The sequence below is a fragment of the Strongylocentrotus purpuratus genome, unplaced genomic scaffold, assembly GCF_000002235.5.
Source record: "Strongylocentrotus purpuratus isolate Spur 01 unplaced genomic scaffold, Spur_5.0 spur5_scaffold_13, whole genome shotgun sequence".
In the NCBI taxonomy this organism is placed as follows: Eukaryota; Metazoa; Echinodermata; class Echinoidea; order Camarodonta; family Strongylocentrotidae; genus Strongylocentrotus; species Strongylocentrotus purpuratus.
Genome location: NW_022145598.1, coordinates 30,347,692 through 30,408,639, shown reverse-complemented (window position 1 = coordinate 30,408,639; position 60,948 = coordinate 30,347,692). Strand labels below are relative to the sequence as shown.

General features: G+C 36.0%; 2 long non-coding RNA genes across 3 annotated transcripts; both read left to right on the top strand.

Moving 5' to 3' along the window:
- Positions 1 to 16,906: 16,906 nt before the first annotated feature.
- Positions 16,907 to 41,878, top strand: LOC105446870. 2 transcript variants are annotated; one of them, XR_004063788.1, is made up of 4 exons: positions 16,907 to 17,078; positions 25,600 to 25,656; positions 32,319 to 32,431; positions 36,458 to 41,878. It is a non-coding gene; the product is annotated as an uncharacterized LOC105446870 (long non-coding RNA). The 2 variants fall into 2 exon arrangements; XR_004063787.1 differs by having other exon boundaries at positions 16,908 to 17,078; positions 37,701 to 41,878.
- Positions 41,879 to 43,508: 1,630 nt separating this feature from the next.
- Positions 43,509 to 46,234, top strand: LOC105446871. The gene is made up of 3 exons (XR_004063861.1): positions 43,509 to 43,779; positions 44,968 to 45,112; positions 46,088 to 46,234. It is a non-coding gene; the product is annotated as an uncharacterized LOC105446871 (long non-coding RNA).
- Positions 46,235 to 60,948: the final 14,714 nt, after the last annotated feature.

Sequence of the window (60,948 nt, the reverse complement as noted above, 5' to 3'; positions counted from 1 at the left end):
ACAGAAAGAAAGGGGTGATTATAAGGCCAACTAAAATTAATTCCTAGTTTCTCGTTGTTATTTTTTTTTAAAGTTACAGTGTAGGAGTGGCCAGTGCCATTAGATTTTGTATTTTTTCTGTGCATAAATGCACAAAGGTCACTAGGTCAATTGTGAACAAAATTATTTTCATTCACTTTCATTTTTATAATCGGGGCGCAGGGGCTCACATCAAAGAAAAATAGCAAAATACATTGTTTAGATGTCCTCATATTCTTATTTATTTCATTTAAAAACAAACATGTCAACTAAAAGAAACATTGAGATGGGCAGAAAAACTGAAAGGAAGGAGAAGGGGGTGAGAAACTTGGAATCAATTTTATTTGGCCTGATATAAATTATGGTAGGGAGGGGGGGGGGGGGATGGGGGTGGGTGGAATTAGAGAAAAATGAGTCTATGAGGGGGGGGGGCTGGGGGGTGGGGGGGGGGGGCTGGGGGTCGATTTGAACTCTCTGACCACTCACCTGGGATAACAATGAGGGAGGCATTTGTTCGAGGCTTTGCGTTAATTTTAGCAGTCAATAGAAATGATTTTAGCCTGGGGTCATGTGCATTCACCCAATGCAGGTGTGTTCAATCTCATGGAAAACATTTCATCTGTTTAGCGGCAGAAGGGCCTCAACTTTATCTAAAATGACTTCAGTTAATGCCCTTCTAGCTCCAAACAGACAGTTTAAGTTTAACACATGTTTAAGAAAATATAAATCTTTCCTGTGATCAAGCTAGACTGAAGTGTCCTTTGAAATATCGGGAAGAAAAAGAGATTGCAAGATGAATTATGATATATTTTGATAATAAACAATATTTGTAAAGTGTGGTTTCAGAACTAAATTTTTTCTGCAGTTGACAAATTACATGTGTCACATTTGCCCTTCAAATTTTCTTTTCAATACACTTCGTGGGTATTATTAGCAGTTTAATGACACATGAGTTTGGTGTAGCTATGGGAGATTTGCCCCTTCCCCACTATTGAATATTACCTTACATTGAATACAGACACCACCACCCCCCCCCCCCCCTCCCTCCAAAAAAGAAGACAAATGTAAAAGGAAAAAATAGAGAGTCAGAGTGAATGGGGGAGGGGGAATTCTGAATGAATCAGGGGAAAATTGATGGCAGAGACACTTTCCACAACCCCACCACTCAACTTTGTCACCCCCTTTCCCATTATTGACCCATGCTATGCCCAAAAGTGAGAATAAATTGCAGTCAAATAGCTGAAATGGAACTTCCTTTAAAATAGTAAGTTTGTGCAAAAGGGCATTTTGGTGTTTCAGTACGTAGCATACAGCGGTTGGCCACTTGGGAATTGCTCCAGTCCAATTGCGTAGAAACGGAAGAAAGGGCTAAAATTATGGAAAAACAAATTTGTTTTCATAAGAGCGCCTGACAAATAGAAGCATTGTGGAGTTCTAGCTGTCAGTTTTGTTCAGATGTGTTACTTGTGACAAAAGTAGAATAGCCGGACTGTATGCTTCTAGCACACACACACATTTTATTTGATCGCAGGTGGTGTATACAATAAAGAAACTATAGTACAGTTTCACCATTCTTTTTGTCAACAGGGGTACATAGTATAATTCAAAGGAATTCAGTTGACCAGTGATTGAAGAGAAAACAAAGAAACACAGTATTTTGTTCATAATGTATTGTATACTTCTAATAATTGGATTTAAAAAGTAGACTTCTATTTGTGAAATTATTGGGATATTATAGGAAACAATTTACAGACACTAGTTCACCATGAAAAATATGAATGCATACCTATCCAATTGGCAGTGTTTTCATTTGTTTTGTCCAAAATGAGGGCTTTGATTTTCAATCACTATAACTGCATTTAAACTGCAAGCAAAAATTGTCAACTTTTCTCACATCCCCCTCCCCCCCCCCCCCAAAAAAAAGAAGATTTATATTATCATCCTGTAACGGGACAAAATTGATTTTATTGTGAAGATCAATTCAAAATCTTTCTTTTATAAGCCCCTTGAACAGTTGCATTATATGTACGAATACATAGTACCATATCAAACTGCAGATATAGAAATAAGCTCTTTATATTCCCACCCAGTTGTGTAAATTTATGTTGACGAATGTAAACGCTCTGGGGGAAGTTCTGAGGCTAAAGTCCAATGATTTAGTAGTAAACTATGGTGTTCGTATGTTTGTTCCATATTTTGAAATGTATGTTTGCATACTTGTAAGGATTTATTGCAATGCACTTTGCATTGGCAGGTCATGATCTTCATGAATGATCCCACACAATTTTGCAAGGAGAGCCGATTTTTGAATCCCTTAACTCTTTAGAATTTGTGAGAAGACAAAAATGTTGATACCTGTAGTAATAATTAAAGTCTGTCGTAAAAATGATTTAAAAGAGATATCAGATTTCAGAATAGACCACCTGTGTGCCCGAACAGGACCTAAATGTACATGAATGTGGTGATGCTTCATCAGCCGGCTTGTATTTGTGGACGTCTGTACATTGTGCCATATCCTCCTAAACACACAGACATGCTGCATTGAAATAGGCAGAATATCATAATTAACTTTATGTCTGTAACTTTAACAAAAATTGCTGATATAATAGGAAACTACTTGTTACTTGCAAGTAGTTGTCCTCCATTTTCCATTTTTTATTAGTCGATAAAGAGAAAAAAATACCTGTCATATATTAAACAAAAATTAACATGTACAGTACATGTTGTACAGAACAATCATAACATATAGAAGCTAATTAACAAAAATTTGCCTGTGTAAATGCTAATGCCCTTCTGCGAGCAATGTGGCAACTTGCCAAAGTATTTCATAGTGAGAGGGAAGGGGGAGGAGGGGGGGGGGGGGGTGCAGTGCCCTTAACCCCTGTCTGATATGCATACAATGTATGTAGCTGGTGATATTCAGCTGTTCTTTAAAATTGTGTTATCTAATAGGGGATGTGGGTCTGCGTCAGGTGCCGAAGTAAACCTTCAAAATTTGACAGACGGCTTGCCTCATATTATGACATCACTGTCTCAGACTGTCATATGGTAGATCTTTATTGTTTCAACAGTCCTATGATGAGGAATTGATAGTCTTAATTATAAAAGAAAAAATAGGTACTGAACTGTCATAATTCTAAAATTCCATTTAGGACAGATTTCTGAATGTTTAACTAGCTTGTCCCATAACTGCTTGTGAGAGATACATGTATCCATGGGTGTCGATCCTTACGTAATACCTATTCATCAGGGGGGGATGAATGAATAGATCATCCCCCCCTGATGAATAGGTATCAGTTACAGATCAAAACCCATGCATGTATCTCTCAAAGGTAGTCATGCTGGGAAAAGGTAGTTAAACATTAATGTGTAATGTGTATTGATTTAAGGTATTTTTAAAAACACATTGATTTATTTAGTAACATCATACATGCAGTGTACATAGAAGAAGGGAAAATATTGGTTGGTAAAAGTGGGCCAGATATATAGCACATCTGCTAAACAGGGAAAGTACATACATGTACATGTACAAAACTGAAATGTCAAGAGGACAGAAGTTGTTCCTTCCTGTTCTTGAGGGAGTGACCATCAACTCCTCTCCATTATTCATCTTTTATAAATAGAATTACAAATCAGTCATCTTTTATGACAGCCTCGTGAACAGGAACTACCGTAGATCAATTATGTCAAACACAACAATTAGAATGATGAAATAGCCGGCAATAGTCAAGTTGACAAAGTTAAGTTTAAGCTGTCCAAATTTTGATATTACATTTTAGAAAAAGGAAAGATGTGTTTATTCAAAATTGAAAAATATAGATGTAATGGAATAATGATGATTTTAATTCTGAAAACAAAAGTTGTGTCATCCAATTATTCCTTTTTTTATAATTAATTATAAAACAGAGGTAGAACCCAATGATAAGAAATGTAGCTCTACTATGAGACTTGATGTTGGCTAAACCTACATTCAGATATTTTTTCAATGCTTTTAATTAACAAAAATCACAAAATATTAAGCATTTTTAGTGTTTCCCTATTATGAGATAGGTTTCCATTTCATTTCGTTGCTTGGGCAGGACTGAAACTACTGAAATGAGGAAGAAAAAAATCATAACCTTTAAAACAAAACACTCTTTGTCTGATATTAGATTTTTTTGTTTTTGTAGGAATAGATCGTTTGTAATATGTACCGGTATTTCTCTTGGCATGAAATGGAAAGTGTCATATCCGGTACTTATCTATGTTTGAAATTGTTATGAGCTGAACAAATATTTGTTTTTCATTATTTGTTTCAATCACATATGTGATTATTGAATGACAGGAAACCGCCCCTAGAATTATTTTCCCTTCAGAGGAAATAGTGTAGATATATATTGCCAACTTTTTGTTGCTTAGGACTAGGAGTAGATATAATTTCTGCAAGACGATTGTTATAATTCTCTCATTCCCATGCAGAGGCCATCAGGACCCCCTTGGCAATTATTTAATCATAGTGATGCAGAGGAATCTTTAAGCAAATATGATCAAAATTTAGATGGATAATATAATGGTAACAAGACAAGACAGATAATTAAAAGAAAATTCTTCTAAAATCGTAACTTTCAAAATTTGAGCATGTCATTTAGTACTGCTTTTAGAGGGGGGGGGGGGGGCTTAGGGGCTTCAAGCTTCAAGCTTGTCCCCCATTATTTCTTGAATATAAATAAATTCAATGAAAAAGAAGACATTAAATTTACTATCTTTCAATTAGTATCACTTAGTGTTTTCACCATTTACCTCTTACTCAATAGTCTCTTTAAGATATTTTTTTTTTCAGATATACTTTTAATTGTAAATTCTTTTTCTTCAGAGGGTTAAATAACTTTATTATACTCTTCATTAATCATATTTCATTACTCATTTGAATAGTAAACTCTTTCCAGGGGTGTACCTGTAGTACTAAACATACCCTTAAGCTTGGTGCTATTGACCACTGAGTTTCATTACTTATTTGAATAGTAAATTCTTTCCAGGGCCCCGTTGCACAAAACTTACCAGTAGGCCCGTCTTCACTATCTCGAGATTGCCAAATATCCAGCTATTTGAACTATCCCGATCGCAAACTATCCAGCTAATTGCGTCTTCATTAGACCGAAGTAGCAAATTAGCTGGATAGTTGGTCGGGATAATATCCCAAGATATCTTGGGATAGTTTGCAAAATATCCTACTATTTGGCAAAATATCCAGCTATTTGTCCCGTGCGTCTTCACTAGACCGAAGATTCGCAATACACGCTAACGCTGAGCAAAATATCTCGAGCTAATTTCTCAAGGTCGAGTTTCAAGTTCCGAGGTCGAATCTCGAGATAGTGAAGACGCGATTTGTTACTTCGGGGTTATTTCCCAAATAGCGGGCTATTTGGCAATCTCGAGATATTTGGCAATCTCGAGATGATGAAGACGCGCCTATTGATGGCAACTTTGCCATCAATGGTAACTACCATGGATTCCTAGATTTTGATTGGCTGTTAGTTAGTTGCCATTAATAGCAAAGTTACCATCAATGGTAAAATTTGTGCAACGGGGCCCAGGTGTATACCTGTAGTACTTAATCTACCGCTAGGTTTGGTGCTATTGACCACCGAGTAGCAAAAGTCTTTGATAGTAGGGTGATCTTTAAGCTGTCTTTCCTGTTTGAGGTGAATACTCCCAGGTGAGTCTACCCCAGCAGGAAAGACATACGGATGTGAATCTTAGTCACCATATCATTCAAGGTACTTTAAGCACTTTCAAGCAAGGTACAACTTATATACATGTAAGCCGTAGAGGTGATGCCGTCCAGTGGATACATGTAAGTCTCCGGACTGTGAACCTCAAGGTACAGGGTTCAAATCCCTGTTGCAGCAAGGCATTACTCTACATTTGCCACACTCCACCCAGGTGAAGTAAATGGGCACCTGGAAGGAATAAATTCCCTAAATGTTTTATAGTGCCTTATCATGGCAGCTCAGCTACAGCCGGGGTAATAATGTGATACTTTAAGTATTCAACTAAAACAAATATAGATGGAAATATTTCATCCAGAGAAAAAGAAATGGGTAGATGAGCCCGGGAAGATTTTTTTCATGTCTTCACCAAATGGATAGAGGAGAAAAAAGAGAACCTCATTTCTTAAAGCACATTGGCTTGAAACTTTTGATATAAGCAAGCCAAAATTTTGTAGAACACTGAGTGATAACCGTTGGCTTAAAATTGTTCATATTATTTTTTTCACTTGGAAGCAGTTTCTAAAGGAAAATATAACGTACAGGTACATGTACTACAGTAGATTTGGGGCTAGTCTGCTGACCCTGCTGGCACAGACCCTCATTTGATACCTTGTCATCCTAGTCTGTTTAGTGACTGCAAGCTAATTTGGGGCTATCACAGGTATCAAATTTGACTTTCCCTCCTTGCACTCCCAGGCCTTCTTCTGCCCTTTCAAGTTCCAGAGGAAAACAAATCACATCCCCCAAAATGTCTTTCTTCCCTAAACCTGTTTTGTAGTAATGGAAATGTAGCTCTACCAGATGGATGTGCAAACTGCTTCACTGATCACAGATGTCCTGTGCATTCTGTTTCCTCTCCTTGCGCCGTTGCGCTCCATTAGTTTGTTCGATTGGAACCCGAGGGGTGTTACCACTGTGCAGATGATATATTTAATGCCACTCGGTCTCCAAGATTTTATGCCGAACAAAAATTAAGATGAGAAGTGAAACCTGTGAAGAAAGGCCACTCAAGGGAGACAAGGAAAGTGTTTTTTTTATGAACTGTTGGTCTTTATGTACAGGTTCCTATGAATGAGAAACACTTTTCAAGGGAAATAAAACGATGTGGTCTTTAATATAGACAGGTGGTCTTTCTATACAGGTGGTTGCTAAAGCAGGTTTGCTAAATCGGAGAGATGGGAAGTGGGAATTTCCTGCTATGACTTAAGGGACCATTTAAGGCCCTTGCATATTTCTAATTTTAACTCCTAAGTATAGATATATAGCAAACCCATTCAGGAAGTTGATGATACCAGATGTCTTTTGTGATTTGTTTCCCCATTTGGTGTGGGAAATGTATTTTTAAAGCACTTTGAAATCCAGAAATGTTATCATTGCTACAATCTGCTTCTGTTGTTTATGCTTCAAAATTTGTGTGTAACGCTCCTTGCCATTCTGAACAGCCTTCCACTAGAAAGATATTTAATCGTGTCTACGTATACAATTTGCTATTAAGTTGCTACCAGCAGAAATAAAATAAAAGACATCCCATACAATACAAAACAGACAATGGAGATTTATACATGTACATATTCGTATCATATGAGATCACAATAATATCACTATATACGGGATTCCAATGAATTAGTATTGATTTCAGGATGTTATAGATCATATATTTTTATGCTTTTTCTGCTTAAATGTATTGTATTGTCCTTGTCCATGGACGGTGGTGAAACTGATAGCATTACAAGAAGGAGATTTCTAGTTTGAAATTTGGAAAAATGTTACTCGAGGGAAAGGAGGAATCGCAATAGTGGTCTTAAGTGCCTATTTTTGAAGCAAGATCCTTATAGGGCTATATACATGAAGCTTGAACATCAGTAATATTTTTAAGGAAAGAAAATTGAAGAAAACTTACCAATATTAGACGAGTTATGAGCAGATAATAAACAAAGCATAATACAACAATATTGTGGGTTTGTTTGTTGTACCTTCACCTCCCAACAAAAAATAACCACCCCACCACCACCCCACCACCACCACCCCTACCACCACCACCACCACCACCACCATCATCATAATCATCATCATCACCACACCACCACTACCACAACAACATAAGAACAAAAGCTACTATTAGAGATGCAAAACCTCATGATATCTGTAGGGATAAGATTCCGTGATATATACACTATAATATTTGTGAATCATATTTCTGGTTTCATTCTGTTTCCCCGAGAGACTTTAATCCAATCAAAAGCCAAATTGGAATAATTGGCTTGCACTTAGAGAGGATACATGTAGAGGTACATGCATTTAGTTCAGAAGGTGATCTAGGACACCCCCCCCCCCCCCACCCCCACCCCACCCCACCATAAAACTTTGAATAAATAGCAAGTCAAAATGATTGATGATGAAATGATAAAGATATGAAAATCATTGCATTTTCTCGGCGGCAAGTAAATTTGCATTTAATAAAATGCTGACACTTGGTATAATATGGTTTAGGTAGCTTAGTGAATGTGTCCTTAATAGTTAATAGTAAGTGATATTTGTTAATCAATTTTTTTTTTTTTACATATATCTCAATGAGGTGTGGGTAACACTAACATTAAGCATAATCAAGAAGGTATTTACAAGCTCCATAACCTAATGTGGTTCTAACTTTATGTGATGAAATAATGATTTTCAACAACTACGCATTTTTTGTCACATCTTTTTGTACCACTTCATTTCGCTTAGCTTTTAGTTTATGGTTTATGATCATTATTACAATTTGATTTAGTAAATGAATTATAGTGAAGCAGATTTGCAGCCAATTTAAAGGTAACCTTGAAAAGTTTAAATGGGTTACACTTTTTAAATAAATGTGAAATATTTATACATGTACTATTAAACAATTAAAAACTTACAAAGTGAGCAGTTGCATTATAATAAAGAAAATATATGGTTTATATCATTACAAAGTGGATAAGTTAAGTTCATAGAGCATTTTTAGTTTTAAAAAAGCGAGGCCCTGTATTTAACAAAAAACAACAACATTGAACAATCATTACATACGTTCAGGCAAACCTTTAACTCATTCATAATAGTGATATATTGGCATTTAGGCAGTGATGACCTTGATGGAAAAAAAATGTACTGTTTGTCTGCCTGTCATTGGCAGAGGAGTCATTCTATGCCCAATTTATATTGATCTTCTTTTCTTTTTGTTTTTATTTGTCTGCCTCATGTCTGCCTCTCTTTCCTTCCTTATCACATCCATTCCTGTTGACACCATGTAAGACCAAAGCTTCCCTCTCTTTCTCTCTCTCTCTCTCTCTCTCTTTCTTCGTTGCAACGGGGAAATGTCACTTTCCTCCTGAAACTGAAATGCATCAATGTAGCTGAGCTGCAAAGTGGCGCCAAATCTACAATGTAAGACTTAATTTGCCCCCTCTATCTCTCTTTCCTAAGTTGTACCATTGGTCAAATGTCTCTTTTCCCTAAAAGTAGCCTGAGCGGCAAAGCGGCGCCATTTAAATCTCGAATGATGTATTATCCCTGCGTGATTCAGAGCTGGCTACCTATGTAATATCCCTGATGCCAGTCTGACCAAAATAGATTATTGGTTGGGCTCATGAATTTTAGGCGAGACAGCTGCAGCTCATAGGAATTCACTATTACATTATTTTGCGCAGGATATATAAATGGGCTTGAACTTTTGGGTGCTTGCACCATGGAAAGGCAAGCTTGGTATAAACCCACATCTCCTCGCAAGAACAATAGAAGATGCTATTTCATGTTTGGAATTTCAATTGATCATTGATATGTTAATGACTTTATCTTGTACCATATGTGTATTCTGAGAATTTACGATGGATAGCCGCAAGTTGAGAATATTGAATCGGACATTGATATGTGAATCAATTATCAAGGCAAGAGATGGAATTACATTTGAGTCAAATAATACTATAAGTTTTAGGTGCTATTGTGAGGCTATAGTATCGGTATGCAAAAACAAAAATATATTTTTATCCCCCCCCCCTTTTTTTTCTTCAGTTGTTACTTAGTCATCCAATCTTTGTATTCTTACATCATATTCAATATTCTAATTTACTATGTCTAGGAGAATTTCAATTTTTTTTTCTTATGTCTGTAAAATGTATTTTTCTCTAAGCGCCATGAGCACCGAAAGGTGGACCTGTGCGCTATACAAGTAGCCACTGTTATTAATATAATTATTATCATTACCTCAGTATATCTCTACTTTCCCCTTAGCTTTCTCTCCTCCTCTCCCCCTCTCTTTCTCTCTAATTCATCTCTTTTGTTTACCCCTTGATTTCTCTCATTCACTATTCCCTTCGACCTCCTATTAATGTACATGTTGTTACCATGGTTACAGTGGTTGTAGCCCATAGAGTACATACCACTTGAGATTTAGAAAATTTAAAGGGAATAGAAATTGTCTGAAAGGGAAAAACAATTATTAAAAGACGTCCAGTATCCATTGTATGCTATTGCTCAAAATTGGCAAACAAAATTTCTTATTTACATAATTTATCAAATGAAAGCTATTGTTGTGCCATCCTCTTTCTATCTCGCATCTGCTCTTTCTCTCTCTCTCTCTCTGTCTCTCTCTCTCTCTCTTTCTCTCTCTCTCTTTATATTTCTCTCTCTCTCTCTCTCTCCCTCTCTCATTTTGTGTCTCTCCGTCTCCTCTTCCAGTTGAAATGTCAATCTGCAAATGTTTAATTTTTGTCTAAAAGAGATGCTACTTTCTCCTTTATGTGTTTTCTTTTTTTTTTTTTTTAATTATTTATATGTTTTATTGATTTCTTTGTTTTCTTCTCTGTGCAAGCGCTTTCCCTTGGTCTATCCCTCTTATTGTACATGCAACTTCTCTTTGTCCATCCATGTTAATAATAAATCAAAGTTCATGTTTATTCCTGACATACATTCTACAACTGTCATGGAAAAAACCAGGAAAATCTTATTATTGTGACAAACTATAGCAGATCTATGCACATTTCCATACTTTTTCAATTTAAAAAGAGCTCTCAAGTTTCTTTTTTATTCATTTTTCATTCCCCTGCTGCCCACCTCTTTCTTCTCCACCCCTCTTCCTGGCCCATATGTCAAGATTTTGTTGCAATTCATGTTGTAATGTGTCATCATTCTAAAGGTGATCTGTCCTCTCTGATCAGCCCGGCACTGATGTGTCATTTTGGAATTGCTGCAGGGGTTAACAACTCATTGTACTTGACATCATGTATCTCATGAATATCATGTCTGTTAGGAGCCAGAAGGGTGTTAGGTCATCTTCTTAAAGGGATCGTTTAACAATGTTGAATCTGAGATACACAGCTCTACGTGTTATCAGTGTCTGTGATAGGGTGTAATATTGAAGCCCTAAAAAAAATGCGCTTCAAAATGATCAAGAAGTGCCTCAAAAAAGTAAAAATCTTTGAGTGACCGGTTTTACCATACTCGTTTTCCCCAATAGACTGTAGTGTTATGCAAATCATTTGGCAAACGGTTTTCAAAATTTGTAATTCCGATCATAAATATCTTGATAATCAGAAAGGCAATCGGCTTGTAAAGGTCATGGGGTTCCTGGCTGACCTAAAGGTTTATAATTATCATTGCAGCATGAGCTAAATCAGAATTTTGTTTGAAATCTGAGACAAAGTTACCGGATCACTTTAAACATAGAGTTACTACAATGTAGCAATGCCCCTCTGGCTCTGATTAGTTGATAGACCCATCATCATCTACAGGGTTTTTCTACTTGTAAAGCCTCAGATGCACTTAGCACTTCATTTGAAGGAAACTTAACGAAAAGTGACCAGATTGGGCAACGTAATAAGCCCATAAAAGTCTGAAAATATATCAGTGAACTTGAGAATGGGATTATCTTCTAAATGTGTCTTCGTCATGCATGAAATTGACATCTGCCAATATTACTGAACTCTAAGGGTTAAGGAGACGAAGTTGAAGGCCTTAAAATCGCTAACACATGTCTCGTAATAAGCCAAGCACAAGTGCACTTTTGGGGAAACTGGTGTGCATCTGTACATCAAACATGACATTATGTTGTCCGTTGAGAGCTAAAAGGGTGTTAACTCGAGGAGGCGAAGTTGAAGGCCTTCAAATCGCTAAAACATGTCTCATAATAAGCCAAGTAAAAGGGTACTTTTGGGGGGAAACTGGTGTACATCTGTACATAAAATTTGACAGCATTACTCTTTTATCTAAAAGGATATGATTTACACTGATAATACCCTTCTGGCTCTCAGCAGACAATTTTGATAGCAAAGAACAGGCAGGGCATCCTATACATAGCACAAAGTTAATGCCATTTCGGCTTTCAGAAGAGATGTTGTTCTTTTAAACTGAGTTTGTCTTAAAGTGATTTGTAGTAATGATTTTTCATCTCCTTTTGAAAGAAATGAGAGATAACCTGTGCTTGTTTAGATTCAAATACTTGTAAATTGTATTTGCTTATCTTCTTCAATCTTCAATCATATTGATTTTAATATTGAGTTTGGTGGTGGTGCTTATTTTACCTGACTGATAAGAAAGCACAAATGCTTGAAAGTAAGCAACCAGACGGCCGACGGCTTTAGGTCCTCTCTGAGGGACCTGGTAATGAGGATTAATGCCTTACCAAAGGGCACTAGCGCATCGCCTTGGTTTCGAACCCGGGTCACCGGATTACGAGACCACTGCTCTACCGACTGAGCTATCGCGCCTCCTCAAAGTTGAGCAATTATGAATGTACATCCAGATAAAAATAGTGAAACAATGCGGAACTTGTTCTTTATCACTCCTGATTGCACACAGTTCTTGGAGGGTATGCAACCCCAATACAATCCATACGTACCCTCTATGCTTTATGGGCAATTAGCCTAATTACTTTATGCAGCAGAATTACTTCAAGGACATTTACTGCATCTATCAGCTTCAAAATGCTGGAATGATGTATCACTTAGAACTAGCGCGTCTTCATCAGTCATTACTTTCAGAAAGGCTTTAGAAACAAATTTTCTTCTTGAAGTTGGTAAATTGTAAGATTTTTGTTATTACGTGTGTTTATGTAATTGTCATTTACTGTTGCGCTTTGGGCCTCATGGGAAAATTGCGGTATAAGTATTAGTTATGATAATAATAATAAAAGCTCATTAAACTACTAATTCTCTTAAATCTGTTGTGTGCCAGAAGAGTGTGAAATGTTATGTAAAATAAGTTTACTTCATGTAGGCCTACATAATAATAATATTGGATATTTATATAGCACACATATCCACCCTGTACATCTTGTGTGTTATGGATTTAATTGATATGAAGTTTAATCCTCTATCCGTTTTTATCTACTGAAATTAATTAAAGGTAAAGACCAGTTATGGTCATGCGATTGCATTGTGAAAGAAACGTTGTGGAATCGATCAGAAAAGGTTAATCATCTAGCATCTAGCATCTGCAAGGTTCTGGAATCATCAAAATGATAAGAAATTTGGCCCATTCTTTGTAAAGTTACAAGCACTATACACGGAAAGATGTATATGGGACTACCCTATATCTCTCACAGACCATGAGAGAAACAAATTTACCAAATATATGAATTAGTAGGCGGTTTCCCGGCAAATTTTTTATCATCATGTATTAGTCAAAACATATTCTTTCACATGATTGGTAATGAGAGCTTCCATTTCATTTTTTGAAATTGGGGCATTTCCAATACTGGTCTTTACCTTTAATAAATTAGAATTAAACGGTAATCGTTATTAATGATAGTTATGCCTGATTCTGAGTTGATTTTTTTCATATCAAGAGGCTTCCTGGGCGGAATGTGTATTCTCTACAAAATGTCTAGCATATCTACTGTATATTTAAACAAATTAGATTATACACTGTGAATGTACATTGTTTTGACTGTCATACAAGGGATCACTTTGTTTTGGAAGTGGATCCTCTCCAAATTTTAGAGATATGCCCTCCAATCAAGTAGTTGGAATTGATCTTTTGAGAGTGGAATTCTTTATTTTTGATGAATATATTTCAATTTAAAACAAAACGCTTCCATATTGGTATTTCACTATTGTACAGTCAGAGACTGGCCAGAAAAGCAGAAAACAGCCTCCAAAATTCTCAAATAAAGACAGATACTATGCATAATATTTGTTTTCTTCAGATTCAATATGTGATATAAGGATCGTAAAATGCAAGGGTATTGCTATTTATATGTATACTGTGCAATTTTATGGGTTTAGTATATTATGCTGGTCAGGTGGATGTTGTTGACAATGGCATGATAAAAACTCTTTATATTGCATACATGTACCAGTATACAATTTTATGGATTTATTTTTCATGATGGTCAGGTTTATATTTGGAAGGGATTTATGAAAACTTATCTACTGAAATGATGAGCAGAGTCTCCTAATGATGATGAATTAAAAAATGAAGGAAAATCATATACTTCTGACTTTTGTACATCCCCTACAACATGTAATATGATTAATTACCTGTCATTTTTGTATGAATTTCTGTTCTTATTTTGTTCCTGTGCATTATCTCATTGAGTTCAATTACAAATGGATTACATTTTCAATAAGTTTCATTTTTATTTTATATGTAACTATATATGATAACATTGCTCAATAAACCCATATCTGCAACATACATTGTACTCTTATACTAAAGATATTATTTCACATCACATAGAATGTACTCTTTGCCAGTCTACACAAAATTGAGAATGCCAGATTCTGTATGAATAAGTCATAACCCATTTCTGAATGTCAAGCTAGTATTATCTCCTTCTTTACTCTTCTGATTGGAATGGATGGGCATAGAAGTCAAGTATTTGCCATAAATTAGAGAACATGCCTCCTAATCCTCTGCCCACATCAAAGGCACTCTTCTTTCTATCTTCTTCTTATTCTATCTTTGATCCTTCTGTCTATCTCTTCTTCTTGATCATCTTATTTTTCTACTATTCCATTGGAAAGAGTCGTTGATTGGAAGTCAAGTCTTTGGATATAAATTATATGACATCTTTCTGCCAGGACTTTGAAGATTATTTTCATCTTTCTTCTCTTTGATCCTACAGTGTAACATCTGCCTGCATGCTATATACCTAAGAATTCTATTTTAGAGGGTCGGTGTCTGAAAGTAAAATTTTGGCTGGAAGATGGAGAGAATAATTCTGTTTTGCAGATTCTCAGAAACATTTTCATCTTTGATCTGCCAGTATGCATGTCTCTTCTCTTTAATCATATACATTTTTTCCTGCTATTCCATTAGAAAGGGTCAGAAGTTGGAAATTGGACATAAATCACAAAACATTCTTCTGCTAGGAACATGATAATCATATCCATCTTGTTTTGTCTATCGATCCTCTTTGATCATAACAACTGTCTGCTGTATTGGAATTCAGTCGAAAAGGATTGGTGTCTCAAAGCTCAATTTTGGGCACAAATTACAGAAAAATTGAGGATTGTTTTTATATTTGATTGTTCTCCTTGATTCTAACATTTATTTTTGCTCAACAAGGATTTAATTGGAAAAAGTCTGTATCTGAGGTTAATATTTTTGAATAATAATTAATAATGATGATAATAATAATTTATATTGTTTATGGTATTAAGCACTTTTAAGAAATACTTCAAAGTGCTGTACTATGAGGAAAATATGAAGAAAAAAAATTAACAGAAACTCCATCAACAATTTATTACATAATAGCTTGGACATACATGTAGATACCAATATGGTACTATACCAAAGATAACAGGGATACTTATAAAGCTTAGAATTTCAGTCACAAAGACTCTCACTAAATGATCTGTATGTGAGCGGCCCTGCAATAGATGATGACAACCTACCTCACCTCCGCCAATATAAGTCGATCGTTTCAAAGTGAACCTAATGAATCAGGAATCTGTCCCGGAAGTTTTCCAATTTGGACAATGGAAGCGCAGATGATGTCTGTGAGCCATGTGTCACAGCAGCTGCAGGTTGTAGATGATCCCCGAAGAGAAGATGACCCCCGAAGAGCACTGTCTTCATTAAGCATTCATGAATGTCATAATTGTTTTGTGTCTATTTCCCATCCTTCTTCTGATACATACATGTATACATACAGAGTGAGCGATGGCTCAGTGGTAGAGCAGTGGTCTTTTAACAGGGAGGGTTACAAACCGAATTGATGTGCATGCCCTTTAGTAAGTCCCTTAGAGAGGACTTATAAAGCTGTTGATCACCTGGTTGCTTACTTACAAGCATACATATGCTTTCTTGGCAGTCAGGTATTAAAACAAACAAACCAACCATCATGTGTATAACCCTTTGTATTTGCATGTACTGATGGGGATGTAATCATTTCTATATTTTTCAAAGTCATATACATGTACATGTCGTTCCAAACATGTAATTGGTTGTGGGTATAATAATAATAATAATAATGGGTTCTTGTATAGCGCTCATGTCAGTCAGATTTGACCCTCCTGGCGCTCCCGATTATTACCCTGGATTTAGCACGGCTGCCATATACGGCGCTCTAGCATTTCAAGGAATAAATTCCTACCAGGTACCCATTGAATAATTCCAGCATTCAGAAGTTGTTTGTCTTTTATGTCTTTCAACTATTTTCATCCTCTGGACCCTGCCACAAATGATCATCTTATTTTGCTGTTTTATGACTTCTGTGTTTGAATCATTTCATAATATTCATTGAGGATGCATTTCGTTCAATTCTGTTTGTTCTATTTGGAATATTGTTTCTAACTTCTTCTAAACATGTAATATCATGGTAAATAATAGCTGCATTGTCATTATGGAATGTGATTTTCGTGATTCTTGAGATTTACATCTTTAACATTAATAATTCATAACACCATAGTCATTTTTAAAAGTTCATCCATGGGATTATAATACAGTTATATCATCTTTATATTTACTTAATATACAAAGCCATTGTATCCTTAAAAATTGTTGTCTTCTCTACTTTTGTAATTCGGCATGTATTTGAGAAACTGTTTCATGAGGGTGATTGGTTGTTTCTAACAACATTTTGGCATCATTTTGATTCTTTCTAATACTCAATAACATTTTGTCGCACAACATTTCAAGAGCCTCAATCTCTAAGGGTATATTTGTTTCATTCATTCACCTTTCCCCATTGATGACGTGACTAACCAGTAGTCACAACTACCCCCGCCACGACGACAGCCCCCACGACAACACCATTGACAGAAGCAACGACGACGACGAGGAAAACGACCTCAGGCACGACCTCCAGCGTTGTCCACTCAGACATCGACCAACAAGTTGCAGAGTCCACCTCAGGTATGCAATTCTTGGATGAAAGTCAGCTCAGGATTTCATACCCATATTGCGCACTCTTAATGTTTTGATGTACTGTAGATCATGGTCATGCATGTTTGGAATCGTATGGGTTTTAATTGTTTCATTTTCTTTCAAATTCATGTTGTTACATCACTGATCAGTCTGTATACATTTAATTATGTTTTGTCATGTGTATGTTCATTATGCAACTTGTTTCCATGTGTGTTATAATTTTGTTAGTCAAAATTATTGTCATATTTTTAATTTTATGTTTTATATTGTTTGTTGAGAGTAAGAAATGTATTGAGCCTGTAAAAAAGGCGATGAGCTATTCCTTCTGGCGCTCAGCCGGTAATTGGGGTGGAGTTTGTTGGGGAAACAAGCATTCAAAACAATGTACATGTTATGTTTTAAACTTGTAAGGGACTCTGAAGTATTGATATATATTGATATTGTCCGGGGGGGGGGGGGGGGGATTACAAATAATTGAGGTAGAATATTCTAACACAAGGATTTAACATAATTTCTTTTTTTTATCTGGTCATGTGCATTGTATAATTTTCATGGTTGTTGGATAGAGCCTGAGTCTGGACACATGCACACCTCATTATCTTGAAATTAGGCATGGTAAAAAGGGGTATTATTTATTATTTTGATAACTTCCCACTTCCAAGGGATCCCTACATCTTGCATCTTACATCAGACATGTTTGAAATCTTCTCATATTCTCATTTGATATGGACAATATTATTTCATCACTAAATAATTTCAATTCTAATAAAAAGCCATACATTATTATTTCCTAAATGTTTCCATAAAGCGGTATGGAACTTTGAGTCATGAATGCATTGTGTGATGATCTTGTGTGATGACCTTGAAAAAAAATTTGTCCTGTCCAGAGTAAACTATCTTAGCCATACATGTAAGTTGAAAAGTGCGCTTGCGAGGATGACCTTGAAAAAAAAAGAATAACATTATTCAGCAGTACTTAGTATGCTGAAACACTCCTACATGATGTGTAGCACAGATGTTCAAGAGAGTAGAAAGTTTACAGTCATACATGTAGAATTTATTGTTGGGTAACTTCTGTAAGGTTTTGTTTGTAAAATGTTTCAATTTTATGTTTGCCTTGATTTGATAGTTACTATTGTTTGTGTATTGGTAGCCTACCATATAATTTGCCTATTTGTTAACACTAGTAAAAAATAAAATCATAATATATTGTGTTTTTTAAACTGCATGGTGTGTGGGCTTGTGATGTGTCAGCAAATGAGGAAAGTGATGTACTCTCCATTTTCTGTTATAATATGCATTTCATACAACTTTTCTTGTTGTGCAGCTTAGTAGTCATTGATGTCCACATTGTTGGCAAGATCACCCTTTTAAAGCCCCACTGTCCTACATGTAGCTACTTGCTCCCTCTATATAGAAAATTTCCCCAATCGGTGCCTATTGGTCCCCCATGATCCTCTTTTTCTTATGTTAGTTGAAAGCTGAGTTAATAGGCCCGTCTTCACTATCTCGAGATTGCCAAATATCCAGCTATTTGAACTATCCCGATCGCAAACTATCCAGCCAATTTGCGTCTTCATTAGAACGAAGTAGCAAATCAGCTGGATAGTTGGTCGGGATAATATCCCAAGATATCTCGGTCTAGTTTGCAAAATATCCCACTATTTCCGAACTAGCGGGATAGTTTGCGACCGTCTTCATTAGACCGAAGTACGGAGTCAAATATCCCGATCCCATCATGCACCGCTGAGCGGTATAGATCGCATGTGTGCGCGCTATTACAACTAGTTAACACGGAAAACCGGAAATCGGTGTGCATGATGGGATCGGGATAGCCTAATGAGATAGCCACCTGTCAGTGACCTCGCTGTGTGGTCTAATCCCTTCTGACCCAGTAGTGTTGATGGTATTTAGGCAGAAGTTTTTTATTTCAGTAATATTGTCTGTTGAGAGCCAAAAGGGCATTCAAAGTGTGTAAAAGTATACTTGGGTCCAATATCCTTTTGGCTCTAACAGTCTATAGCAGCTTGCGATCGGCACTGTATTTGTGCTAATACTTTTTAGCTTTGGTATGATTTGTGGCAGGTGTTAAGAAGTGCCTATTTCTTGGGTAGTCAGGGATTCCTTAGTTTCGTATTGTACATCCACAGATGATATTCCTGCACTTAATTTGCCCTATAGTTTACCTGGGCCCCATCTTGCAAAGAGTTACGATTGACCCAAATCAATCGTAAGTCCTCCAACCAATCGCAAGTTTGCAGTCTCCTATCTCTTATGTACATAGTTGTGATTGATATTATCAACTCTTTGTAAGACGGGGCCCAGATGTACCATGTTATCTGTTTTATGTACTTGTGGAGAAAGGACTTTTTTAACCCGCTGACTACTGATTTGTTGCTATCCCATAGGTTTAGTATTGGAACTACCTGGTTCCTGAAGCCAATGGGTTGATATGTGATATTGGGAATGAGCTCAGAGGTGTCTTTTGGCACTCAAATATATATTCTCAGCCATGTCCGCTGGAGACAACAATTATCTGAACCATTTATCTTTAAACTTTGTTTAAGTCAGCCTTTGCATTTTGAATATACCAAGACAAAGTTGATACAGAGATCACAAAATATGGAAGCGGATATAAAGAGGGAGAGAGAGGGTGTTAACAAAAAAAAAGAATAAATGTAAAAAGGAGAAAGAAAGGGGGACAATGAGAAATTAAGTATTTAAAAGCAATCTCATGTGAACCAGGAAAGTGCATGTGAGACAGGAGAGAGATTTGGTGATAAAAAATGATAGTGATCTGCAGGAGGAGAGAGGAGATATGCTGATTGGAAACCTTTCAAAATTGAGCTTGCCATTTATATCATTTTGCCTTTTCTGTTTGAAGCAGATATAAATCAACCACTGCATGCATGTTCAGGGTACTAAGTGTATGCTTTTAGCTAGAGTTCACTGTGCTACCATTTTTCTTTATTTTCATTTTGCCCAGATATCCTTTGTAGAAGTTGGTTTTGTGTTTTCCAACTGTGCATACATTCACTGCATTGTTCTAGCTAGAGTTCACTGTGCTACAGATTTTTTATTATTTACATTTTGCTCAGACATCCTCTGCAGAATTTGGTTTTGTGTTTTCCAGCCGTACATGAATTCGCTGCATTTGACATTTCATTTTATTTAGTGAACATTGTCTGTCTAGACCCAGAAGGATATTTAATCTGTGTTTCATGAGTTAACATTCTCCAACCCCTCAGCAGACAATATCATCTCTTTTCAGCCAGAAGGGAGTTCATAACTATATAAAATTATATGAGTTGATCGTCTGGTTGGTTCGGAGCCAGAAGGGCGTTATTTCATTATGCTTCAACTCGAGGCTAAATGCACTTCTGGCTCTGAACTACCTAGTCTGAACAGATGTAATATCCTTCTGGCTCCAAACAGGTAATATGTATCCTCTTGAACAAGGACTTGCCCCTATTATATTACTTTAATAAAGTTCTGCTTTCACTGTGGGGAGGATATATACACGTGTCTGCATTCACCCGATACTAAGTTCACATCTTAATGAGAAAGCAGTCCCATGCATTAAGATTGGTGTTAAGTAGAGGCTTTGATAATGCAGATGGAATTTCAGTCAGCTATGCTTGGGGGATTCCTCAAGGCAGCTGCTACTTGAGCCCGACCATGTGTCCTGATATTAAAGCTCTTATACTGCCATTAATTAAACATTCTTATCTTACAGTCATGAAGTAGATGCACATGCACAACAGGCAGTTAATAATAGGGGGTGGGTATCGATAGGACCGTTCTGGGATAGGCTGTGCTTTTTCAACGATGGTCCTCTAATGGAAGCTTTTTTTAATTTCTCGATATTACTCCTGTGATGTGTGTATGTATTGTACATGTATGCACAATATGCTTATAAACATGAAAACAGCATATCAAGTATTGCATGAGGAGGAGGGGGGGGGGGGGGGGGGGGGAGGGGAGGAGACTCAAACATGTGCTCAAGTCAAAACACTTACTTCATGTCAGTTTGCATCTTCTCGTTCTATACAATTACAAGTATACCTCTACATAGGATCTGATTTACAGCAAAATATTTTTTTTTTTTTTTTTTTTTTTTTTTTTTTTGGGGGGGGGGGGGGGTCTGTTTGTGTGTTTGTATGTTTTGGGAGGAGGGGATAAATAAGGTTCCAAGAGATGAACAAAAGGGGGGAGAAAGGTAAGGGGGAGGGGAGAGAGCAAAAGAGAGAGAGAGAGGGAGAGAGAGAGAGATAGGGAGAGAGAGAGAGAGAGAAAGAAAGAGAGAGAGGGAGAGAGAGAGTAGTCGAAAGTGGCAGATAATTGAAAATGACTGAAAGATATTGATGTACGTAGCATTAAACAAAGTTCACTGCAGTTTATTTATTCACTGATATCGTGAATGCTGTAAGATGGTTCATGAAAGTTCACGTATAAGCCAACACAAATACAGCAGCTGCTTTTCTCGTCATCATGTGCTATGTTATTAAAGGTGTGCATCCATTCATTAATAATGAATACCTCCTATCAATACTTAACAAGGGTATGAAAATTCCATGAGGTGTCCAATTTGGCTAGCTCAATATTGGATGTCCTCAAATATTAATCCTTTCTCAATGTACAACGCAGTTAATAGGTCATTGTAAGTGCACTTAAATTATTAACCTTAATTAGTCAGGGAAAAGTTGTGTTACCTGTGATCAGAGTCTGGTTTAATGTCTTTGCCGACAGTACACCTTACGATAAAGATGCATGAACATTATTTACAACGCAGTTAATAGGTCATTGTATTAAAGTGCACTTTAATCATTAACCTTAATTAGTCAGGGAAGAGTTGTGTTGCAGGTGATCAGAGACTGGTTTAATGCCTTTGCCAACACCTAACAGTTCAACTTGTGATAAAGGTGCATGAACATTATTGATTTATTATATTTTCTCTGGGAATGACAGCCTAATAAACAATTTATGGATGGGTTTTGTCAAGAGGGTTGGAGTTCATAATCCATTCATGACTCTGTCAATGGACGAAAACTTTGATTTGCACGATGTAGACATTTTAAAGTGTACTGATCCTTTCACCTAGAAATGTTTAGCTAAATGTATGTTAGAGGTTCCATGTTGCTACACTACATGAATATTCAATATTTAAGCTTCAAATGTTACTTTCATAGAGAGATATTGCAAGTTTGAATCCTCTTTCAATTAAAGTCGTGATTAGACTTCTTTACGCACCTGTACTGGTTTGCATAAAAAAAGGCCTGTAAGGAACCCAAGTCTGAAATAGGTTCTGTGTGCAGGGTTTTATATTATTTTTTCTTTTCTTCATACTCATTATCCGTTAGCACAAAAGATGTCAGATATATTTTTGAGGTTGATCCTCTACGTTCTGGCTATACACAAATTATTTTATGATGTGATTGGTACACTTTAAAACATGCTGGGGGTGTTTCACAAAGTTGAACGTATCTCTATGAAGTTGAACTTATCTCTATGAAGTTGAACTTATCTCTATAAAGTTGAACTTATCTCTATAAAGTTGAACTTATCTCTATAAAGTTGAACTTAACAATTATGGAAAGCCATTAGCATCTTTGTAAATTTAAAAGGCATTAAATGTTGATTCGAAGCATTCATATTATCAATTATCAAGGATATTTCATGTTCTTGATGTGGAATTTACGAAAAGTCTAAAATACTTGCATTTTGGCATTTGAATATATGTTATTTTATGGCTACAAATGGCTCTCAATAAGTCCAACTTAGAGTTAAGTTTGACTTAGGATCTTTGTGAAACACCCCCCTGGTAACCTTTTCCCTCTAAGACACTGGGCGAGGAAGACTGGCTACGCATTATAGATTCCATCAATAAGTAGTACACTGCATGAAGGAGGAAATTGAATCAATTAGCAAACTGCTGGAGAAGGGCAGGGGTGTAGACAGATGCTGAAGGACGGCCGAGACACGTCCACTTTCCTTAAGAAGACATTTAAAGCTATGTCAGAATTAAAATTAAAGGGAATTCATGAGGTTACTTTGCCACAGTGACATTAATGCATCCTCCTTTTTTATTATTTTTCCATAAGTTTTGTTATAGAAAATAATAATGCACCATTCCCCCCCCCCCCCCCCCCCCGAACAAAAAAACAAAAAATAATTCAATAAATAAAATAACATACAAAATAAGATATCTTTTCTTCATGTCCCTCTTCCTTTTTTTTTCTCTCTCTCTCTCTCTCTCTCTTTTATTTCCTTTCCTTGAGCACCCTTCCCTGAGCAGACTTCATGGGATTATTCACCCACCGATATATCAAGTTCTGCACAGTAAAAGTGAGGAGGCTCATTTTTAAATAAAAGCTCTCTTTTGTATCTTTCCACTTTTGTTTTACCCCCTCTCCAACTCCTTTGCTCCCCTCTCTATCTCTCCATCCCTATACCTTCCTTTGTCTCAACCCTTCCCTCCACCTTCTCCTCTCCCCATTCCTTCTTCCTGCCTCTCTGTCCCCCCCCCCCTCTCTCTCTCTCTCTCTCTCTCTCTCTGTTTCTCTCTGTTTCTCTCTCTCTCTCTCTCTCTCTCTCTCTCTCTCTCTATCTCTCTCTTCCATCCTTTCTTGGTAGACATTGTGTAATTTTTCAAAGTTTTCAAAAGCTCTTAGGAAAAGCTTTCATTTTCCACCATCATATTTCATTTCTGAAGCTCCCAAGAGACTAATCTACAGGGACATATGTTTCTCACTTATCCTGTCGAGAGCCAGTAGGTTGCTAACCCATATACTTTTCAGTAGAGTAACCCCCTTCTGGCTCTAAACAGACAATTTATTCATAAACATGTACATTTAACTAGTGAACACTATTTGAGATTTACATTAATTTAGTAAAATATGGCTATTGCAGAGCGCAGAGGATATCCACGCAAGAGCAGCACTCTCCTTGTTGGTAAATGAGGCGTTCCTAATATGCGAAAGAGGTTCTTCAGCACAAGCCATCACACCCCGCTTTTATGTCCGCCGCTTTGCGTGCTTGTCTTAAATCAGCTATATGAAAATCACATTCCATATCCCCTGTGAAAATAAGACATGCATGAGCACTTCCCCTCATTATATATTCAGCTGTGTGCTTTGAGTCATTGCTTTGATATCATTATTAATCTTCTCTTCTTGATATTATGTCACTTGAGTATATAGGGTGGTAAACAAGTTGCACTATAGATGAAAGGATTTGTTTGTTTTTACATAATGTCTCTTTTTTTGTTTATATTCTATAGCTGTCTACTGCTGATATGAACTTCTTATATCATGTTGTTCTCTCTCTCTCTTTCTCTCTCTCTCTCACTCTTTCTCTCTTGTTCTCTCTCCCCATCTCTCTCTTTCTTTCTTTCTTTCTCTCTCATTCTCTATCTCTCTCTCTTTCTCTCTTTCTCTCTTGTTCTCTCACTCTTTCTCTCACTCTTTCTCTCACTCTTTCTCTCGCTCTTTCTCTCTTGTTCTCTCTCTCTCTATCTCTTTCTTTCTTTCTCTCTCTCTCATTCTCTATCTCTCTCTCTCTCTCTCTCCCTCTCTCTCTCTCTCTCTCTTTCTCTCTCTCCCTCTTTCTCACTCTGTTTCTCTCACACTCTTTCTCTCCCTCTAACTATCTTGTAATAAAAAGAAGATTGCATATTAAATATCATCTTGAGTTCTTGTGCTGATGGAAAATGACATTTTACAGATTCTCTCCGAACTGATATGGAATGTTCAAAACTATATGATATATAATATCCGCCAGACATTTTTTTTTTTTATAAATGTTGTTTTTGTAGCTAAATGATGAGCAAATTAAATGATGAGCAAAAATCAATTAAATGGGGTACCAGGTACTTGACTGTGATTTTCCAGCTATTTTACGTTGGTTTGTGTGAGTGTTATATTCTGCTGCCGTCAAATACAAGCTAAACTCCATGTTGAGCGATACAGAATTACTGTAAGCCGCTTTCCCTTCATGAGGCGGACATACATGTATATGATATGCCTATTGTATGCATAATGTGCATTTAGAATAAAAATCAAGCTACTACTAGTGGGTAACTTGAGCAAAGTGAACCTCTTCACAAAATCCGATCTTACAGGAGAATATACAGCCTGCAGGCAGTGAATAAACAAGATTTGGACTCTGAGGGGGTAGTGATACCCCCCCCCCCCCTCCCCACCCCATCCACCACCCCTCACCCCTCCCTCCCCACCCATATCATGAGTTTGATTCTTTCCAGGCAATGCATACACATACACTCAGTTTTTATTGATTGAGATTTGACAACATTTTGATTTTTAAAGTGATGTTCTGAATATAATCTTTACTAGAAAACATTCTCAATCTTACTCTCTCCTTGAATATCTGCAACTCAAGGAAGGTGATAGATATTCAACTTGTGTGTGGGATGTCAATAGAGTGTTGCTATCCAAATGCAAACAGAAGCAAAGTGTGTTTACCATTATTTTTTTGTTTTTTTGTTTTGCAGTAACGACAACACCAGGAAGGGAACCTTCAATAAACACAGTTAAACCAACAAAATCAGGTAAATATGATTTCCTTTTTTTCCCTTCTCTTCATACATGTCAAACTTTGAATTCAAACAGTAGCTTTTATATAAAATGTCAGGTGAGAGTCAAGAATCGCTTTAGCTCATATCATTTTGCATCAAATATTCCAAACATTGCTTTTTTAGGATGAGACTTTGGATGACTTTTCTTTTGTCTTTTATTTCCTTCTTAATAACTCAGAACTCATCAGATAGTCCAATAAATCTGTTTAACCTCTAAAAATATCTGCTCTCTGATTTCTTCGGATGAATGCAGGGAATTTTTTCTCAAGAAATCAACCTTAGATATCAATTTCGGTATACTTCTGAATCATATGTGGTAGTACACAATAATATATTACATAATCTGCATTTACAATGTATATAATCCATAAGAAGATGTAATATATTGAAATTGCCCTTTGTTGAGTTCTTGAAAGTCTTAACAATCTTGTTGATGGGTGAGTACTTGTAAAATACAGATAAAACATGTTTTAATCTATCACATATTAAATGTGTGCCCATTGATTATTATTATTATTTGCATGTGCCTGGATGCCTCTATCAAAATACTTGTACCAGCTCTTCTGCTTTCAAAATGCAGATCGCTCTGGCACAATGAATGTGATCCACAAATATTGAATTACATGTTTACAAATGCAATAGCAGTAGTGTTACCTGATAGACACTTACATGCTCAGAGCTTCAACGAGGTTTGCATGCAATACACATCAATACCAGCATCACTTTTGAGGCCTGTCTTCATCAGACCGAAGTTGCGAAATATCCCGCTATTTTAACTAGCTCGATCTCAAATTAGCCAGCTAATTTGCGTTTTCATCAGCCCGCAGTTGCAATTAGCAGGCTATAGTTTGTGATGAGCGTATCAGTCTGGTGAAGACCCAATTCAGAGCTTCTGTAAAAATATCCCGAGTCTGAAAATTGCAGGTTATTTTGCAACTCCGGTCTGATGAAATAAGGCCTCATGGTGCCAGATTTTTTTAGGGGTTTTACACGGTTTTAGACATCCTGTCTCAGAGTTTGAGGGGAATTTTTATTGAAAAGTACCTAAGGCCGCTTAGTGAAATAAAATGGCACAAAAAGTAGGATCGGAACGAAAAAGACGTTATAATTTGTGATGTTTGTGAATGAATTGTCATTTTACACATCCAAATGAAGATTAGGTAACATTAAGCTCAGTACACCCCTATACAAATTTCAGTACGCTTACACGCGAGCTCTTCAGCGTGCTCGCCAACGAGTTCGTTGACGAGCAAGCAGACGAACTCGCCAGCGAGCTCGTTTCGTTCCAAATATGCAAATTAGCTACGAACTCGTTGGCGTGCTCGTTGGCGAGCTCGTTGGCGTGCTCGAAATATACACGCTCGTCACTGGCCGATAAGCTCGTTGGCGAGCTCGTCTGCGAGTTCGTCGGCGAGTTCGTCAATGAGTTCGTCAACGAGCTCGTCGGCGAGTTCGTCAACGAGCTCGTCGGCGAGTTCGTCGACAATTTCGTGGAAAAAATGGCTGCACGCTTTATAATGGCGTGCTTAACAGCAGGTTGGCATTGAGAACAAATTTGTGTCTACATATAGAGGTGAACTTGATGATCCTGTTGAGCTATTGGCAAGCATATATATATATATATATATTAATCTAACTTATCAACCTTTCAATATCCTGGTAACATCTGCAGGCTGGCCATGCAGGGACAATTCAGTTGGCTAGCTGGTGAAGAATACAGTGATACTCTAAGGGCAATTTAAAAGCTCATTACTTCTGGGATATCAATCAATTAAATTACTAATATATCAAAGAACAGAAAGAAAAGATATAACATAACATGTAACTTAAAACAAGTAGCTCTTTATTAGAGTCAATACAAACACTGTTTAATGCATGTTACCTGTATGCAGGGTTCACAACTTCACACAACAATATAAATGAATAAATGATTTCCAAATTATATAATTACACTGTATAATAAAATTAAATATGTGAGTAATTAAACTGTATAATACTCTGCCTTTGAAGAAATTTATTATCCATTTTGGTAATAATTCCATCATTCTAATCGCTCATAATATTACAAAGATCCAAACTAATAAAGCGGTATTCATACAATAACTATGTAGCATCCCCCCTTTTTGTCAGTGTATTCACCAACCCAGGGTACCAAGTAATGATACATGTACACTATAGGATCTCTAGAACAATCCCTTCTTTATATCCGCTAGCAAACTAGTTTTCAGTATTCAGACCAAATGCATTCTTGTGCTCTCATGTTGCCTAAAAGGTAGGGTTTGTCATTCAAGATACAGAAATGTTTACATGAATATAACCTTATCACATAGATATCTAATGTTACTTTATTGAAGTGAATATACTATGTGCTAGATAGATAAACAAAATTCCCAATATATGAAAAGATATCTCACTAGAAAGAGAATGAATACATTATCTCATTAATCATTACTCTACACTTCTCTTTCATAAATGTATAAGAGAGGTAGGCCTAACTGTTGGCCTAGTCTTATTATAAATACACAATAGAACATTTAGTTAAAAGGTGTGAGAAATTAGTTTTTCTCTTACCTAAAACAAAGGAGCTGCAATACCATTCAAAACCCATGTCTGCTCTCCACAACAGCAAGATAGAAAAAGACTTGACCAAATGGGCCTAAATCAATTCATTCTTATCAGGAATGCTACCAGTGGTAATTCCACAAGAGAGAGTACACAAGAAAGTGAGAGAGGGGAGAAGAGAGGAATAGGGATTTGTGTCTAAGCAGGGGGGATCCTATGTACATAAGGAGAGAGCAAGATAGAAACAGGGAGTTGACCTCGAATCAAGCACTGGGTGTGTGGTCTTATGTAATACCTGATAGTGACATTTCAGGGTGTTAAATATATGATACAGTCAGAATAAATGGCACCCCCCCCCTTCCCAATCTGGTATGCTGCAAATAAATGTTTCAAAGTTTCAAAAGAATTTAATTAAATTTACAAGAAATTTGACAGGTTACTTCAGCATGAAAAAGCTATTGTTTCAATTTCAACATACATTTTCTGAACTTTCAATGTAATTGCATATGTGTATTTTTATGATACTGGAGAGATTTCACCATGGATATTTCAGATCCAAGTATAAAAATAAAAGAGTATATTCTATGGTGATAATTTTGTCCATGTCTTAATGCAGATATGTAGTGGAGATAACTTAAATAACGTTGTGTTTCAAAACCCTGGGTTTAAATTTTTATGTAAGGTGAAACCCATTTTTTGCCCTTTTTAGGACGTACACCAAAACGTGACATGAAAAAACCTAGTTCCTGGTAATGAGTATTCTCTAAATTTGTATGACTATCTGATGTTCAATTATTGTCTGGTAGTAAGTGCTGAATCTATTTATGCTCATGTCATTAATAACCTTAGGTTGCGTGGCAAAGTTTTTTCATAATCACCATATTTCACATCTTGTAACAGTTGTTATGCATGGTGTCCACCATGCAACACGCGTTCCATTTGGTGCTTCTGCATGATGAATGCACATTATATGAACAACTTTGACCATTCCTAGTTTATTTCTTGGAAGAACTCCATGGATCAAATCAATTAAAAAAAGATGAAGCTTAAAATGTTATAGTTAAAAAAACAGCACATGTTTGAAATTCTAAAAATTCTTTGGTGTCCACCCATAACATGCGTTACCGTATATGAAAAATACAAAATACAATTTTGTTAAGAAAACTTCATTTATAATCGTTCTAATCTTTCACAAGAAAGGCTTTCTACATTGTGTATATAAAATTCATTGAATTGTTCAATTTTGAATCAAATAGATATTTTTAAAAAAATTATGAAACTTTGGTGTCCACCCTAGAGGGCTGGGTTTACCAGTTTAACCCTGAGTTCGCCACAAGCTCCCGAGTTTACCCCCGAGTTTAACACGAGCTCCCCAGTTTAACCCGAGCTCGCCACGAACTCCCCCTTTTACCCACGAGCTCGCCACGAGCTCCCCCTTTTACCCACGAGCTCGCCACGAGCTCCCCAGTTTACCCCCGAGCTCCCCAGTTTACGCCCGAGCTCGCCAAGAGCTCCCGATTTTACCAACGAGCTTGTCACGAACTCCCCCTTTTACCCACGAGCTCGCCACGAGCTCCCCCTTTTACCCACGAGCTCGCCACGAGCTCCCCCTTTTACCCACGAACTCGCCACGAGCTCCCCCTTTTACCAACGTGCTCGCCACGAGCTCGCCACGAGCTGCCCATTTTCCCCGCGAGTTCGCCACGAGCTCGTGACGAACTCGTTCACGAGCTCGTGAAGATTTTGTAAGATCGTTACTAGCGTCCTGGAAGCGTGTTACGAGCTTAAAGCCCAAAAAACGATCTTATTAAGCTTACCACGAACATAATACGAGTTCGCGACGAACTTAAATTTGTATAGGGGCATGTATGCATTTCCCAGCTCCACATTCTAACCATATGGTGTAATCACTGTGTGTAGTAAAATTATGGTTTTCAATGATAATGCATTTTGCGTTCCAGATGAATCTGTTTGTGCCCCTTCACGTCCTTTTATATCTGTGGTCATATATTTATTCTTTGGAAAAGGATATTTGAGAGAGAGGTAGAGAAAAAAAAAAAATTTCCTCATAAATATAGTTGTGGTCCATTATACCTCTGAGATGCTTATATTTAAAGTAACATACAAAACAGACATTTATCAATTTTGTATCGTATATTTAAGAATAAGAACCTGGGTTGCTTGCTGTGTTTATTTTCAAATCTGTCATATCTTTATCCAGCTATTTTCATTTAATTTTCATCCATAGTGTTTATGATAGATTGTGTTTGACAAGGCTGTTTTGATGACCTGAATAGTGTTCCTATCTGTGTATATCTCTCTAATTCCATTTAGAGCTCAACCTTTCTTTCTCTTTCTCTCTCTCTCTCTCTCTCTCTCTGTCTCTCTCTGTCTCTCTCTGTCACTGTCTCTGTCTCTGTCCTTCTCTTTCATGCTTTTACCTTGACTCTCAAATTTGTCTATGTCTTGACCCTTTTCCTGTTGGTCTAATTGACCCTCATCCTCTCTCTCTCTCTCATCTTGTCTCTTCTGTCATCCACTCATTTTCTGTCTCTGTCTCTGTCTCTCTGTCTGTCTGTCTCCCTCTCTCTCTCACACACACACAACACACATTCACACAATCTATCTCTCCCCCTCTCTCTCTCTTTCTCTCACACACACAACACCCACATTCTCTCTCTCTCTCTCTCTCTCTCCCTCTTTCTCTTTCTGTCGCTCACTGTCTCTCTGTCTCTCTCTCTCTCAGTCTCTCTCTCTCTATCTCTATCTCTCTCTACCTCTGTCTCTCTGTCTCTCTGCCTCTCTCCCTCTGTCTGCCTCCCTCCCCAATGCCTCTTTCTTCCACATCTCTATTCTCATTCTATTTTTTGTCTTCTCTCTACTCTCCTCTCCCCTCCCCTCTATTTCATGCCCACTATGTTTCTATTGCTGAGTGATTTACTGTGAATTCTCTAAGACATGTACAAGGGCATCAAACAAGTTACAGAAACCGGGAACTGGACTTGAAGTCATGGCCTAGATTATCAGCCTTTTCCTTCCTCTTTCATCTATGATTTTTTTAATTGTATTCTCCTGTTTTTGTTTTGATCAATCCCCAAACATATCTCTCAGTGTTTGCACGGCCTTGTCTAGCATTTTTTCTTCTGTCAAAGCATTATAATACAGCTCATAACTTTTCTTTCTCTGTCTATGACTTCCCTTGGACCTTGTGGCAGATTAGCCCTGTGCTAAACAAGTTATCCAATAAAGTCTACTACTACTATCTATCTTTTTCTGACCTTCTCAAACTCTCCACTTTTATCCTGTTTTTATTTAAAGGTAAAGACCAGTAATGGTCATGCGATTGCATTGTGAAAGAAACGTTGTGGAATCGATCAGAAAAGGTTGATCATCTAGCATCTAGCATCTGCAAGGTTCTGGAATCATCAAAATGATAAGAAATTTGGCCCATTCTTCGTAAAGTTACAAGCACTATACACAGAAAGATGTATATGGGACTACCCTATCTCTCTCACCAGACCATGAGAGAAATAAGTTTACCAAATATATGAATTAGTAGGCGGTTTCCCGGCAAATTTTTTATCATCATGTATTAGTCAAAACATATTCTTTCACATGATTGGTAATGAGAGCTTCCATTTCATTTTTTGAAATTGGGGCGTTGCCAATACTGGTCTTTACCTTTAACTATCCCTTCTCTGTATGGCAACCTCTTTTTGCCATCCTTTATCATCAACAGTGCTTTATCATACAGAAGTTTAGAACTGTATTTCTCCTTAGGTTCTACACTGAGATGTATTGCAGCTCTCATGTGTACATTTTGAATGTCATTCTCAAGTGGAACCAACATGTATGATTGCATTCTCACACTAAACCATCAATTGTATACTACATTTTGAATGCATACTCATGTTTTGTCTACATTCTTATTTTCAAATTTGTCATTTCAAGCCAGACTATTTAGATGTGCATTATTTTTATCTGGCAGTCAAATTTGTGATTACATTCATGCATTCAACCTTTTGAATACATTCACATGTTAATGCGATCACATCTTTTTTTTCTCTTTGTAGATCCGAAAATGCAGACAAGCAACAACACAACATTGTATATCATTGTAGGGTCTTGCACTGGAGTGGTTTTACTCGCTATCGTGGTTCTTGTATGTTACTGCTGCTGCTGCAAGGTAAGAGCGAAACAGTAACAACAATCTTCTTCCTTTGTGAACCAGGGGGGGGGGGGTGTTTCATAAAGATGTTTGTAAAGTTATGCATGACTTTTTGAATGACTTGTATATGAAGTGCCAAATAGGATGCCCAAACATTTTTCTGATATTTCCAATAACCTCAATTAAATTATAGTAAAAAATATACTCTGAGTTGAAAATGTTTGTTATGATAAGAATGTTAATCTACATCTGCACAGTTCAACTTTAGTTGATGCAATTAATAATGATTGAGCATCCCATTTTGCTTTTCACATACAAGTCGTTCGTAAAGTAGTGCGTAACTTTACGAACAGCTTTATGAAACACCCCCCATGGGCCATATGAGTTTTTCACTCAGTTTTCAGCTTAAGCAAATTACTTAGCCAACTTTTGTATTAATTTTAAGGTTTTTTAGCCTAAATTTAAGACAGCTCCATAGCAGACTTAATGTAATTAAGCCAATTATTGTTGAGGCTTTGATTGGTAGGCATGTAGTTTTCATTTCATTTTATCATAAGCTGGACACAAATTGTATAAGCATGCATTAAATATAAAGCCTTTATTGCCCATAACTTTGATAGCCAAATTGATTGTAAGGTTTGAATATGAACTGATGTATTCAGAATTCTTTGACTAAATAGGCTCTGGTAAAAAAAAACGAAAAACTAGCCACTGGATGATACTCTAGACATTTAAACAAGACTAACACTAGAATGACAACAAACAGAGTAAAACAATTTTTTTTTAAATGGCAAAAAATTGGTCGCTTGTTGAGTTGATTTTGAGTCAGTTATGTCGTGTGATTAGAATATAAACTGTCCCTCTAGTGCTTAATTGCTTATCATATCCCTAGCCAGAGATGGAGGTCCTATGAATCGTAAAGGAATGCATGCAAAATTCCTTCAAATTGTCAAATTCTTCCTGTCTCACCAAATTAGATGGCCATGCTTAAATATTAACTTATTACAAATTTGTTGTGTTATTATGTATGCATGATTGAATGTTAACTGTTGCACAGTATAAATGCCCCTAAATAATTAAAAAGCATGTGCATGCATGACGTGCCTAGCCTAAAGTATGACAGCACTTTATAGCATTGCATACACCAATCCAATGAGCAGTAATGATCTGTTTCATAATGCAAAATGATTCATACAACAAGATTTTTTGCAAATTTGGGAAAGTTTCTTGCCACAAAAACAGTCATATAAAAAAGTGTCTGGTTTTTGCAGTAAACAGATGTTGTAATTGTCTGATTCCCTCTTTGTAGCTTGTTTGGACATTTTCTTTTAGTATACCACTCAATTTAACCCCTTGGTTTTTGTCCCAGTTCTTGAATATACTGAATGTGTAATTGATTGTTACTATCACACTTACTTCCCCTCCCCTTTTTATAGCAAATTGCTTTATCAAAATATGGTTTGGTGTGATGTTTTAGAGGGAACCAAAAATTCACTATATTGAAAAAAGCAAGCATATGGGCAATTTGGTTCTGACCAGAATCCCCCTAACCAAAAATATGAACATATGCCTTATCAATCTCCTCGGCCTCCCTCTTTTGATTTAAACCCTGTATTCCCCCCTCTCAAATAAGGGTTGCGTTAGAAACTCAGGTTACCATTCTTGAAGTTCCAATATTTTGAAGGTGGTGCATGTGCATGATAAGCTTCTTGCATTTGTATTTTGTCAGTGCTAATATAATCCATTTGCCATCTGAGCAGAAATCATTGGGACTATAAGTCTAGATCTTCGGGATAGCATTCTTTTATTAACTTGTATCCTATAATAATAAATGCGTGGGGCTTAGCTTCTTGCTTTTGTACTTTGTTATTGCTAATGCTAATGTAATCCATTTACCACCTGAATAGATGCCTTTGCTAAGGTCAAGTTGGGTCAAAATGCAGTCAAAGGTCAACTACCACAATATAACGTTTTCTCCATTCTTGACAAAAAGAATGGAGGAAACCGTTGTTCAACTACTAGTATTCAAATTGTATTGGATGTTGTATCCATCCATAAAAAGAAAACTTCCTAGCAATACAAGTTCTGTGAGTTAAGGTAAGCGATTTCCATCCTTAGGGAATAGATTTGGTTGTGCTGTCAAAATGTCAGTTGAAATCCTACCCTTCCGATGAAAATCTTTGGCAGAATCGGAATGTGGCCTATTTCTTAGTCCGTTCCTTAGTGAGTTGTCTCAGTGCAATCAGTATCGATGTCATCTGTCTTGTAAAGGCAGGGTATTCTTCTGACACTACTTTTTGTATACTGCCATCTGCTGCTCACAATGACACAATGTGTCAACAGTCATGTCCCACAATGCCACACCAAAAATAAATAGCTTTATGTATGCCCTTACCGAAAGATGGCACAATTATAAATCCATTTAAGTGGTGGCGAATAGCGATGTTGGTAAAATGTCCTGCCTTTAATGACTTTTGGAACCACAGTCTTGCCCAGAAAGTTGGAGTGACTTTGTCCTACCTCTTTTCATGAATTGGTTGTGACAATATGGTTTATTCTTGAAAGATTAAGTGTATATCTTCTCAGAACTTCAAGAAATTTTGAAGCGAGTACTACATGTTTCTTACAAATGCTTGTGATGATTTTGAATCAATCAAAAGTGTACTACTACATGGAAGTATACAGTAGGCTAAGCTTACGGTTGCACCACGTGAGAAAGGGGGAGGATTGGGGAGTCCTGAAAAGGACTGTCTGTAATCTTAATACTTAAACACATGAACGGGAAATAGAGAAGTTCAAGTCAGTACCGGTAGTCATTGGGTTACAGACAACAAAATATTCGCTTGCTAGCTTCAAGTACCAGAAATCACATGTCACATGCCTGCAAAGATTGACTCAAAAAGTAAAGAATAGCAAAATATCCACAGTTATGAAAAAGTGTTTGATGATTGACTGAATAACCTCAAAGGAAATGCTGCCCTCAACCTCTAAATGTCAGTCATGTAGTGGATTGACATACTCTTCAATTTATTTTCCCAAGATTATATTTTGTTAGCGTCCCCTAGGCTAGGAGAACTCAAAAGAGCCATTGAATGCCAAAACTGACTCCATTGCTTTGTATTTGTCATAAGAGGGCAGTAGACTACATTTACTCTCTGACTACCTGATTTGTTTGTCCTGCTTTTTGGTACACTCAATATAAAGTACATTTGCTTGAGTATTGAACAAAATTAATTGATTTGCATATTATAATGTGATGAGATTGTAGGAAAATATTTTTCATTGTAGACAGAGCTTAAACTGCATGGATATCAGGCAACTTTTTGAGCACTGCATGAAGTTTCTCACAATTTCAAAACTTTAACGAGTGCTGCAATTTTTTTTTTAAAACACAAACACATCAGCCTTGTTTTGCTTGAAACAGGGAAATAACTCCCTGTTTAGTAATTGCAATGTGAAGTTGCGTAGAAACACTACAGTGGTTGGCAGTGTGCACCCCTCCTCCATCTCTTTCCGTAACTTGCCCCCCCCCCCCCCTTCCAAAAAAAAAAAAAAATGAAGAAATTTTTTTTTTATACTTGTAAATAAATGAATAACAAATATTGATAATAATAAGCATAATAATGATAACAATGATAATAAGGAATTAATAAATTAAAATTGCAAATAGGAATTTAAAAGAATTTAAAAAATGAATAAATAGATGAAGAAGAATAATAAATAATAAATAAAAAAAATAAACCAAACAAACAAATATTTAAACAAATAAATGAATAAATAAATGAATAAAATAGATAACTTTTAAAAAAAGATAAATAAATAAATAGAATTCATGCTGATATTGAAGTTCCAGTATTCTTGAGCTCCTTTCTGGGTTTGTTTGCATGTAGATTGAGAGATAGAATGTCCATGCATGGCCTGTTTCTGGCATCTTCAGAAAAAAAATGATTATGACTACAAAATTAAAAACTACAAATTTCTTTCTCCTTCCGATTCCTCCTTACAAAATCCCCCCTCCCTCCCTCTTGTAAAAAAAAAATGCAGTCGAAAAATACATTTTAAATCAGCAAGGAGCACAAGGGATCCATTGTCTTCCTCTCTACATGGTATTCAGTGTCTTCAAATTGGCAATGCTGCACTCTTCACTTGCTTTAATAGTCTCCTAGCTTCAATTGTTCGCACATGGTTACACAGTCCACAGTAACGCTGTAATGTTCATATATGATCATGTGACCGCATGCCTGTATATTATGTCAGTACAGCTGTAAACGCTATTATTGCAGAGTTTTATTAGTTATGAAAACATTCAAAATATATTGTGATTATAGGCTGTTAAGCTTCAGGGCAAGTGCCATTGCAGAAATTAGGACACAAATATATGAACCGTCTCTGGTCTGGTGGCAGAATGGCAAAAGTAATACATTCCTATGTAAACCTTTGTATCCATTAAAAGTTACCACAGTAAATGTAACTAAAAATGTAAGAATAGCAAAATGAAGACATTTCTCATCATTATTTCATGATCTTAACAGAATTGTACTAATTTGAGAAAACTGAAAGAGTGAGCTCTCCATACATCTGTCAACTCAGCTAAGCCAGGCTTAATTTCATCCAATTCTTTTGTACACTTAATTTTTATTTCAATTGTTCAATTAATGAAGAATTTGTTTGTTTGTACAGTCAATATGATTTGATTCTTATGTGACACTGATAATATGCAATGTATGAAATGCACATTATAATTGTTTCTTTTTTTTTGTTCAAAATTATGTATTTTGCTTCATTTATTTTAGATTATTTTGTTATCACTTGTCTATTAATTTTTGATAGAAGCCTATCAGGGAGATTTCTAACAAAAACATGAAAATATAAGGGGGAAAGCAGATGGGGTCTAAGAGAAACTTGCCCTGTTAAAACATATTCTCTCTCTATGAGTTTAATTAGGGTATTTTATAATATTAATGGACACACAAGTCATGATCACTTCGATTTAACCATGATAGTCCAAATCCCTGAGTTTGATTTGCCTCTCTTGTTTTCCTTTGTGATAATTTAGACTGGTCATGTCCATATGTGTGGAAAAAAGGCAATAAGGCATGATTCCAACTGTAAAAAAAGCTTGTCCTTTTTAAAACTTGTTGATTTTCTTTCTTTTTGGTATAAATATAATCACTGAATTGGCATTGGATATGTTATTGCATTCACAGAAAGAAAAGAAATTGTTATTATTTCATTTCATTACTTTATATGCTTGTATTTCTTTTACGTTTCTTTTCATTTATCGCAGAGTAAATCACCAAATGGATACTCCAAGCCAAATCCTAACACACCAGTATAATCTACTCTGTTCCTTCCTACATTTTTTTTTTTTTACTGAGAAGGTATTTGCGTGCAGTCTTGTCAAAGCATCTCATAAGTGTTTTTTTGAAGAAAAAAAGGACTTTGTTCTGGAAAAATGACATGCAGGGTACATACATGTGTAGGCCATTTTCGTAATGTAACCAAGTTTAATGCAAAAATCATTGTAAAGTGCATAGAACATATTTTGTTTATTCACCTGTTTACGAATGATTGCATTGGACAGGTCAGAATGCAGATTGCATATATTACGTGTTGCTAGGTAGGGCAAGTCATAATGTTTGTCTTACCTAGCAACAACTAATGTATACAATATGCTTTCTATTAAAAAAACATTTGTAACTGGTAAATGAAAGGATATGTAATGAGGCACTTGACAAAGAAGTATCCATTATATTTGATTACATTCCAAAAAACAACTTATAATTCCAACCCATTGCTGTGAAGATAAATGGTGTGCAAGTCCTCGTCTTTTGTATGGAAAATTGTGGTTTTTGTACCGTGTTGGCTTTTTCACGTTTTTTGAAGAAAATGGAAAATTGAAGAAGAAGTTACTCTGGAAAATACCAAACCATGAAAAGTGTATACCGCCCTCTTTAGCTTCATAATATGTAGTCAGTGAAAGATGTATACCGCCCTCTTTAGCGTCATGATATGTTGTCAGTGCCAATGAGTAGGAGACTTGAACAACCCGGTTCAATTTGACCACAATACGGCGATTACTGCTTTGTTGAGCGAGTACATTACAATAGAATATGATGTGACCAACTGAAACCAAGTTTGCCAAACTCTGTGAACATATTGCTCTGAATGAAGTTAACATAATCAGTATCAAATTACTAACGGTTTAAGCACGGCTCCTACGTCTTTATTTTCTCTCTTTTACCCCACTCAATATGGCCAAAAAAAATAGTACCATAAGCAGTTTTGTACAATTATGTAAATCCTTTCGTAACTTCTTGTTTCCATAAAAAGTAGGATATTTAAATTGTGCAAAAGTCAATTATTCAGTATTAGCAATCCTTATCTCGAATGTTGGTGGTGTTTTTCACCTTTAATACCTTTTTTTATGAGAGGATTCACTTGATAACAACATAATGGGAAGAGCGTTGAATGTAGTAATGGAATGAAATATTGACATAAATATCTTTGCATGATGATACTGTATAATGTTGCATAAGGTGTTTAGATATTCTTGGAGTTTAGAAAGATATAAGAATAATGACATATTTAACCCCGTAGTCTGCAGACCAATACATTTTATAGGTACATGCTGGTTTACATAATTTGTTTTTAAAAGGGCTTTTTGTATACGATATGATCATGTACATACAGGTGATCTTTTGTATGAGATATCGTTCAGTCAAGAAAGCTAATTGAATATGTAAGATAAATAAAGTGTAAACAGCACAAACATTTGCTTAGCAATACAAAAAAGTATGCTTTCCCCACCACATGACTATATGTTAAAGTCATATGGCCAAATGAAAAATAGGTGCAGAGTTACAGACCTCAAAAATAATTATATAACTGCAATTAAATGCAGTTACTAAAAAGTTATCCATGTTTTTTTTTGTATTTGTACATAGTTATATGAAAACATGGCAAGCTGAAAACAAGCTATTGCTGTTTGTTATGCACAATGAAAAGTTATCTTTACAAGTGTATATATTGCTTTAATAGGTACATGAACATGTATTAATGTATATAAATCTGTTCAAAGCTGATATTGTATGCACATTCTAATTGGTTAATGACATTGTTTTCTTGTTATTTGTACAGTGAATCTATCATTTTCTTCGATAACTACTTTGCTATGGTGTGTTTCTATGATTACTACGGCTACTATTTTGTTTAGCATTCCTATTACCTAGATTTTTAAGAGAACTTTTGTTTATATGTTTATTTATGTTAAAGATAGTACTATTGAAATGCGCAGAGCATAGTTGTGTAAATGTCTTGACATTTTTCACATTAAAAAGTAGTACCGTAAGTCTGATTTTAGAGAATTTTATAATTTCAGATACTTAATCACACCAGTTACTTTGATACCATACATGGAAAACAAATGGATACTTCATGTTTATATATATGAGACTATTATGAGCCATTAAGAAATGAATGGTATCGATTCAAATCGTACAGTTGATTTATAATGGTAGAATAGTATTCCAATCTTAATTGGGGGAAGAAAATCACTGTTGAAGTAGGAAATAGTAAAGTACGGTACCTGTAGGTTGAATAACATGCATTTTTATCGGTATGACCATTTTTAGTCCGTATTGGTTTCTTGGAGCTAGTCAGAACACACTAGATTATCATGTTTTAAAATAATATATGCATGTAATTGACAACTTTAAGAACTTTTTGGTATATACTCTTTGTACATTGGTAGTCACGAGACGTTTTTATACAAATACATTTTGACATATTGAAGTATATAATGTTTATTTAGATCTAAACTATTTAGAAATGCATTGACAAGTTGACAAAATAGAATTTGTGCTTCATGTTTTTTCAATTGTTTTTAAAAGAAGTAATCCTTACTCGGCAGGTTTAGGAATAAGAAATAAAGATGAAACTTTACCTGTTCATTTTTGTTTTAAAACCATGTGACTGTATTTGCCATATATTCTTTAAGAGGCCATTCGTTTTTGTTGTTGGTTCTGTAGATTATGGTTTCTGGAAAATGAGAAAATAAACAAGTCACATTTCTCAGAAAAATATTTAAAACTGCAATTCAAATTGAACTTGGAAAGTGGAAGGTATCTAATGATTTAGTTATCAAACTTGCCAAATTTATACTTTATTTACTTCTGATATGTGTTGTAAATGTTCCTCCTAATCATAAGTATCTAAAGCTAAGGACTAATTAATCTAATGTGTTAATATTGCAAGAGGTCTACATAATTTGAATATGGACGAAGTGTAGTGATGTTCAATAAATTTAAGTGGTATGACAATTATCATCTGAATTCTTTTATGGGGTTTTTAGTTTTCATTTTGCCATCACGCTAATCAGTCCTGTAGTATATTACGTTTCGAATTTGTACTATGTGATATTGCGTTCGTTTATCGAAGTACATCAAACGAATATATTTTTTCTAACATTGTTTCGTTTAAACTTTTGCGTTTCTACATCGTTATTTAGTTTACAAGGTTAATTTAAACGGCTGATTTGTTCATTTAACTTGCAGATACATTCATTACCTAAAAAGGCAGAATTTTGAAAGTTCGATTCAATATTTTTGTCAGGGTTTTGATAAGGATACACAAAAACAGTCTCTCTATTTCAAAACCACTATTATATTTCTTTTCTTTTTGCTAGAAAGAACATTGTATTCTAAGAAAACATTCTATTGTAGTTGCAATACAAGCTAGAGGGTAAAAGCAGGGTAGTCTACTGACATTACTCTACGTTTACATATACTGCCACCTGCTGCTCACAAGGACACGATGTGTCGACAGCCATGTCCAACAATGCATCACCAATGGATGACGCGCTAGAAACAGGCAATCGCTCTATGTACGCCTTCACCGAAAGATGGCGCAATTGGAAATAGATTACTGCAGTGTAGTGGTAGCGATGTCGGTTAAAATACTCTGCCTTTAAAAGAAAATATACAACTTCACCGATGCATGACCATTTGATTAGTAGTGTAACCTTCCTTTCCTAAAATCTTGAAAAACTTGTGTTAGGTTGTATGTGTTAATGAGTTACTGCTCTTGAAGTATTTTGAAGATATTTTTAAAAATATTATTGTTTAACAAAGTTTGTTACTTTAGACTTGTTTTTAAGTTCTAGGATGTTGAAGTTTGTATAGTTACATTGTATGTATGAATGACGGATACGTATACAATTCTACGTGAAATATACTAATTTAAAATCGTTTTTTCATTTTTTTAAAACAAAGATCATGTGACGAATTTGATCTTTAATGCAAACTATCATTCAAGGCTGATTATACTCGTGGAATTGTCGCATGATTGTATTGTTTGTATGTCATTTGACTTTTATATCTATGATTATTAAGATTGGTGCTGTAAATCATGGAAATTAAGCGTGCTTGATTAAACTATTGTATATTGTGCTACTGTTCATGAAAATTCACGAGTTCTTTTGTTTATTCTTCTCACAAATATTGATGATTATCCTGTATCAGCATGAGAATAAGAGGTAACGAATTGTAAATAAAATGTTACTTGCTGTTTAGAAATATATACAGGAGAGGGAGAGAGAGGTAAAGAGAGAGAGAGGGGAGGGTGAAATAAAGAAAGGGGGAGTCAGGAAGAGATATTCTGCAGAGCAATACTAGAGAGAGAGAGAGAGAGAGAGAGAGAGAGAGAGAGGGATAGAGAGAGAGAGAGAGAGAGAGAGAGAGAAAGGTAAAGGGAGAGAGAGAGGAGGGTGAAATAAAGAAAGGAGGGGGGGAAAAGAAAGTCGGAAAGAGATATTCTGCAGAGCAGAGAGTGTGTGAGAGAGAGAGAGTGTGTGTGTGTGTGTGTGTGTTGGATGGGCATATTTAAACGTTAAAAGGTCTGATTAAGAAAATTGCAAAAAATAGAGCAATTAACCATTCAAATGTAAATGACCATGCATGTGCATCTGTATAAGAAATTCTCTGGATGTCAACTGACAAATATGGTCGAGATGTGTGTTTCTTGGGATTCTTTTTTTTTCTTCATTTATCTAATTTTACTTTACAAAATGGAAATGCTCATCAACAGTTGAATGGCCAGATGCCCAATTTTGCTTATTATTTTTTCCAGAGCACATTTATTGTTGAATGGCTAAGCTCAATCCAATTGCATATCAACTTGAAGAAGATTAGTTGATTTTTTATTTTGATAGGCCTATGTGAAAAATAAGTTTGTATCAGATATTTATTTGAAAATCTGAATTATAAAAGGCGTCCACTTTTTTGCTTTTGAGTGTATTATACAGTGCGTCCTAGAAAAAAGGAAACCGAGAATTATCGATGTTTTCTCATAACTTAATCACAATTATAATTAATAAATGACACATATTTGGAAAGCTTCGATCCTCCTCTTTCATTTGGTGCAACTCATATAAGTCATATCTCACGCATGAGTGATTAAAAGCAATTTGAAGAGAGGAAACCAAAAAGTCATTTGGCGGGAGGTATCTGAATTTTAAGAGACAATCACATTTCTAGAAAGTTCAATTTCTGCCCTTTCATATGACACCTCAATCAGGAAAAATGAGCCAAGAATAACAAAGTTCCGTTTGTTTAAAGTAATGCTTGCATTTCCATAATTTGATCGAACGAGTTCGTTTTCACTGGCTGCCTGCCGTATCAACGAACAGAGTTGACAAAAGACTTAATCGTTTCGTTGACGATCAGCCATGCACAAAGAAGACGAAAGACCTGATGCATGGCTGAAACGTAGTTAAGTCTTTTGAGTGAGGGTATATACCGATGTCTAAAAAAATGTATATTTTCGCTTTGAGATTTCGCTTTGTAGGTGCCTTTTTTTCTTCAGAAAGTGCCCTTTTTTCCTGGTGGTGCCCCCCCCCCCTCCCCCCCCCCCCCCACTTTGGAAGTCGCTTGGCGGCCCGCCCCTGCAACAAGTGTCATTTAGTTTTGCACCGCTTTTCCTTCAACGCTATGATTTTGTTCGAACGTGTGTTTTGAGAAACTGAACTGGCGCCACCACGATCAACTCAAGAAAAGAAAAAAAAAAAAATATTTCCAGATATCATCAAAACAAAACCGGAGTTACCATAACGAAAATAATCTTCAAGGAGGTTAAAAGTCAGGTACGTGTTTATTGTTTTCTTAATCAATAAATCGTAATTCCATGACCCTTGTTATAAAGTGAGTGTACGTGTTGAATGAGTGTTTGAGGACGGGATTCGACCATATTCGACGCTCTGAGTCGAGTTTCAACAGAAAGCGGCGCGTCAACGTAAAGTTTGGTATAAAAAATAATGTTGCTGTGATCGGTTTTGTGATAATTGGTAGCCTGATAATCATATCACGATGGTATGTACAAAAGCATCTAGAACTACATAACGCAATACAGTCTGTACTTTATACATGCTTTATTATAATATTAAAGGTTTCGTGGACGTAAGTTTATGGCTTCAGCGCTTTGCTGTGATCATACATGGCTAATTTTCCTTTGATATGGCTTGGGATACGGATAGTTCAAATGTGAATATGTTAAAATAGCTGTAAAACTCAGCACTGAAGGTATCTTAAGGTGGAAAGGGTGGATTGGGGCGATTGTGAACGAATCAAAACGGATAAGAACGAATCGGAACGATCCGAAGCAATTTTATAAACGAACATGGTAGGACGTTTGATTTTTGTTTAGTTTACTAAAAGCCGCTACGGTTAGGCTGGAGCTTTATAAACACACGAGTAGAGGTGTCTTAAATCTGCATTTGCAACTCTCAAACCAGGTGTAGTGAATGACTTCGTGGGAGAAAATTATTCCTGAATGTTTTAAGCGCCTAAGACCTCAAGGCTTTAAATAAAGCCAAGGTAGTAATACTACTTTGTAGGCGCCTGAATACGCCCTGCGATGGATGGATTCTTCTTCTGTCAGTCGGGTGACGCTAGCTGCGCTGCTGTGGCCCGTATTTGGACACCTACTCCCTGGACATCCACCCCAGGATAACCATCCCCAGTCAACAACCCTCTAGGACAACTACCCCCCCCCCCCAGGGCAGCCACCCTCTAGGACGACTACTCCCCAGTAAACTAACCGAACAGCTACCCCCATACAACTACCCCCTATGACAACTACCCCCTAAGAAAACTACCCCCTAGCGTAGTTGTACTGGGGTAGTTGTCCTAGAGGATGGTTTTCTTAGGGGGTAGTTGTCTGGGGGGGGGGGGGGTTGTTGTCCGGTTGGTAGTTGTCCGGGGGATAGTTGTCCTAGGGGGTAGTTGTCCTAGGGGTTAGTTTTCTGGGGGTAGTTGTCCCAGGGGTAGTCATCCTAGAGGGTAGTTGACTGGGGTGGTAATATCCTGGCGGTGGATGTCCAGGGGTAAGGTGTCCTTGAACCGCTGTGGCCATCACAAGTTCATGCCATCCTTTTTTGTGTACTGTACTGCTGCTCTTGTAGCTTCTGATAGCTTTTCCCCTAGGATGGATACGTGTGCAATATAATGTAGCTATTATTATTAAGTGAATCAACATGTGATGTGCTTTCTTTTTAACAGTCGTCGTTCTTGATAAGTCTCGTGGCATGTCTTCTGATATTACGTAACGTATCGGGTGACGTTTGTATTGCCCCTACCGATAGCAACAGTGAATGCCAATGTGACAGTGCCCCACCGCAGCTGCCATCGGCGCCTCGATTTTATCGTAAGTGACCCCCTTACAACTCTACGTGGTATATTAAGAGGACATCCTAACCCTAACCCTAACCCTAAACCTAACCCTAATGTCTACTTAATGAATCATTTTTTTCACTCCAAATGTCCCTCTGATGACGCCTTTAGTAAAATTACATATATAGGGAGAGATATATTTTAAAAACCGTTTAGAGGACGTTTTTACGTTTTATTTCTCATAGAAGGCCCAATTTTTGTTATATATATATATATCTCTCTCTATATTACTAAAGGCGTCATGGGAAGGACATTTGGAGTGAAAAAATGAGTCATTAAGTAGACATTAGGGTGAGGGTTAGGGTTAATGTCCACTTAATGTACCATGTAGGGTTATATAGATATATATATATATATATATATATATATATATATATATATATATATATATATATTTATTTACATGTTTATGAATTTTGAATTCACTATCTGAAGAAACAAAATCGAAACCGGTCATAGTGAAGAAGTGAACTCTCAGGGATTTTTATTTCAATTGTTTTAATTATCATTTATATGTACAGTGTATTATTATTTCTTTTATAAGGTTACTAAAAACTCACATCTTCATTCAGACATTTAAATGCTTATTTTATTGGAGGAGCTCGCGCCTTTGAATGTTATCTGAAACAGATATATGGCGCCATACAAATGCTGTTCATCATCATCATCATCATCATAATTTAGTAGTATTATCATCATCATCACCATCATCGTTTTCGATATTATCATTTTTATTATTAATATTATTATGACTACTATTCTTCTTATTATTATTTTTCTTATTATTATAATTAGTAGTAGTAGCAGTAATGTTATTATTATTATTATTATTATCATTATCATCATTATTATTATTATTATTATTAGTATCAGTAATATTATCATTATTATTAAATCATAAATCAGTGTAGTGCTATCATTTATATATTATTTTAATTTTTCTCTTCAGCTTCAATTCCTAATTGTGGAAACTCTAACTGTGATTCTTGGACGCAGGAATGTGATAACTCCACGATGACTTGTGGATGTCGATTTGACCCGAACAATTCTGATGAGGAAAACTGTCGAGGTATCTTGGTATAAATCTATGTATAGTGAAGATAGAGAAAACAGGAAACATATTCAGCATGTTGCGTTACCCCGCGTGGGGCATCGAGCAGAGCCATCTATACACAGAGTTTGGCCAACTTAGAGGAGCATATTTTGTCTACATCAATAACCCACTACTTAATATAATGGCCAAATTTAAACTGATTGAATCTTTGCGCTGCATAAAACATACGACCATTCGGTACAAGGATCTGAAAATCGGACTATAACCTAGGTTATTGCAATAACTCATGTCGATGCGACAGCTAATGGGCGTTATTTTCCCACAAAAAGCAATTTTCAAACCCTTTTGTTTTAAGGGAGTTCTAAATAAGTTTTGTATTTCAAATGCCGTTGGAATTTAGCCTTTTCATTTCTTGGACCTGCAAATGGGACATAGTACCTTCAAGAGCCATGGTATTCAGAAATTCATTTTCCGGTATATACAATACAATACAATACAATGAACATTTAGGGCGCCATTCCCATAAGGCTCAGAGCGGGGTTCTTGGGGTTCTTACAATATATAAATCCATATCGTCTTGTTGGACCTTATATTAAGGGAATTCCCGGCAAATTTCATAGTAGCGATTGTTCTTGTTTACTTAACATGAGAAGCTCGGCCAAGTATTCTGATAAGTTATCAGTATTTATATAAAAATCAGACCCAGGTCTGGAGTATATTGTCGGTGGGGGGGGGGGGGGGGGGGGTTCTTGGGGTTCTTGCACTGTGCCTCGCTTAAATTCGTTTATGATCGAGAAAAAAGTAGGAGGCTCGGCTCAATTTTTTTTAGGGGGAGGGGGGCAGCCTCCATGCACCTCCCTAGATTCGCAGCAGCTAAGAATACACCACTGCCACTTTTTTTTTCTACAATTTATTCGCACCTGATAAGGCATTTTGTTTACTTTATGATAAATTAAATTATGATATTGATAGTGAAATGATTATGATATGGAGGTCGTAACCGGTTGAAAACAAAAGCTGAGGTTATGAGATAAGGAACCACCATTCCAAAGGTTGTCTTTCATATATCAATATAAGATAAACAAATCACAATATGCGCTCCCAAAGATAACTATTAAAAAACGCTTCTTAATTTTTAGCAATAGTTCTCATTTAGGTTTTCGCAAGGTTTTTTTTCACACGGGAACGGATAAACAAGTTACATTAAAAGGAGAAGGAAAAAAATCCATAATAGGTTGGAAAGGCTGATGTTTATTTGTTTCAACACGCTGCCGTTTTACAGATTCTTATGTAAAAGTATTTTTATTAACATGTTTATAGAGTGATATGACCACGCAGTAATAATGACATCAAACAGTAGTTTGAAAATTCGTTTTCCATCAGCCAGGATATACCTGTATGCATGGTTGACGTAGTAAATGGGCTTTATAGTGTGTGTGGTGGGGGGGGGGGCACTAAAATCGTAATAGAACGAAAGGAAGACCAAACCACACCCGTCTTCAATAATATTCTCACCATCGGATCGTATTAAAAGTAAGAGAAGAATATAACCCATTATACAACACCTACGTGGATCCTTGTCATTTGATTGGAGGATTGTTGGTCACATGATATTCAATAGATGTTATATTGCACGGTCGTGCATTTTTGGTTATATGCGCCGTGCATTTTTGGTTATATGCAGACTGCGTACCTCTCAGCCTTGCGCGCGCGTATCCCTGCGTGTATCTGACGCGAAGGCAATCTGAATGTAACCGAGAAGGCTTGACTCTAACTTCAATTTATCTTTAATATAGGAGTAAAGCATAATTTGTTGATTAACGTTCTATTAGATCTTCTTCGATGTTGTATAATACAAATAATGAATGTTTTTCATTCGTTCAATATTCGCACTATTGAACTCATAACCATTTATTATGTGTATACTGTTTACCGAACTCTTTCATTCCCTTAGGCTTAATACATAAACCATCGGGCTTCCATAGGCAATGAGAAACAAATTGAATTTTTGACTCGTTTTCTTTTAAATTTCTAGATCCCTGCTTTGATAGATGCAATAGGTCTACAGATCTTTGTGTAAAAACACATCAAGGGTTTTTATGCCAGGCCAACGCGAATATAGGTGAGAAATGCCTTTGTGTATATTTGATTGACTATTAAATATGTAGTTTCACTAGTGACGTAAACAGACCTTGCTATGGTGGTCCATATAGTCTACCAAATTCTTCACAAACCTATGTAACGACATCACTATATTGCGAAATGTGTGTTACGACGCCCTATGTTACGACGCCCTTACGTTAGGTTTCCCTTTTGTAAGGCCGCCCCTATGTTAAGACGTGCAAATGTTACGATGCCCCTACGTTACGACGCCATTATGTCACGACGCCCTTATATTACGTCACCCTATGTTACGATATCCCTATATTACGACTCCCTTATGTTACGACACCACTATGTTGCGACGCCCCGTTGTTACAACGCTCTTTCGACACCCCCATGTTACCCCTGTGTTCGTTAACGTCAATATACATTACATCTTTATCATTACTATATTTAATTCATTCAAGGTCTCTTCACTTTATACTCTCTGATGGAATATTAATTTGCCAATTTAGGTTAATTCAGGAACATCACCTTGTTTAACCAATATCGAAACTTAGCTTTAATATCTTATCTTTTATCGTATTTTATCTGTATAAAAATCTATATGTTATCCCACCTACGTATCACTGTTGCATTAAACCTGTAAATTGTTGATTATCAATTTTCCATCTCATGTAAAACGAATGACAATTTTATATCATCAATGAAACTGTAAATCGTATTGAAATATACACAATATTTGTTAATTGTTCTATATATATTAATGTGTTATCAATGCAATGTTATGCCATATACTTTTTACTCTGTAAATTGAACAATTTCAGCTTTTAGCTGCATGTCCGATGATTTTTATCTCAATAAACCAATACAATACAAACAAATATATATATATATTCCGACTTCTATTTAAATAGTGATGACACTGCTATACTGCTAATATGTCACGCCCCTGTTGATGACACAATATGTTACACATCCTTATCTTACGACGCCATTATGTTACGACGCCCCTATGTGGCAATGCCTTTTATTTAACGCTAATGCGTGCCAACATCTCAAAATCTCGGCACCGTTATGATTCCAACGCCCTATGGTATGACACTCCTACGTTTTTGACGTCCCAAATATTTTATTCGTGTTACAGTTATCTACTCAAACATTTACTCTTTCACCGTTTCATTTTCGTTGTTATTCGTGGCATATACCAATAGACGGCAGTCGCTCTTTCTACAACAACATCGCCAAAAGGGATATATTCATCATCACTGGGAAATAAGGTAATTAAAACATCGACTTGTATTTGTATACATAACATTTATTATACAGAATTGTGAGTGTGCAAAATGTAAAAGGTCGTTGAAGTAATACAAGTATATATACATAGGCATCAAATAAATAACTGGGTTAAAGTAGCCCTACAAAAAGAGGTCATATAACTACCGCTAAAGCATTCAATGTTTTCATTTTCCATCTCTTTCCAGGAAAAAAATCTGATATTTGATAATGTCCTGACTGGAGTAAGTGTTGATGTTGTGATAGCATCAGCGATGCTCTTCTTCCTCGTTACTCGTAACTACCGGGACAGATCTCAAAACGTCGGGGTATCTTTTCACGAAACCGTCTTAAGTACTAGTAGCCAAAAGCCCATTTAAAAACTTAGTTTTAGTAGCTTGCAACACACTAGGGGGAGATTGTTCAGAATATATCGTGAAAATATATATATTTATAGTTTGCAACAAACTATTCATACCTTCACCAAGTTTTGTAATATCTTAAGTATATCAAAAATTGATTTGTCCCGATTTATGTATATTAAGAATGTCACGTGTACATACATGTATTAAATCTAACACCTAAAGGTATTCAACAAAGGCCGTAATTCAAACAAGTTTACCTTTCATTCCTGAGTTACAGAAAAACAAAACAAAATAACATTTACAAGGGGTATGAATAATTTATTTGTTAACTATAGATCAAAAGTTTCATGAAATGGTGATGCAATAGACCAATATTAATTGACAGAAGTCAACGTGAAAATGCATTCCATTGCTATTCTTGTACATAAGTTAGCCCTTATATATCACTTTATTCACTCGGTAGTTGCCATTTCATTCCTTTCATAATCATTGTTCACAATCGACATGTACAGCAATATGGCGATAGAATAAGTAGATGCAATTTCAACCTCAACTCGATCACACATACATCCCCGACATTTGACATTCTTATTTGTTTGTGTTATATACACAATTTAATGAATTATAGTTTGCATGTTCATTTGAAAACTAAATGGTGGAAGAAATCATATTTATCAAATTCTTATTTTAAATCTTTGCGATTTGCAAAGACTTGAATTGTCAGGGACTCGAGGCCACGCACTCAAGGCAAATGATTAAAGAATTCTAGCTAAATCATGTATATTCATGAATTCAATATACAATATTTATATATATATATATATATATATATATATATATATATACACACACACAAATTATCATTATTAATTTCGAATAACGAAAAATATTCAATTCAATTAATTAATATTCAATTTGATATTTATTATTTTTTCATAACTTTTGTCATAAGCACTTTTATTTTTTCTCACTCTTTCTAGGTATTTATTGCCAATAACATATATACATACAATAACAAACGAATCTAAGTTTTACAGCGACCATTGATAGAATATTTTGAACTTTTTCTTTCTTTTTTTTCTCAGCAATACTATCGCTATGACTCTGGTCCATTACTTTACCCAAAGAGAAATATTCTTTTTCTAACTGTACACAATTTCCCCTTTTCTCTGTACCTCTACATCATATTTAATTGTGTAAATTTGTATTCTTGTTTTGCACATTTCTCAATTTCCTTCATTATAAAGTTCTTTATATTCTGTTCTGACCTTGTTTTTAACACCTTATATTTCTTCTATATATCTCATCCTTCACTGTTGAATTTCCAATAGCCTCTTCCTCATTTCTCGTTGATAAGTTTTAACTTCAATAAGATAGCATTATGATCACAATTCACACATGGCCTGATGTTTGTAGAGTGAACGTATTGGCACGGCTCGCGAGAGATCAACCAGTAATCTAACCGGGAGGATAACTTACGTGAGCTCTGCCTCCACGTATAATTTCTATTTTTCTCCAAATATTTAGCAAAAAGTATTGCTTTTTGAACTTGTTGATATAATCATATAACCATATGTATAATATTCCATTAGTACCTAAAGTTTTATTCTGGGCATAATTCCAATAACCACCAAGAACAATTTTCCTATTTGAATTTAAACAATTTCTAAAAAATAAATCCTTTTCTGATCGTTTAGAAGGAGCATAGAAATGTATAAATAGGTAACATTCATCTTGACATGGAATAATATTTTACATTCTCCTTTAAAAAGAGTACTTATTTTGTCAATACCTGTGTTATCCTTAATCAGATTGCAACTCCTCTAGAATGATACCATGGTTGAATAAACACTAAACCCCTCCATTCAATACGAATTATTGGCTCTAAATCAATTGACCAATACGTTTCTTGTACAAAGATAATATCACTGTTCGGTTGATTAAGCCAAATGAAAATATTACCTCGTTTTAAGCTTATCTCTAAGCCCTATAGCATTCAATGATGTAAAATGTATGACACAACTATTCATTTTTGTGATGTAATCAAGAAACTTGAAAATTAGTGACCTAATAAAAACTGGTGGCATGAATCTTCTCTTCTTTGAGTTTATTTGTTTGAATTTGATCTAAATTATGTAATTTGCAATTTATAACCTGTCTTATAGAAACGGTTAGAGTTTAACGAAAAATCATTTATTGCACATTCATATACTCGCTCTCATGTATTACTTCATATTCAGTCTCAGGTTGTACCTGAAGCCCACGTATGGGGCTTTCATTACGTGAATAATTCCTTTCAACTACATTAATCGTAAGGCCCTGGTATTCCTGTGTGTTTTCATAGTCGGTCTCGGGATGTACCTGAAGCTTATGCAAGGTCTTACCAAACTCTGGACCAGTTTGTCTATTGGCCCGATTTACAGGTACCTCATATACGTCTCCCTGGGAGTTTACCTCTCGTAATGGTTCGTATACTTGGACTGTAGGGCCATCATGGGGAGTCGTAAGGGCCATGTATGGATCAATCCCGCCATGACGACCCATAACTTCTGCCATCCGGAGATCATGAACATTGGACGATTCAAATGTCGAATTATCCTTCATTCCAGGACTCTCCCGAGGCTCTCCGGAGGCGGCGATACCTTGAGATGATCCGTGCTTCAGCCTGATATAATAATGAAGACATTATTGCAATTTTATTTAGAACTGATGAAATGAATGGTACAAACTAGCCACTATTCAGAGAGTTTACAAGACCGAAGGCCCATAAGACACACATTTCTCTATCTCCCTATCTTCCCTCAAGTATTCCTTTGTTTTATCGGTCTCATGGATTGTCGATCGATCTCGTTGCTGTCGGTATCACGGGCCTTCTTTTCTAAAATCAAATCTATTACTTTGCTTGGTCTTTCTACCGGGATGACCCCATAATGAAATAGTGGATGTTGTATCTATGTATGAATGAAAATGTCAATAACCTTTCAAAAAAACGTATGCGAGAATAATTAATTAATTAATTTAATAGGCCTACTTTAGAAAGCACATTTGCATTGCTAAAGAATTGTTTTCCCTTAAGGTAGAGAGATTCGATAACTTGCTGTAATGACCAATATATTTGAGTGTTGTTTATGGACATTTTTTAGCCAGGAATTAACAACAACATCAATGATAATGGAAGACTATTTACCCTTTTCGTCGACAGAGCAGGCACACGAGAAGCACGATGATAGCGACAGCGAATAGTGGGACCAAAGTGGAGCTTAGTATTGGCACCAAGCTTAATCCTGTTCCAACGTTCAACAATAAGGAAAAGAAAAGGATAACCATTTGAGAATCAATTGCTTCTGTAAATGACCCAGGTTGTTATGCATAATAAATACCAAGATCAACATAGATGTTGTAGCACATCATATCATATTCAAATTACCTTAAATGGCGTGTATACATGTATATTTAATGATTTCTAACAGGACTGACATAAAATGCGAAAAGCAAACACGCCCATATGATATATCTTCATGATGAAGCATTGGAGGGGCATCTGAAGAGCCAGGCCGATTCATCGATATTACTAAGTATTCATCTTACTCCCAACGTTTAAATCTATCTGATGTGCCCATAAATATCAAATTAACACATTTTCTTAGTTCCTTTTCTTCTTCTTCTTCTTCTTCTTCTTTATCATCCTCTTCATCTTCTTCTTTTTCTTCTTCTCTCTCTCCCTCCCCCTCTCTCTCTCCCCCAGTCTAAACGCATGATTGTTAATGCACCGAAATCGTATGGAAACAGAAAAACTTGTAATACCAATGATACAACATATGATTTAAATACAAACCTCTTGGCGGTTCTGATGATATTGCTGTAGAGTTCGCGGTAGATGTTGGTCCAGTAGTTCCAGGTTTAGAGGTCACATTGCGGCCAGGCCCTATCACAATTGAAGGTGTAAACGATGTAAGAATGTAGGTTGGGAAATGATTAGGCTTTTTTATACGAAGACACACTACTCCATAATAATGGTGAATTACAATTGAATACATGTTGGGGGAAAGGGCCAGAATCCATCTAACGGCTTTTCATATATTCGTGGTTTTTTTATTTTAGTTCTTTTTAGTTTTGGTTATCAAGAAACAACTTTATATTTGTCGAGAAAAAAAAAGCTTTCATTATCACGGATTGGTTGAAACTTAATTTTTAATGTGAAAATAAGATTAAACATTTTGTTTGTAGTAAATAAAGATTTCTATATAGACTTCAAATACTGTTTCGATGAACACGAGCTGTTTTTTCTCCCCGTGTTTTCGCTCAATAAGATCAAGTTAATGTTTACAATGTATATCCCTTTAAAAATTATTTATGACAAGAATCGGTCTTATGTATACCTGAATCGAAAACAATTATGTAGTCGACCAAAGAAAGGTCGGTATCATGGAACGTATTAAACCTACCTGGTATTTTTGCATTGAGCAGTGCTTGAAAACCTTTGAATCTGTTTCTTTCGTTGCTGGTGAATCGAATCCAAAGATAAGATCCCATGCTTGTAAAATTATCTGGGATAGACCTTCCAGACAGAGACGCCACCAACGTTGAATTCGAAAAATTGGATGTCCATCCTTCGTAGATGTATACATAGTCTGAATTCGCCTCAGATTCGAAATGGCGAAAAATGACGTGGACTCTGCAGCCTGACGGTGCTATCAATTGCAGGGCGATGTCGATGTTATTTTCATAGTTTGCAGGAAAGTTTGGCGAAGATATGATTTCTGTCTCAATCGTATCTAACATTATAACTGTGGTTTTGATAATAGACGAATGAAAATGAAAACAAATATGAAAGATTTTCAAAGAATGTTGTCATTCTCCTTGAAAAACAAGATATATGTTTGTTCACAAATATATGTTTTGCATCTAATACCTAACTCATATATTAACAAAAATGTGTATTCACTTAAAAAAATATGACATACCGTCGATAAACGAATCACTGAAACCTATTAATATTCGAAATTATGCAAAGCTTGGTTATTGTCATGTTGTTGAAGGAATTCAAACTCAAAGTTTATTCAACACTCTTCATAAAAAAAAACAATAAAAAACATATACAGAATGGAATGATGAAGAAAAAACAATGGTGACAACAAATACAATGGCAATTTATGAGATCATTTGGGATAGGCCTAAACACACATACATGGGGGGGGGGGGCGTTTGGCAAAGGAAAGCTTTTCTTCCTGTTTGGTAGAAATTGTAAATATATCGGCGTACCTAAAACTTATTTTTTAGAAATGTTACACTCTCTTGGTTGACTTCAAACATTATTCATTTTTCTAACTTTCACACAATATATTACTTTACCAATGTAACTGAAGTTCAACACTTCGATCGTTCTCAATAAAAACGTTGCAACTCAATCACCTGTTTAAGTCAGATTCATAAGGAGGCATTCATGGCATTATGTAAGTTTAAAAACTTCGTTTTCAGTAATAAAACATGAATCGTGAGACGCATGTAACTTACCAGTTGTCTCTACGGTCGTTAGCACAGCTCTAAAACCAAAGCGGTTGTGGTCAAATTGTCTATAAAAATAAAAGTCATCCATGGTAAAGTGAATCCAGAGGTAAGCTCCAACCGTGGTGATATTCCGTGGAACAGATCGTCCATAGAGAGTTTCCCTCGGATCTGAAGACCGATTCTCTGATGTTATTCCGTCGTAGATATATACGAAATACATGTACCTGTAATACGCTATTTCGAATTCGGGAAAGTGGACCATAATGCGATATCCCAAAGGAGCCCTCACATGCCACATAATGTCGATGTCGATGTCGCTGCCATACCACGAAGGAAAGTTTCGTGAGTTGAGGATTTCTGTCTCATTTGACTGTAAATTGATAACTGTAACAAAAAAGAATAATAATTAACTTTGCGCAAAGTTACAAGCTTTATATTTTCACACTATGGTAACTATCGTATTTCGAATGGTATTATGCAAAGAAGTTCTTTAAAAAGAAGTCATAATAAATAAATATATACAAACTTAATACAGTTAAAATGCCTGAAATTGACCACATACTAATACTAATAAAAACGGTGCTTATAAAGCGCTTACTACCGAAGACTCCAAGCGCTATAACAGACAAAATACAATGATAAACAATTATATATTATACAAAACAAAAAAGTGCAAATAAACCTACAAATTACAATACATATGAAATCTACATTAATATGAACAGGGTATGCTAATCATCAAAACCAATTTGTTAAAATATCATGCTCAACATTTAATTGATATGACTTCTTGATAAATCAATATGATCCTATAATAACGGATTTACGGAGCAGGGAATACGACTTACTTATCTCTTCTTGCCAGGCATGTGCACATGGATTGTTCACACAGGTTGACATAATAACCGCACAAACGAAGAAGAATATTTCAGTCATATTAAATTTTGTCTACTATAAATCCGTGTCTCGGGTAGGAAACTCTCTATAATATATCGTAGGCTCTATCCAAAATGCAATTGTAAGAAGTTGATAAAATCGACTGTAAAAATGCCGAGATGGATGTCCGCAGAAACACGATTGCGAATAAATCTCCAAATTGTTGTCTCTAATACATATCAATTTGTCTCGAAAATTTAGTTGGTAACTTCCCCCTAGTTCATATCATTTTTTTGTTGAGAGTATCTGATCAACGGAAAATTTTTCCTTATAAGGAAATGTGTTATTAAAGTGAAATAACCTATGCATATTCACGTTTCAAGTGTTTTCCGCTATTACAATATTGCTTTTATGTTTTTTGATTCCTGGTTCCTGGTATCAGGTTTGTTACATATATCCCTTGATAACGTTGTCATTTGATCATGTTCATCTCTTTCACTGAGATTATCCCATTCACAGAATCCATATGAAAACAGGATTACTTTCGGAAAATCAACTTTGGGGATTTATGAAATCGTACGAAACTCAGACTTGGCAAAAACTAGTATGTTTTCGCGCTGGTATCAACAACTTGGGAACCGCTAAAAGTTGTCTGTTGGAAAAAGAAATCTCCCCATAGAGACATTTCAAAATAATTTTGGAAATTTTCTGTTCATATGTATATAGGCGTGAAGAAAATGGTCTAGGAACGTGAGACGTAGCTGTACTCTACAATTGTATTACGAGCTTTCGGCTTGTGAGGCCTTCTTCAGGTTCTGAAGTGCAAACACATACAAAAACAAATACGTTGTATGAAAAGATATACATGGCATACAAACTTAATATCACTCAATCATAGTCAAGCATCATGAACATAACAAAAATTAGTACGAGACCATTTTCTTCACGCCTACATATTCTGGAACACCATGTCATGCCAGAGTTGAGAATTCTCGCACTTATATTTAACGACGAAAAAAAGAGAAGATACTTGTGAAAGGGTGGGAAATCAACACTTGGCAATTATTTATTCTGGCTGGTATCAGCAAGTGTTGGATGCCGTGAAAACACAGTGAACTTTACAACTAAAGAAAGAAGAGGCTTTGATCTCTGCATTTCCTGGTGTAGCCCATCAAAACTGTCTGGATGAGTGAGAAAGCCAGTTTAACCCGTTGACTACGGAATTTCTCTAACTATCATAGACTTGAAGGTATTACAAAGTTTTGGGAAATTTTGAAAAATGGGTGGATAGTGAATCTTTACAATTTTGATATATTTGGATGCCCCTGTGGATGAATTAAAAGCACTAGAAATTTTAGCCTCTAAAACACTTCTGCTTCCGAGAAATATTGAATATAAAGATTTACCGGTGCTCCCGGTAAATTTTGATAAATTTCAAAAAGCTCCTACGGCCGTACAATGGTAGCTGCGACCATGACAATCTCAAAACATGTAGTTGTGGTATATACTTTCCAAACGGGAATATCTAATCGGTCGATTTTAGTCAATAAACATTGTTTTATAGCTTAATTAATATCTTGACCTTGAGAGGGAGCTATTCAACATAAAGTGTTTATTATTTACAATTTCATAACGTTAGAGTCGATTTCGACCGCGACAACGATTACTGAATATTGTAAGATCGCATATGCTTCCAATATGTTCATTTGAACCAAATTCATGACCCCATACCAAAATTTTGTATTACCTTTAATACATGAAGTACCCGTTTCCAGTAGGAAGTAGATTAAATTTGACGTTGTTCACTCAGTATTCTTTATTATATCTACATGTGAAATGTGAAACCAATAAAACTCAAACTCAAACTCAAACAAATATTGTTTAAGAGATAGATAATTTATGTCGTGGTCGAGTTATCGAGTGGCTACGTCACCGGACTGTCGATCACAAGGTCTGCGGTTCGAGTGCCGCCGCGGCAGTAATGTCCTTTGGCAAGAGATTGATCCACATTTGCCACACTCAACCCAGGTGATGTAAATGGGTACCTGCCAGGAATTAATTCCTTGAATTGCTAGAGCGCCGTAATGGCTGCTAAATCCAGGGTAATAATCTCCAAGTTTGGAAGCGTTTAGAGATTTTATTGTAATTCGCGTTATATCAAAGCTGCATATTGTTATTATTAAGCCAGTTTATTACTGTCCATCGTTAATTATGAATGCTTTATAGATTGACTGAACGATTTATTATCATTTCTTCGAAGTCAGTAATAGAAATGAGATAGATTTAGTCCCCTCCCTCCAAATGGGGGTATGGAGCAAACATTTTTATTAAATCAACACCCCCCTGTTTTTGAGCAACAGTTCGCCCCCCCCCCCCCCCCCCGAACCCCTAGTTTGTACGGGGTGCATTGATTTGGACGGTTTAGCCAATCTGGTACGCGTTGGGCGGAACATGGCAAGAAGAGCTTTGTTGGGAAAGCAAAAATCAAAAGAATATACGCCACCTTGTGACCAAATTAAACCAAGTTAGCCAAACTATTGGTATATATAGTTGGCTCTGCCTCTTTACACAAACACACGCCCTCCCTCGTCTTCAACCGCACATGATTTATAGAACGTTTATTATATATATGACTTCATTCTGCCTTGTACAATACAGACGATGGAGGAGGGGGGGGGGGGGGCGAATCGTTTGGGACAATTTTCCAAAACCGGTATTCCAAAACGAAATGAAATAGTTGGTGGGTTCATGGATTCATATGAGCATTTATAAATGCCACAACCAGTATGTCTGATTGATTTCATCAAACCCATTTTCAACTGTAGCTATAGTAAAGATAGGGTTATGTGTAAATTCAATAGATAACAGGTTAAACAGATGCCAATTGTTCGGTTTGCGAGCCCCCCCCCCCCCCCCCCCGTTTAACAATTGATTATTGGCCGTCTTAAAACACTACTATTTAAAGTTCCATACCCGTTAAATCAACGAATGGGTGTTTATGGTTTTATACAATTTGCATGTTTGACAATACAAGAAGGATGAAATTGTTAAGGTTTCGGAACTATTCAAATGAAAAGTATCGCTTGTATCCGTTATTAGTTTGATACTAAAGCTCGGTGACATTGTCTGATTTCCCCGCTAACAAATATACAACACATTTATTTATGTGTTCATTTATTTAGTTACTTATTGATTGATTAGTTGATTGGTTCATTGATTTATTGAAACATATATCCAGGATAAAACAAGATTAATAAAAGCTGTTAATTAGGAGACCCAACAATGAAACATTATGCATATATATTATGAATACCCAATCATAAATGCACGTTATAAAAGCGTATACACAATCACAATAGCGTATCATGTTGATACCAACAAGTAAAGAGGAGGATGTAAGATAAACAAGTTTTGAAAAGAACGAAGAGAGAGAGAGAGAGAGAGAGAGAGAGAGAGAGAGAGAAGAGAGACAGAGAGAGCGTGGGGGTGAATTACAGGAAGTTGAAAGGAGATTTTAATCTTTAGCAAATACACTTTTTACTAAGAAGAGTTCGGAAAATCTGTGCATTGGTCTTGCATACATGCGCATTCTATCAACTATTTACAAAGGTTCTTGTTAATATTATTCAAAAATACTTTTTAATTACATATGATTATACGTAAATCTGAAATTTGACTGAAAAAAGAAGAAGGTAGACTTGCAACATCAATCGAAGATACAACATATTTGCAATTTTTCAGGTTGTTTGCATTTTTGAGAATATCATATCCTGCTTAATCGTTCTACCTGATAATAGGCTTTGGGAGCGGAAATTCAGTAGGCAGCTGGTTACAAAGTTAAGAATTGTTCGGTTTTCTCGAGGTGAAACTAAATTAGAATATGGGAATGGCGTCATCCTAGGCCTCAGCCTGGTTCCATGGTTCACCAGTCTTTCGTGGCAAAATTATTGAGTTGATTTAGTCTCGTATCGGTTGCTTGTTGCGATGTGCAAATATTAAAACGATTCCGTTTAATACAAATTGTGTGATTATGAATACCTCTTTACACAAAGGTAGAGTTCCTGATGTGATTTTCAGGTGTGGGAGGATCTGGTCTGTCCTTGAGGTTGGTTTTCTTGGATTGTTACTTTTCACATATGGGTAAAAGGTCAATAAAAAAAGGTTGTATGTTTTATGACAATTTTCCTTTAGGTGAAGAACTTTCAACATCAGAACTAAAGTCTCAAGTTCATACTCAGTAGCTGATAAAAAGTAATTATTTATTACATGACAACGAATATTACAACGATTTATGATAATGAATGGCTGGCGTTCAGAATTTTAAATTAAATTCAATATAACCATTACTCCTGCAATAATTATACAATTTATATACACACGTATGTATCAGGTTATATTTCATTATAAAGTTTATTATTTGTATCGCTGCTGATCCTTAGAGAAGGAAACATTTAGTTGATAACGTATCATATTGATGTCACTCTTCTTCGCGTTGTCCTCACAATGATCAAATTTTCAAGTTCGCTAAGGGCAATAAACAAATGGTCTGACTATTGTCAGATTTGACAGTGCATGCTACGAGATTAATAGGACAACATTCCCTCCCCATGACGCTCCTGCCCGTACCCG